Genomic DNA, 68,210 nt, shown 5'->3' with positions numbered 1-68,210 from the left:
GTTCAAGTTACCTAAAGAGACCGGCCAGGGTGTGGTCCCCTCCGTGCTGGCCCACCCTAATCAAATGGTTGCAGCTCAGAAATTTTAGTCACAGTGTCACAGGGCAGAGATTTTGGGGAGAAACAAAGTGGCTTTCTGCCACAGCTTTATAAAACCATGGCTAGCCATGGAGCAGAGAGAGATCCTTCATTTTTTTTACCCTAAAGCAAAAGCCTTGTTTTCTCTTTATTTATTTTCTCTTCCCTGACAGCAAGGGACTACACCCTTTTTGCTCACAAAGCCAAGGACTGATTTGTTTTATATTCCTCTGACAACCAAGGGCTGTATGAAATGCTTTCCTAAGCAAGAAACAGGATCGCTTATCTAATTCGGTAAAGCAGATTGCTCCAGGTATGTTCCCAGAGTGAGGGACCTACTGGAACAGGACAATGCACAAGGACAGGGACATCATTTTTTGCTGTCTATTTTTTTATGGGGAAGTTAGATCAGTAAAGACCCTGTCTTGTCTGCTCTTCACTTTGTGTGGCATTCAAATATTTGGGGTCTGTGGGTGGTCAGCCTAGAAGCCAGCCACCCAATGAGGCAGCAAGTACAGCTAGAAAAGGAGCTACAGTAGTGCTCTTCTTGCCTGTAAGCATAGCCAACCCCAAGCATAAACAGGTAATCCTCTTCACTTCTAATGCTTCACTATCCAGCAGGCAAAACTTTCATTCTCCTGCAAGTCTGCAGCCTATAGTAAGCAGCTGTGTTTCAAGTAGCACATTAGATCCCATTGCGCCCTATCACCTGTGCAGGGGGAGCCTGGGATAATGAGCCTGGGACCCTTGAGAGAAGCAGAGCTGGTAGCAGCAGCACTGCCCCCCTGTGAGCCTCATCATTCTCCTTGCTGCCCCCACTGCAAGCCCCACACCTTTTGAGGCTTTCAGTGGCAGCAGCATTGTCCCCTGCTGTGAATCCTGTAGCCAACAAGGCTGACAACACTGCCACCACTGACAGCAGGAGTAGGCAATGTTTTTGGCCAGACTGCAGAAAAAACTGCAATGTCTACCTTGTGAGGTACAGGACTGCTGGGTGCCGGCGAGCCAGAAAAACAACATGGGGGTAGGGGATAAATGGCAGGACACACTGCATATTAATATAGTTAATAATAATAATAAATTATGCTTTTTTTTCTTTAATTTTTTACAGGTTTTCTAGAAATTCTATACCTGGTGACAATAAATAAAATTTCACATATTACCCTTGTTCTTGTGTATTCTTTTTTTGTTAAGGAATTTGTGATGAGAGAGAGAGGAGAGAGAAAGAGGGAAAGAGAAAAAAAAGGGAAAAAAGGCGAGAAGAGAGAGGAAAGGAAGAGGCTGAAAGAGGTAAAGAAAGAAAGAAAAAAGGAAAGAGGAGAGAGAGAAAAAGGAAGAAAAGGGAGAGAAAAAGAAGAGAAAGAGAAAAAGGAGAAAAAAGAAATAGAAAAAAGGAGAGAGAAGAGAGAAACAGAAAGAGAGCGAGAGAGAAAGAGGGAGAAAGAGAAAAGAAAAAGAGGGAAAGAGAAGAGAAAGAAAAAATGAAGAGAAAAAAAATAAATACAAATGAGGGAAGAGAAGAGAGAAAGAAAAAGGAAGAGAAAAAAAGGAGATAAGGTAAGTAACGTGTCCAGCAGAGGGAGGCGGTGACACCCCAGTAGCAGCCTCCAGGGCCAGGGTGCTCAGGTCTCCCTGGCAGCCCCAGAGCAGGGGAGCCTGGGCCCAGGGCTGGGAGGGAGGGCCTGGCCAGGTCTCAGGCAGACAGATGCCCTGTCCCACCTGGATGGGGCACAGAGCGCCGGGGCTTGGCACTTGGGGCAGGGTCTGGGCAGTGTGGAGAGAAGTAGGTATGGGAGGAGATGCCACAGGTACGCCAGCCTGGCCAGGCCCTTGGGAAGGCAGCAGCCAGAGGAGAGTGGGAGTTGGGCAGGAAGCCTGGGATGCCCTGGGGCTCTGCAGATTCCGGCCATGGTGGGTGAGCAGGGGCACCCAGCAACACCTGAGATGGGGCCCGGTCTGGTCTGTACAGCTCTGCAGGGATGGGCTGCAGCTGCCCAGCCTGTGAGGGGATGCTGCCTGGCCAGGGCAGGACACTGGGCTCAGGGGGCTCCTGGTTCCAGGCTTCACCTCCCTACACACCAGTCACAGTGTGAATGGGGCAGAGCCACCCCAAGTGCAAGGGCCCAGCTTTAGGGCCCAGCCACAGGAGCACTTGCACTCCAGGAACAGCAGCCATGGGCAGCACTTGAGGCCAAGCCAGCTGGGAGCCTCCAGTGCAGCAGCCCTCAGCAACACCTGCCCAGGCCTGACCCCTAGAGAGGAGCTGCAGGTGGGCGAGTGCTGGAGGCTTCCAGTGGGTAGGCAAGCCCTGGGCCCAGCCAGGGCTTGGGAAGACAGATGCTCCATCCCACCTGCATGGGGGCAGCACTGGGGCACAGAGCACTGGAATTGGATGCTCAGGGCAGAGTCCGGGTGAGGAGGGGAGAAGCAGGCATGGGGGGGAGATGCCATGGATGGGCCAGCCCAGCCTGACCAGGCTCTTATGAAAGCAGCAGCTGGAGGAGAGCAGGGGATGGGTGGGAAGTGAGGGCTGCCCTGAGAGTCCACAGATTAGGACCATGATGGGTAGGTGGGGGCACCCAGTCTGGCCTGCATAGCTCTGTGGGGATGGGCTGTAGCTGCCCTGCCCATGAGGGGATGCCACTTGGCCAAGGCAGGACGCTGGTCTCAGGGGGCTACTGGCTTGCCTCCTTGTGTGCAGGACACAGTGCAAGTGAGATAGAGCTGCCCCCAGTGCGGGGGCCCAGCCACAAGAGCCCCCCAGGTCCTGGGAACAACTGCTGCAGGCAGCACTTGGAACCGAGCCAGCTAGGGGCCTCCAGCACAGCAGCTCTCCATAGTGCCTGCCCAGGCCCTGCACTAACTCACTTGTAGCTCCCCTCCAGGTGCTGGGTTGGGATGGGGAGGGGGGGCACAGGTTGGGGACATGGGGCAGGGTCAGCAGAATGCCGACAGTGTCCCTGCCCATGTTCTCCTGACTCCATCCTCCATGCCTGCTGTGGTACTGGGACCCCAAAGCAGCAGCTTAAGAAACATTTTTTTTTTTTTTAAACAATTTCCTCTCACACCTCCTGGCATGCCAAGGAAAATGTCTCCTGTACTGCTAACTGGCACATGTGCCAGGAGTTGCCTATCCCTGCCTGAGAGCCGTGTAAGCTACAGGACTGCCAGAGGGTAGTGCACCCCTGTGGCTGGGAGCCCCTCAGCTGATGAGCACTTGGCCACCCATTCAATTAATGCTGTGGTTAGAACAACGTACAAAGTTATTATACATTTTTATGAAATAAAAGAAACAATAAGCTACAAAGTTAACACACCATTAATTGGTTGAATGTATAGCTGGGTCACAACTAAAGCATGATTACCTGGTTAAAGTATAACATATAAAGGGGGCCTACATGTGCAGGAAGGCACTGACCCATGTTCTAACCATGCGAGTGGTCCTACTGAAATAAAGGTGAAGCAGTTTGCAAAATTGAGATGCAAAGCCTTTCTGAATGGTACTTAATTTGGTTCTTAAAATCCCACTCAAATTGTATTTAACAGCAGAGAACTTTAATACCTGAAATACCTAGAAGTAAATAATTTTCTACCAATGTTTATAGCAAGCACTTTAAATATAATGTTGATACTTATCAGCTTCGTCCTTTATTTCACATAGAAAATGTGTAGAAAAACTCACTCAATTTTTCAATCCTTTGGGGAAATTTTCTCTACTGGCCTTATATAAAAGCAATTGAAGATAGAAACAAAATATTATTTAACAAGGTTTTATATGACAACATAAAGAGTGACTGGTAGCTGAGTGTTGATTCAGACATATTTCTGCCAGGGTTACTTCCCTGCCAAAATATACCTCCAACAACCATACATAAATTTTATTTTTAATAAATAACCACTAAATGGTTGTATAAACAGAGTAAACTGTGGGTAACTGTAGCTTATAATGAATATCTGTTGTAGCAACATTAACAAATACCTTGCACAGACTCACTGCAAGTCAGTGCCACCATCACTACCTTATTGGTTGGTGGCAAACCAAATGATGTTGGAACACATCAGCAGTTTTCCTTGGTGAGAAATCTACGTCCTAGCTACATCAGCTTTTACTCTTGAAGTATCCCTCATGTTTGTACTTTTCAGACTTTTGGCTTTAGAAATCTTATAATTTATAAAGGAATAGTCAAGGTCTCTCCTTGCTTACCCAAAAAGTCACTGTGGCAAGATTGTTCCCTATACCCTGCCCAAAATATAAACACAGAAAGCACACTTATTCAAAGGCAGTCTGGTCTAGACTTTGAAACAGCGGGTTAGGATTCAAAAAAGTCTGTCACTGACTCTATGAGTGTTGGGCAAGGCTCTTGACCCCCCCTCCCCACCGTACCTCAGTTTCTCCATATGTAAAGAAGCATTTGAGAGGAAAAAGGGCCACATCAAATTAGTTTCTCACAGTGTTTTTCAAATCAATAATTAAGTGGGAAAGGCATTACGACATGCATCCGCAAAGGATTATAGTATGTTTTAGAACTGCTGAATCATTTGTGAAGATCCTGCACTACTGACATGAATGAGAATTTTGCCATTACCTTTAATGGCATCATGATTAGACCAACCGTAAGAAAGAGTCTGAAATCAGGAGCTTTCAACACCTCACAGGATCAGGCCCTAGTGGCTTTACTCAAACTCTTCTTTGGGAGTGGCCCATGTGAGTCTTTACAGTGCTGGCCATTCATGCAGTTTTCTTCATAAATCACCTGATCCCTTCCAAAAGAGGCCCTGTTATTTTCTTGTTGCAAAATCAGTTTTATTTTTATGTTTTTCTCAACCACATATATATTTAGGTAAACTCTGATTTCCCACCAATGCAAATGCAAGGGGCATTTTACATTTTCCTTAAGTACTGACATATTTACAGCTCCAATTTCTTCCAAATCTTATTCACTAAGATTGATCGTTTGTTGCATAGTGAAGCCGGGGGAAGGCAGACCACAGAAAAAGTGCCAAGCATTCTTGCTTTTCTTTGTAGAAGGAGGAAAGATAGGCTCATCTCTGGAAAGGCAGACCCTTTCATTAAAGGATGAAGTGAGGACTGATCAAATAGTATCTGGAATTTCAGATATACTGATACTGATGCGGGAAATAGCTAAGGATGGCAGAAAAGCACTAGGAGACTTTAAAATGGCTTTCTAACAAGTGGGCCAAATGCATCCTTAGTGAAACTCAGATGTTTTCATGAGACTTAAGCCAGTCATCAGTTTGGCCAACTGACCTTAAAAAGTGTATCATTATCTTTTTTTTTTTTTTTAATTTAATGTTTCAAGCCTGTTCTTGATATCTCAAAATAGCACTGGTATTTCTGTTTCCATTGGCCAATGAAGTTTTCCTGTTCTCCTCCCTTCCAAACTAAACCTCCATTAACATTTTGTCTCTCAGAACAGGGCTGTACTTTGTGAGAAGGTTCACATCCACTAGTGCAAGGTTAAGTGTACCCAATTCTTTTATGCTTCTTCAGAAAAATGCTCTCTCCAAACCAGAACTTTCCTGTAACAACCCATCTGTGATGACAAGATTGCTGCTCTGGCCCTTTTAAAATAAAAGGTTAAGGACCAGATTTTGAAGTCTTTATTTACAGTAAATAGCAGTCTACTTGCATCTTTCTGCAGCTGAGAGTACAAGAATTTCAATGTACTACAGTGGTCACCAACTGGTCAATTGCGATCGAGTGGTCAATCAGGGTGCCTCTGACAGTTCATCTCAGACTGGTGGGCTGAGATGGACTGTCGAAAGCTTCACGATCAATGGGGCACATGTGGGGAGCAGCCAGGGCACACATGGCTGGGCTGAGCCAAGCCACACCTCCTGCCACTGGGGTCAGGCTGTGTGAGTGGGACGATCCCCCTCCTTGCCCCGGGCAAGTGGGGCCCCAGCTGGGCCAGGCCAGGGGAGGGCTGGAGCCTGGGTGGCTTGTCCAGGCATGCAGCGGGGCTTCTGCTGCTGCACGTACCCCGCCATTGCACTGCTGCAGCTGCTCGGGATGCAAAACCCATTGTGTAGTGGCAGCCACCTCACCCCGTGCACAGAATGGGGGGGGGGTATGTGCCCCCTGGGCATAAGCGGTGGAAGGGGAAGGCTAACAGGGCTTAGGCCCCCCCAAATGCGGGGCAGCAGTGGGGCCACAAGGCATCCTGGCCATGGGCTTCCAGCGCCTGCAGCAGAGGTGGAGAGGGAGTGGGAATGGGGCTGGGGTGAAGGATGGAGCTGTGAGCAGCTTACTGGGGGGGCGCCCAGTGCAGGATGGGGGCTCCTGCCACTGCACACACCCTGGGAGGGCATGGGGGGTGCACCCATGGATCTGCAAGGGGGGAGGTGGGCTGCAGCTGTAGGCTGGTGCTGGGGCTAAGTTGGGCTCTTCCTGGTGGGGGGGCGCTGGGCTGGGCTGTGATCAGGGTAGGCAGTGGCGGTGCTGGAAGCAGGGCTATGGTGGGGGGGCTGAAGCCTCCCCAAAATTCACCATAGCCCTCTGACTCCTCCCAGTGCCACCACCACTCACCCCAAGCACAGCCTGGCCCAGTGCCCCCCCCCACCAGGAAGAACCCAGCTTAGCCCCAGCACCAGCCTGCAGCTGCAGCCCACCTCCCCCCATGTAGATCAGGGGGCATACACCATGCTGTTCTGGGGTATGTGAAACAGCAGGTGCTGCCCACCCCTCCCTGTGTCAGACACTCCCCAGACAAGCTGCTCTGGCTCCATTCTGTGCTGCATTTGGGGGGCAAAGCCCCCCTCCCAAATAATTATTTCTCCCACCACCACCTATGTCCTTGGGCCTCCACCAGGGTGCATGCAGTGGTGGGAGCCCCTTCCCCCCACCTGGATGAGCTGCCCAGGCTCTGATCCTCCCCCAGCCCAACTCCCACTCACCCGTGCCCCTGGCCCACTCCCTCCCTCACTGCAGGGGTCTCAATCTGCCTCCCACCCTCACAGACTGACCTGCTGGGCAGGGGGGCAGGGCACAGTAGAGCCTGGGTTTTACTTCAAAAAGTGATCTTCTCCTTGAAAAGGTTGGATACCACTGCCATACTACATAACTAACTCGTTGGAGTGGTAATGAAGCCTGTGTCCTGTGTCATTGGTGGGCTACATGCTGCCAGCCTCCGGCTTCAAACAACCAGACTTGCATAGAGATCCATACAAATATGATTCTTCTCTTTTCCTTTTGTGTGTGTTGTTTTTTTTTCCAACCTGCAGGCTGGAACACAAGTTGTATCGGGGAAGATTTGGAGAGTGACACCAGGAAACTCAAATACTTGGAAAATTTCACAATAACTCTAAGCATACAAGGCATCTCATGAAGAGCACATCACACTTCAAATAAAGACCAAGATTCTTGCTGTCCAAATGGAGTTCTATTATTGCACATAATTATGCACAAAAAACACTATGGATTTCTATTTGAAATCCCTAGGTATATCTTGTATATCACATTTGCACACCTAACAGTGCTAACATTGTGTGGCACCTTTGAAAGGATCTCAAGGCACTCCAGGGTGCCATGGCACTCTGGTTGAGAATCACTGCCTTAAACACTCTGAATAAATAGACCTGAGTGGGACATATTCCTGGAACTACCCCTCTGTACAGGGGGACATTGCAGCCTTTTGTACATGAGATTTATCTAATAATTAAAGTAAAGCACTGGAAGAGACACTGCATATGAGCTTTGCTATTGACTCACCAGGTGACTGAACAAATCCCTTAGTATCTTCATACTTTATTCCAACTGGCTTTAAAAAGGTTATAACAATATTTATCAAACACCCCCGAAGTTCCACGTAGTGGAATGTAGTTAAGAAAGTGTTTTTAAACCCTTGAATGAAGAAGTACTTTACAAGCGCAAAATGCTATTTAAAGGGAGGGGGACACACCGTATGGATTTCAAACCACGCCACTGACTCCAAAGGTCATTGTTACAAAAGGCAGTGACTTCATAAAAGGCCTTACGAAATACAGAAGCAGATTAATGCTTTCTTTCAACAGCTTTATTTTTCAGTTCTTTTTTACCATTGTTTTGTAAACTGTCTATTTAAAACAAGGTCACTGAAGTGCATATATATAACAAATCACAGACAGCAAAAAAGAGAGATGATAATACAAACTGTGTTACTCTGAGGTGATTTCCTATCAAAGGTTAGACAAAAAGAAACGATTCTTCCTGTACTTTTAAAAGACATTTAGGCATGGTTTATCGTAGGTTACATACTGGCCTACTTGGCTGATATTTCAAAGTCCAATTTGTCTACATCTGAGCCTGAAACTTGGCAGACAAAATAAGTTTCTTTTTCTCCACAGTAAAATATCTGACTGTTTTTTCAGGGTGTTCAAACAATCAGGATTAAAGTTCACTCTTGTAATTCCCCCTGCTGTTTAGACATGAAATGATTTGACCAGATTCATTATGAGAATGAGTATTCGTTCTAAATTTAAATACCATTCAAACTTGGTGCTAAGTTAAAACCACAATTAAAGTTTCCCTCACAAGGAAAGTTAACCTCACCTTTGCCAGAATCCATGATAAGATGGTAAATATGAGGTTGTAATTGTGTGTCTCAAGGACTTCTGGAAATCAGATATGAAATCCTCTCCTTATGAAACCAAAATTAATGTTGATTCATTGGACCACCGTTTCACCCAAGAACTGCTAAATCTTGGGTGTGTAATTGGGAGGACTCCCAATACTCCCTTGCTTTTAAACATATTTTGTTCTTTCTTCAGTTGGATTTGAATAAGTACCTGATTTTGTATGTGCTGCATAAGTTAAGCAATACTTATATGCATTTTACATCATATATGGTGTCAATCATATGAATTAAAGATACTTATGTGGTAAGAGAGTATATCTCCATACCTTGTTCCCTGCAGTACGTTCTCCATTTCATTTACATGATTCAGGCAATGGGCTTCCCACCAATTCCCCCAGGAGGTAGTTTTACATTCTGATAGGCCCACATTACATGAGGGAATGCTTCCTGATAGTCAACCTAAACTTGCTTTTGCTCAGTATCAAGCCTTTACTCCTAATACAATGTCCTTCAGCTGCCCTAAAAATTCCTCTTTCTTCTTTAAGTATTGTAGACAGTTCACTTAGTCATTGTTTCCTCATTCAGATATTTCTTTTGGAAAGTAAAACTGGCAGGAATCAGGAGACAGTTGTGTTACCATGAAGCCTCTTGTGAATGGAACTTGTGAGAAAGAAAAGCTCCTAATTTAAGTATTTCAATGTGAAAAAATAGTATTTTGGAATAAGTCACGATTCGCAGAGTCATGATTGCTAGAAACGCTGTATGTGGAATTCTCACTGAAGGACGGGGAGGTAAAATAAACAATAACCTAACTAGACCTTGCAGTTTGCTAGGGAAAAGGCACATTCTAATGATTAAAGCATGAACTGCACTGTCTGGACCTATTCCTGGCTCTGTCAATGAACTGTAGTGGGACCTTCTGTGCTTCAGTTTCTCCATCTATAAAATGAGCTTAAGAGAATTTCTCTTCTCTGATTATTCCATCTTTTGCGTTTCATGCTTCTAGCATAAGACTAGCAGAAATTCCTCTAGCTTTCATGGGACAGACTAATGCCTTTAAAAAATTTCCCTTCCAAAATGTTTTGTACCACGGAAACGTTAAGTCTTATGCATGGACCAGAAGTAGTTATATGTTTCTTTCTGATGACCAGGAAAAAATTGAATTCCCAGTTCTTCTGGGAACTTTCAGTACATGAAGGTAGACTGGTGAGTAAAAATCCAGCCAAATTATATAATGAGCTAGCTCCTTGGCTCCATTCAACCTCTAGAAGTTGTTACTCCAGTGCAGGTAGTGCCAGGGGTGCAAAGAGGTGAGCTAAATGGCAATCTCCATTTTTAGCTCAAAGATACCAGACTGTGCTTATCTGGTATGGACAGAATGTGAGAGAAAGAATGAGAAGTCCTATCTGATCCCCATGTGGACAGCAACTCCAGCAGTGCAAACACAGGATACTCACTAGACTGATATTACATGCCCAGACCTCAACACCAATTTGCAGTTCCCCCTGCAGCTAATTCACCAACCCCCACATCAGCTCTGCACCTCATGCTGCACTCTACCATCAGCTGACAAAGACAGCTGCAGTCTCCTCTCATGACCTGAATTTCAGCATGGTCACTGAAGACTGGCTGTTGGAAATTTCAACAAAACCCCATTTTCCAATAGGAAACTATTTCATTAAAAATTCTTTAGCTAGCCCTACCTCCCAATATAGAGTGCAACTCCACTTACAGGGCTGTAAAGCAGCAAAACTGGAATAGACTCCACAACCACAACAGACTATTAAGAAACTCATTCAAATGTGGCTTTAAGTAATGAGACGATGTATATCTGAAGACCCCAGGTTTTTGTTTGCTCTGTTCTGCTGTTAAGCATGCACAGTTGAGACCTGTTTCAGAAGAGCCTCGAAGGAGTGAACTTTTGATTCCTGACCCACTTTACCTGTAAAAGAGCATGCACAGTTAGTGTCCTGAGCTTTGATGGAAATGATGGTATGATTAACAAGTGCACGAGGTGACAGGCCTGGGGTAAAAGTGAGAAACGAGTGCTGTTGAGTGAAAGATTGTAGCAGATCTGATGACTGGCAGGCACCATCAGTACATGATTGGAGGATGATTAGATGGTGAGTTACCAAGCCCCCATTGATTATAAGTAACACCACGAGGGTCTCTTGGGGTCTGTGTACATGGTGTGGCTGGGGCATGGGTGCACACGGGTGTGCTTGGCTATATGTGCATCTCTGTTTGTGAACCTTAAAGTTTTGAGTTTTAAGTACATTGAGCTGTGGAGTATATCTGCTGCTGCACATGGACTGGTTGGTGTCAGAGAGCAGCTAGACCACTCCAGAGCCAGACTAGAGCATGACCAGCACAGCAAAGTTTCCTAGCAACTGAAGGTACCAGTCTCACTAAAGCATTTAACTGCTACACCAGTGGTGACAGACTTCAGATCTGAAAGACAGTCTGCGAGAGAGGTCTTTGGATTATATTGTAAAGTATAATCCTTTATTATTTTACTTCTCTGTTCCCAGTTCTGTGTATAAAACTCTATTGCTCTTTTGTGTTTCCAGTACTGTTGAGTTGTTGTTCTACAGTTAATTTTTTTTTATTAAAACCAATTGAACCAAGCCGGACACCTGATAGCTTGGCTTACCATCAATCTATCCACCTACTACCTTTCCAGCACCCTATTAATATCATTAATATATTAAGTATGGGTTTTCCATGCAATTCAAATTCCTGTAAAACCTCCAAGTCTACAAAAGTAACAACAGGTCTTTAATGACCAGCTATACTGCAGCACTCAGCTGCACTTTGATAAGTGCCCATTTAATGAATAAATACACGTACAGCACAGGGAAGTTACAATAATCCACCATGAAAGTTGGCCAACAGTCACCTTTGTTCACTTGGATTCAGTCCACTATAACTGCTCATACTAAGTCAATTTACAATAATTTACAACAGGTTTCGAACATGCCCAGAATACAGTGTGCAGAAGCAACTTCAGTCATTATCCAGCTTTTATGAATCAACAGATCACACAATGATTCTCCATTCTTCACTGCCAATGTCAGATTTACCCCCAAAATTATAATCTCTGGATGTTATGAACACATAATATTCTAGCCTGGCTGCAATCTCACTCTACAGGATGATGTGAGCTTTGAAACCAGACTCTAAGTATTAGTGCCTTATCATATGACTAATTTGGGTATTCTCCATCAATGTGACAAATGTACTAATGGTTGCAGTGTTTCTCAGATAGCAGAATGGCTTCTGTGACATGAAGCCTTCTGAGGAACCAGAGGCTTTAAAAAGAGAGAAAATTAAGAGCTATTCTCAGAGAAGGAATCCCAGCGCTGGAAAAAGTGGAAAAAGTGCGTGTGTTTTGTTTTTAACTATACTTGGGAGTCAAAGTATCAGATGAGACCACAGGCAAACGTATCACAATGTCTGATTTTACTTTCAGGAGTGAGCTTCTTAGCATAACGGAGAAAAGGGTTTTTTTCACCCAAATATACGGCCATACAATGTTGTCTCTACCTACCTGCATTCAGCTTTTAGTGATCATAGTGTGTGTAAAGGCTGGTCAGCCTTAGGAGGTGAAGGGAAGAGAGCAATAGGCTGGTTATTCTGGATTTAATTCAAAGCTTTTAGCTGCACCCAAATTAGTCCCATTTCCTGAACTCATAAGTTTGTGTATGTTGTTCATCCTCACTGCATGATAATGTTGACAAATCTAACCTCGTAACACCAGTAAGAGATGGCAATACTCCTACTGTCATCCTACAACTCCATTCTGTTCTGGGTAAGTTCTTATACTTTGTTCATTATTACAGTATCTGACCTCTTTCCAGTAGTTACTGAGAAACTGCACCGATTTTGTGCTCATCCTCTCTCAGCAGTTTTCTACCCCTGCTTTAGAGAAGCCCACTGCTAGAATAGCATAGTTCTTCAGGTTGGCGCTCACTCTCATGCCTGCATGTTGAATTCTTGTATCACGTCTGCCTGCACTGTACCTCGTTACAGAAAACGCTATTTTCCCTTCACTTTCGTAAGTACAAAGTCCACCCTCAAATTTAAAAAAAAGAAAAACAGAGATGGAGAAGGAGAGAGATGAAAAAAATTCCTCACTTCAGTGGTAAAATTTCAATGGGAAACAGGTCTTTCTTCAAAACAATACGTACGGAAAAGCTCATTTGTCTCTGCTCTGAAATGAAAGCTATTGGCACACATGATTACCCCTCTAATCAATCATGTCTTTTGTATTTATCTAGTTTGGTCTGGTCTATTTCCTCATGCCTTTTTTTTTTTTTTTTTTTTTTTCTGCTGTAGAGAGATCTGATCACTTTCCCTACACGACGCTCTTCCCCAAAAAAGGTTGACATCAACCAACATCTTTTTAAAGGGGTATAGTTATCATGGGGTATTAAGTGTTTAGTGGTCAGTAAATTTAATTATCATCATACTATCTATTCCATACACAGACCCCTCCAAATCCTTCTAAAACCTAAATATCAATAAATATAAAAAATATGTGGGGCAAGATTCTCAGCTGCATTACACCAGTGTAACTTTTGGATATATGCCAATGTATATCAGCTGTGCTTATTTACATCAGCTGAATATGTGACCTTAGTATTATATATACATAGTCCCACCCTAATGTTGTCCTGTGGGGTCAGGCAAACCCTCAGGATCTCAATATTGTGGTGTTAGACAAGAGGGTGTGACACAACTGCACATATACAAACACACAAATCAATTAGGTGCATACACACACTACCAACTCAGGCACATACACATGCAAACCAGCCTAGGCACATGCATACCTATCACCAATTCAAGCACATACACTATACACCCCAAAAGTTAGACAAAAATCAAGTACCCATACCCGCACACTCAGTACACATACACAGATCACTAATTCGTATATCATGCACACAATGACATATATATATATATATACACACACACACACACACACACACACATCCATATACATATACACACACACACACAAACTCACCAGTTCACACACATACAACCCACCTACACATACACACAGGTAAGTTCCTAACTTGGATGGTAAGGTGTGTATGTGTGTGCTTGGGGTACCTGGGATACTTGGGGAAAGGTTAAGATAAGAGAGAGAGAGAGTGAAAGTGTAGGGAGTGAAAGTTGCCAGAACCAGGATTAGAACCAGTGGACTAGAGAGAAGCCAGCTGAGGGACTGAGACTTCAGTTTACGTAAGATCAAGTGGCCCCAGGGTTACTAGAGGTCACTGGTTCAAGGGAAAGGGAAAAAAAGCCTGGTGGCAAGGAGGAGACAGCCAGGAAAAAGAGAGAGACAGAAACCTTGGAGCTTGGGCCTGGAAACTGAGGCAGACAACTGAGATATTGGGGGGCGGGAGGGAGGCAGGTAAGTGGTGGCATGGAGCAGACAGCCAGGAAAGAAACTGAAGCAGAAATCTGGTTTTTCAGGGGAAAAGGAAATGGCAGTGGGGATAAGACAGTGGCAAAGAAACAGGGGCTTTGGAGGCAGAGAGGAGCTCAGGAAAGGTGTTGGAGGTGGCAGTGAGCCAGAAGCAGGAGAGGGAGAAACGAGACAGAAGCTAGAGGGGCAAGGAGCAGAGATTGGAGCAGGGCCAAACCATAGTAAAGCAAAACCCAACTTAGGGGTCCAAATAATAGTTTTATTAAACAGACAACAGACTACACAGCCTCATAAAGTTATTGGTTCTCTCTCTCACACACACACGCACACAAGCACTCACAATGGCAGCAGGATAAAGACACTCAGTGGAAGGGCTGGAGTCCAGGTAGGGAAGAGAAACAGAGTCCAAGTCCTTGGTTGAAGAGAGGGTGGGGGTGATAGCTACCTATCCAGGCTGGAAAGGGGTCCTTGTCCAGTAGGTGTTGTCCAGAGGGGGGTGGCCAGCAGGGTCTCTGGGTGGATAGGTGGTGTGGCATGGTGCTGGTCCAGATGAAGAGGGCGTACCAAAGCATCAGTCTTCACTACCCCTTTTACGGGGCAGACTACCTCTGATCTGCTATGGGGAGGGCTTGTCCAGACAGTGTCAGTCCTGTCCCAGATGGCTCCAGGTGTCCTTACTGAGCACGTGCAGCCTCGGCACAATGGTGAGTTGCCTCATCTTTTGTTTCTTGAATGCTGAGGGTGGTTCCAAGGGCTGGCTCATTGGTCCAGGTATTGGTGTTGATGGTTTTGCCATTCAGAGGAAGCTATTTTTAGACCTACTGCCATTGTCTCTCAAGCACCCTCATTCATCCCCATTCATTCAAGAACCAAGTTACATAGGAGGGATAGGTGTGAGTCATAGGTTACACAACTGGGCATGGTGATAAGATGGAGGCTTGACATTACAAGATGGAAACTTGACATGACTTATGCTAACTTATATATATAGGCCTAAAACAGTAATCACACAATATAAAAGCAGTAAAAAAAAAAAAAAATCAATACAAAACATAATCATTATCACTTATAAAACAGTGGATATCTATATCAAAATAGCAGAACACTTATTTGCAAACAGGGGAGAGAAAAATAAAACTTACTACCTAAAATAAAATGTTAAAGCTTATCCTACATCTTAGCTTACTTATACTTATCTATCGGTAATAGACAGGGAGAGAAAAAAAAGTCAGAAATGGCTGGGGAAGGGGAGGGAATGCATTTTAAAATTTAAAAAAAAGCAAGAAAAACTGGGGGTCTTACTATACTAGCACACAAGGCATTTAACTTTGCCTTGATGCACATCTTCAAAGTTAAAGGACTTTGTTTCATCCACACCACTCTGTCTGTTAATATCAATGGAACTATACTGGCATAAAACTAGAGTAACAATGCAAACTCAATACCAAAACCTAAATATCTCAGTACATTAGCTTCACCATCTACAAAAATATCCAACTCATTATTCAAAATGTGATGTATGACAAGTAATAATTTTTAACAAGGAAAGGTCAGAGAAAAAGCCTCTAAAATTAAATCTGAAAACACACAGTAGTTAAAATAGTAAATTGAGCTAACAGATCCAGCAAAAACATGAATCATCCAGCCCAGCCGACAGTATTTGAAATGCACTAAAGTGTAACCATGCCACAAAAGAGAGAGGAGAGAAAGTAAACATGTCATGTAGATGAGATGATCCAAGGCAAACAGAATGAGCAAAAACAATTATATGTTAATAACTTTTTGAGAGGGGAAAAAAATCAATTTATTGGCAAATTTCAAAACAGATCCATTTTTTTTCTGTACTGCAAAATACAGACTCTCAAAATTCCACCTGCAAATGCAACTACAAAAGATAAGCAATAACAATTTATGCCCATCATTCATATACAGCAGACAGCTGAGTATATATATACCTCTCATTACTTACCTGATAATGTAAGTTAGACCAATGTGTAAATTCTCACATTTATATTGCATTTGATAATTTTGAGACACAGATTTTGCTAGTAGAATTTGCATTGCTGAAAAAGGAAACACAGTCTTCTAAAAATGTTTCACTATTTTCAGACTTGAGAGCCCAAAGTTAGGCATTTAAATCTATTTTCCACCTTTTCTCTTCATACGCTAAGAAAGCTGCCCATACTAATGTTAAACATGCCCAAGCAGAAAGAACTCTCACGCAGTAATAAATAAGGTCAAATTAATGGGTGCCTACACATGAGCAGGTAGGCTGCTCTGACACTGTAATTCCAGCGTGTCAGAACAGACATGATTAATCGAGTCTGCTGGAGGGTGGCAATTACCTGCATCTTGCGTAATACCATCCCTACACTTCAAAATGGCAGCGGGGGCACTTTATCTAAAGGTTGTTCAATGAGCTTTAGATAAAGCACCTCCTCCACCATTTTGAAGTGCTGGGATGCTGATGCATGAGATGCTCTGGGCACTTTAATAAGAGCGGCTCCTGGAGCCATGCTAATTAAAGTGCACCTCCCCCACCCCAGAGTAGGTCTATAAACAGCTAGTGGGGCCTCGATATACCACCCTCCCTCTAACCAGTACATTCCCATGCGAAGAAGTAGCACTTGCCATGAATACTGATTGCAAAAACAAACTCTCAGGAAAGGGAACAAGAAAAGTGCAAAACCTTCCAAGTTCAGTTTGCAAAAATTTATGAATGCATGCATCAGAACCAGTTTGTGGGGACTCACAGGCCTAGAAGTTAAAGAACAAATCTAGATTCAATCTTTACAATTTTATTTTCCTTATGATGAAAGCCATCGGGAACCTAAGGACAATGCTGTGGTTCAACAGATTGATGCCTGTTTTCTTTGATTTGCTGGAAACAAACTGTACCAGGCCTCAGCTTTGATGTAATCTGAGGGAAATACATTTCCCCTTTCATAACCAGGCTATGATTATGATGTGAACTAAAATATAAACAAAGAGACAATCCCAGTATCTAGGAGTACAAAAGAAGCACAGGAGTTTTTGAGGCAACAAAACATGTCTCATCTCAGGCAAATGTTCTCCCTCATAATTGATTTATTCTTATGAGAAACAAAAATGCTGAGATTGCTGTGAATAGCTAGGAGTACTTATAAACTTACATAGTAGAGGATGGCCTGTTAGAGTTGAATTCATTTGAGGAATAGGAAGGAGACTTCTTTCCTGATATTTCCACTTTGAGCAGATAAATTTCTCTCTGTCTCTCACCATGTGAAATGTTACCCTGAAACAGGCACAGCCAACCAACAGGGAAAGCAACTTACATTGCAAAAGGCACCTATGGAAAAAAAAAAGACTAAGCCAAGTAATGCTGGTGTGAATACAGCCTGACCTCAAACCACGGCTCATTCTGAATACTGTTAAGGATGAAGCCAAACCATTCATGCAGCTAAAGAAAATAGCATCATGCAGGCATATACAAAATATATACAAGGAAATGGGACCAGGAGTTCAGTGCCAATCTGAGCTACCTTTAATGAACTTTTCACAAACAAAATACATGAGACAAACTGCAGGTCTCAGGAACACATCCAACTAAAACCAGAACCGATTTAGCACGGCACTGAACTCTAACATGCTTAAGTGCTTTGATGAATCAAAGCTTCAGAAAAGCTTAAGAAGCTTGGAGCACAATCCTACATATACCTATTATTAAGCAGTTAAATATTCAAGCCCTCATGTGCACTTAGCCTACCAGACAGCAGAAAACTGCAAATAAAACTAATCAGTTTCCATAATAATAATTGAGTCCGTTTTTGCAAGACTTAAGAACAATGCCAGATTTATTTATTGAATATACAAGAAAAATCATCTCTTTGTAAACCAGAACTTGCCCTCCTCCCCCCCTCCCCCCCCACTCTGGAACCAGCTGCTTTCCATACATTCCTTGTGCCAACTTAACGGCTTATATTTTTTTCTAAACAAGTCCCACTTTACTTTTTTTCAATCAGTCCAGACAGATGGCAACTAAAGAAAACACTTTCGTGTCAATCTGGTGGATACACTCGCTGAAATACTTTTGCCAAGAAACAGCAGACTAAACATGCACAAGGCCAAATAAAGATGCTTCTTTTACAGGGTAGAGGTACAGACCTTCTTAGGACTTAGAGAAGTACAATAGTAACAGTAAAGGGCCTGCAGGGAGCAGCTGTGCCACTTCTGATTTGCAGCACAGTCTAATTGGGGTGAGAGTATTCCCTCAGAGCAAGCAAGAAGGGCACCACATTTCTAAAAACATCAGTAGGGGATGTTCGTTTTATTTTTTCACCGAAGGTACCTGCCAGTTCTGGCACCTTTCTTTACCTGGACTTTACTCATTAGAATGGAGTGAGCCTTGTGGAGTTTGGCTGGCAGGGGCCAAAATTAATTTGTTTTACTATCTTATAACAGAATCTTATGAATGATGCCTGAATCAGTATCACACAAACACATGATCTGTGCCAGCCTCTGATTTTCTACTCCCACTTCGTCACATGCAAACAGAGCCAAAAAAGGTGGTCTGACAACAAGGGTGCCACATGGATGTTGTATGTGCCTGTGAAAAATATGGTTAAAATATTCAGAATTAGGTATACATGCTACAGAAGACAGAATATCATCATAAATGGTGCTACAAAGTATTGCTTAACACTTACTAACATCTGGCTATGCAGCAGTCACTGACTAAATTATTATAGAACCCGCATATAAAACATATTATAATTTCAGTCACAAAGGAATGAGCCAAAGAGGACTGAGGGTGGCTTGGTCCTTGGGAAACTAGCTCTGTGGCAGATGCAGCAAAAAAAAAAAAAAAAATCAAGAGAAGTAGGCTGTGGAACACACAATATTTGCAGATGATACCAAACTGTGGGGAGATGTAGATATACTGAAGGGTAAGGCTACGACTCAGAGAGACCTAGACAAATTGGAGAAGTGGACCAAAAGAAATTTCATGAGGTTCAATAAAGAGAAATACAACATCCTGCACTTAGGATGGAACAATCCCATGCACCAGTACAGGCTAGGGACTAGCTGGCTAAGCCACAGCTCTGCAGAAAAGGACCTGGCAGTTGTAGTGGACAGTAAGCTGAATATGAACCAAGAGTGTGTCTTTGTTGCAAAGAAAGCTGACAGCCTACTGGGTTGCATTAGTAGGAGCATTACCAGCAGATCCAGGGAAGTGATTATTCTCTTCTATTCAGCCCTGGTGAGGCCATAGCTGGAATACTGTGTTGTTTTGCCCCCCCGCCCCCAGTACAGAAGGAATGTGAACAAATTGGAGGGAGTCCACTGGAGGGCAATGAAAATGGTGAGGGGTCTGTGGGCACATGACTTATGAGGAGAGGCTGAGGGAACTGGGTTTATTCAGTCTGGAGAAGAGAAGACAGACAGGGGATTTAATAGCCTTCAACTACCTGAAGGAGGGTTCCAAAGAGGATGGAGCTAGACCAGAGGTGGGCAAAATACAGCCTGTGAGCTGGATCCAGCCCATGGAGGGACATTGTCCAGTCTGTGATGGTCCCTTGGTCTCACCTGGACCAGGCACTGTCAGGCTCATGGTGTGTCCTGCCACCCTCTGGGCATGTAGCAGGGGACAACAGGGGACAACAGGGTGGCCCTCCTCTGGACCCTCTCAGTGTTGTCCACATCCCTCCTGGAGTGGGGCGCACAGAACTGGACACAGTACTCCAGTTGTGGCCTGATCCCCACTGGTCTCCATGGGGCTAGGGCCAGTGGTGGTGGCAGCCAGAAGGAGCCACTGCCACTGACTGCGCTGCCTAGAAAGGCGGGGTGGGCCAGCGTCGGAGCTGGGGCTGCGCACTGTTGGCAGTGGAGGGGAGAACCTGCAGGGTGCGGTGCTGACTGGACTGTGGCAGCTCTCCAGAACTGCCCATGTGGCCCATAGGCCCAAATAACTGCCCGCCCCTGAGCTCAACTGTTCTTAGTGGTGCCAGATAACAGAACAAAGAACAATAGTCTCAAGTTGCAATAAGGAAAGTTTAGGTTAGATATTAGGAAAAACTCTCACAGTAAGAGGGTAATTAAACACTTGGACAGGTTACCCAGAGAGGTTGTAGAATTTTCATCCTTGGAGGTTTTTAAGACTTGGCTTGACAAAGGCTTGGCTGGGATGATCTAGTTGGAGATGGTCCTGCTTTGAGCAGGGGTTGGAGTAGAAGACCTCCTGGATCCCTTGCCTGCCCCTAATTTGCTATGATTCTAACATCAAATTGTCCAAAACCTTCCTAAGAACAAAATTCCATCTATTCTTCTACATGCTTCAGACCATGAACTGAACCTCCTTCTGGAAAGCGGGATCCATTAAAGCATAAATGAGATGCGACAAACACGTTGTTGTGTCTTCATCTTAAATTTTTGGCAGGGCTGACTGTGTTTCCAATATGGGAAGAAGGGTTGTTTTTACAGTTATTGTTCAGCATTAAACTCCTGTCAATAATGAAACAATGGGGAATATTTGGGGGACTTCCAAACTAATACTATTTCATTCTGCAACAAGTGATAGAGACAGAATACTGCAATATATAGTATTTTGAATCATTGCTGTAGAACTGTGTCATTTTTCAAGGAAAAGCTGGAATGGTCCAAAAGACTGAATGGATATATTGTATTAAATCTCTTCCTCCATAATTTGATCTTCAGACTCTTTCACCTGCTTTTTACTAATGCACTTCCTTCCTTCATTCGCTTCCAGTACAATGCTTCTGAAGCTATTTCCACCAATATCTGAGGACCAGCACCAAAAGTACATATCCTTTCCTTTATAGCTTTAACATCAGGCTGCATTTTTGAGAGGTCAGTTAGCTGGGGGCTGAACATCTGCCTGTTAGTGTGAAAGTAGGAAGTAGAACTTATTTTGACAGAAACTTCATTATTTTCTACCAGAAATTTTCTAGCCAGAGAATTTCTTATCAAGTGGCAAACTCTATTTCTTTGCTATAGCTCATAAAATGACACTGATTAGCCTTATTTTTCAAGTAGAGTATTCAACGTAACACATTATTTGCCAGGGCATTCTAATTTCATGCCAAAATACATAAAAATCTAAAGATGTAGATATCCAAGTAACCAGGGATCAGTTTAAAAGATATATCCAGGAGACAAATCCTCAAAAGATACTATTAACTAGATTGTTCTGTGGTAAGGACATTCAGTAAACAGATTACCTCTAATAAGCTTATCCTGTATTAAAGCACTAATGAGTTGATATGGCAATAAGACAAACCTCAAAGGCAATGAATTATAGATGTGCAGTTGGACAAAGGGAATGGAATATGATTTTGTCTTCTCCTGCAGTGTTACTCAGTGGTTCATCCCACTGCTACTCAGTGCTGCACCTTAAAAACTACTAGTGTGCAAAAGCGTGTAGCTTTACCCACTGAACAGATCATTTCACTTATCTGTGAATCCCACTCACAGAGGCAAACTGAACCTCACACAAAATTTTCATTGCATCTCCAGGATTATTTAAAAGAGTGCTTCTGATTAAAAGCTTGCCTGAAAGATTTTACTGCATGGGTTTCAACATGGAACTAAATACAACTCTTAGTTTCATCATTAAACTATCAGAACTCAAGAATTCCATGATGGGTCTAGCAAAATCCACCTAATTTCATCCAAGTTTTGCACCGTAGTTTTTAGTTCATAAAAGCCTTAATGTTTAAGGTTCCAATAGGACTTTAAATTGTGGTAAAATGGCACAAACTAATCTTGCGGGGAAGACCAGCTAAGACTCTAACTAACAGAATTGAAATACACCTCCTTGCACTGAGGGATATATAAAAATTCTACAAATTGTAAGGCAACTTCTAATTTTCATAGAAAGAGGACAGATAATCTTTGGTGCCACCAAATTTCTCAGTCCTACACATATCACTAGGCATTCTGCAGATGATTCTGGATATAAAAAGGGTCTTACAAGTTTGTTAAAAAATGTTCCTATTACTAAAGTAGCAAAATTGGCACTAATGTAACATCAATTCGCTGCAAGCTAAAAGGAAATCATTTAATTACCTCCAATGTATGGTAAAGTAGCCTTGATTTAGGTAAATGTCAGGGAGCAATGGATATCCCGAATCAGCAAAATAAAATGTGAAATAATATTAGGGAAGCCAAGATAATAAAAACGATTACAAATGCTAAATGAAATGTAGGCAGAAACAACAGAAAATAAGAGGCTGGTGAGCAGAAAGATTTAGGAAGGCTGAAGCAATTATCCATTAAGAAATGAAGTCTCGAGTCATATTACAAATCAGCATGTCCTATCAAATCTATGCAAGAATGTGCCAATTAGTGGTGCAAACATTCCAGTTATGAGAATATCTGGCTGTAATAGTGTATTTGAGAAAGTTAAATAGCAATGTTCAAGCTGTGAACCTAAATGATGATAGTAGAGATTCAGTCAATTTTAGGGGTACAATTTCAGAGCCATCCATGCCAGATTAGACTTGCAGTTTTGCTGACAAGTGAGAGACCAGTTGTCATCTGGAGTGTCAATGAATAGCTTAGCACTGTCAAGCTTTCATTTACATATTTCTCTGTCTAAAAATCCTGTTCACTAAACACCAACCATGTAACCTTGCTAGTGTGGATAAAACATTTTTTATATATTTCTACAATTAGCAGTTTGAATTAAAAATAAAAAAGTTCACAGGTTTGTGAGTGGTCAGAAGAAAAATCCACAAAGTGTTTCATTCTGTTTATTTAATCTGTTTACGAAGATGCTGTGAAAAGAGAAAAATAATGATACACAGCAAAAAGCCTCCTGAGAATCCAGTCATTGATTTAAAAAAAAAAAAGTTAATTAAGAATGCATGCCTTCAGAATGCTATCTAATTTGGCATACAGGAAAAAAAAACATCTAAAAGAGACTTAAAGGCAAGTCCCATGATAAAGATGGTTTGGCTTGGATTAAACTGCTAAAAGCATCAGCCTTTAAACACTAGAAAAAAATATACCTACATCCAATGGGAGTATTAGGATTGTAGTGAAAACCTCTATACAAAATAATATGTTATAATTGCAAAAGGCAATGAAAATATATGGCTTAATATATCTTTTCCTTTTAAGCTTTCAGGGTTTGGGTGAGGAAGGTGAGTGGCAATAATTGTTTTTTATGGATGGTTTTTGGCTAAGTGGTCATGGTAAACAGATACACGACTAATCTGGTATCTATAGACTTTACAATTAGGAATCCCTAAAAATGCCTGTATATATTAACTTCTTTCTGAGTAGAAAATACTTTATTGTTTATGTTAGTGCAGTTCTTTGAAAATAAATGAAAACGAGGTACACTTCCAACTCGTGAGTATTTTACATATAAGTTGCATGTAGATAATAATAAACAGTAGGTTCCTGTGATAGGTATAAGTTTAGGCAGCTGCTGTTTCAAATATTATATTGGAATCATCATTAAGTCCAAAGGCATAAAAAAGCAAACTCAAAATCTGCATCAATGAATTCTCATAGTTCTTTCAGTACGAAGACTGGTCAGTGAAATCTAAGTGGCACTCTTTTAATTGCAGTACTCCTTACCAACAGCTGAGTGTACCCATAGAGGTGTGAAATCTCTACCTGTCTTTGAAAACATTAACAACAATCAAAATAATTGTGGCCATTATGATTCTTACCTATAGAAATAATGGGTATTTTATCTTTCTAATACCAATAATAAACGGCTTTTAGGAAATAATATTTGATTCATATACCCAAATAAGAGCTACTGGCTAAGATAGTTCAAACCATATTCAGCAGTATACCTAAATTTTAGTTAACCAGTACCACAAGAATATTAAAGCCCAGCATGCTGTGGTATGCCAATCCATGCAAGAGACAATCCACACAAATCCAGATTCATGCAACACATTCATATTGGGTTTTAGCATTTACCATATTTGCTTGAATATGAGTCTCCAATAATTAGATTCTATATATGGAAAACATAAAATTGTTATAATTTTCCAGGTACAGAATCTAATTATTGGAGTTTTGCATTGAATTTGTCCCCTGTCCACTGCTAGAGCAGGGAAAATAAATTTGGGGGGTCAGGTACCCCTCTTGCCCTCCTTACTATCAGACCCTGCTCTCTCTGACCTTGTGGAAGTGAGAAGTGAATTTGAAAACAGTGACCTAGAAATAATAAAACATTGACCTGTAGAAATTTTCATATAGTATCCATAGACTTAGTTCATCCAGGCTTGGTGCATTTTACCTTTTTTGAAACTGCTGCATTTTAGCACAGGTACTTTATAAACACACTTTAAGAAGCATTTTTGTACCTACTTAGATATAGTCCAAACCATGCATATTAGTTCAAAGCCAAAATGCTCATGATTTAAGGGTACAGTTAATTGGGCTGGGCTCCAGCAGAGGCAAACATCTCAAGCCACTGTGACCCCACAGCTCAGTGCTTAGTACATATTTGTGCTTCAGATACCCCCCGCTCAGGATAGGAACCAGATGTTTTTGTCATGAGTCCTGGGATTCTCTAAAATGTTATATGCAGATGAGGCACAGGGCAACCTGGTTTGGCTCCATCTCATGAAGGGCAGGACCACACTAATCAAATGTAACAGGCTGAAAGAAGGATCAAGAGAAGGATTCTGGGTGAACTGTTTAGGGTTGCATTGGGTGATGTTTGCCAGACATGTAAGGCTGCGGAAGAAACAGGAATCAGTGAAAATGGGAAAGACAGAAACAGCTCAGCTGTGGGAGTGAAGAAGTTGTCAAAATGTATTCAGTGTAATGGCTCACCATGACTTTAAAGGAATCAAAATTGAGGAGGACTATATGCAATGAGTACTACCATACATCTTATTCAGATAGGCTGAACAAGCTTGTCCTTGTGGTAGGTGCAACAAGTGCTGAATTGATGGAGACTCTCACGTCCCTCAAGTGCCCAAGAAAATTCTGTGATGAGCCTGAGTCAGTGGCACATGCCTTGTGGGACTGTTTTTATGCACAAAAGGTGTGGGGGAAGGTAACCACCTATTTGAAGGAGACAGGAAGGGGAACAGGGATCACTATCGAAAATGTTCTCTAGGTGTTAACAGAGGGGACAGATGGGTCATGGGGTGTGAGGGTCTTTATTACATACACCGAAGTAGTGCTATGGAAAGTGTGTTCCTTGTTGGCACTAAAGGGCTCGTGCTTTTCAACATCAGAGTGTTTGCAGTTAGCAATGCAAAGCTGCATTTCTATAGAGGTAGAGGAAAGAATGGGCCAGAAGGAGGGGATACAGCGCTCTGGCAAGGGCTGGACTTCAGGGGGTTGTTTCAGCCCCATATAGGTATAGGATAGACTAAGGGACAGCTTTTGTTGTCAGAAAGAGTGGGTGAGGGCTTTGTCAGTACCTTTGCGTTATGTATCGATGCGTGAATCTGTATTATATAAGAAGCAAGGGTAAGATGTCCACTGGATACCACTGCAGTTTTAAGCACGTGAACGAGACATCGTTTATTATGCAAGTCTTATGTACTTTATTGAAATTGTATTTGTATTCTCTTTATGAGGCCTCAGTTGGGGTCCTTTTTTAAATCCGTTTGATATTGTCTGATTTCTAATAAAATGTTAAAAAAAAAATTGCCTTTGTGATGGTAGGTGTCACTATCCCCTTTGAGAACTAGCAGCAAGCCTTCATCGAGGTCCATGAAAGGAAGCAAGAGAAGGGTGAGCCACTGACAAGCATCCCAAGGAGCTGGGAGTATGATATAACAGTTGAGGGAGGCACTGATCATCGGGACACTTAGAGCATGGGACCCCAGCAATGAGAGTGTTGTGTATCCCATGTACTGCCATGTATCCCGTGGCTATGCCAACCTGGTGTGGCATCTCATGGTGTCTGACACCATCTGCTAGTCCAGGGATATCTACTAGGACTGTGCGAAGATTCAGGTGCTGATTTGATTCGGAGGAGATATGGCCCAATTTGGCAGTTGAATCTCCGAATCTGAATAGAATCAGACCAATAAAAAGGTCCAAATCCATTTGAAGCTCTCCAAATGGATTCAGAAAGGATTTGGAGAACTTCAGAGATTCAGGCAGCCCCCACTTGCTGCCACAGAGGACTGGACACAGACTTCATGATAATAAGCAGGGGTGGGGGCTGGAGGAGGGGAGAGAGGACCATGGGGGGACCCCTATCAAGCTCCATCCCCTGGCTGCTCCCCCAGCCCCCCTGAGTGACCCACCCCATGGCTGCCCTGCTTAGCCCCAGCTCCTGGCTCTTAAAAAAAGCCCCCACTCACCAGCTCCTGCCAGGAAGGGAGGGGGAGGCACAATCCCTGCTGCCCCCCACTGTGTTGAGGGCTTTGTCATGAGCCCCCATCTGTCGCCCACTCTCCCAGCCCTCCTCCATGGCTGCGCCACCGGACCCCAGTGTCAGTTCTTTAAAAAAAATAAATAAAAGCCCCCACTCACCAGCTCCTGCCAGGAAGGGAGGGGGAGGCACAATCCCTGCTGCCCCCCACTGTGTTGAGGGCTTTGTCATGAGCCCCCATCTGTCGCCCACTCTCCCAGCCCTCCTCCATGGCTGCGCCACCGGACCCCAGTGTCAGTTCTTTAAAAAAAATAAATAAAAGCCCCCACTCACCAGCTGCTGCAATGACTGTCAGGGCCTCTGGGGGCTTGTGGCAGAGCCCCCCATACAGAGCAGGTCAGTGGGGGGCAGCAGGGATCGCCCCTCTGCCTGGCAGCAGCCGGTGACCCTGGGGCTCTTAAAAAAAAAAAAAAAGAGCAGGGAGCTAGGGCCAGACAGGGCAGCCATTGACGGGACTGTCCCCCAAACTGGCCAAATCCAAAGTGAATACTAGCTACTTCGCACAGGCCTAATATCTACATGGAGCACATCACAGCACAGTGCCAGTATGTGGACACATCAGACTGCTGACTGGACATGGACCACCTAACTGCCACCCCCTGCTACACCTAAAAGTACCCTAAGGACCTTCCCTACCCACAATTATATCCTGCATGTCACTATTTGTAACTATGTATGTGCCTATAAATCAACTCCCTACTCAAATGCAGTATTGTTGTGTGGGGTTTCCTGTATAGTCTTTCCCCCTTTCTACCCCCCCACCAGGCTTAGTTGGATTCATGTTCCATATGTAACTTAGTTGCATTCACACCCCTGCCCCAACCCTCTACTATGCAGCTCCTTGCGCATGTTTTCTGTATTTCCTTATGCCTTGAACTTCATCTTCTTGAATTTTAATATTTTTGGCAACAATGGGATGGTGTCAGGGCTGGCTCTGGCCCTCCTAGTGCTGGCCTAGTATTGTAATACTTACAAGCCTAGTGCCAGTTCCCTGTAGAGGGAACACATGCTCATTTTTTCTCACACACACACACACACACACACACACACACACACACACACACACACACACACACACACACACACACACTTCCCATTAGGATGTTTGCCCATATGGGCCATGTGTTTTATAGTCATGGTCAGCGTTAGCTGAATTTAATCTTCATAATTGGTTTCCATTACTAAGCACAAGCTGCTTTTGGCAGCAGTTTAATGACAGACAATGTATTTAATGAAGTTTCCTTATATGTGATTGTAAGATGATGAGCTTTTTTCCTCCATGCTGATTAGGGTGTGGAGGGGGAGACCTCATCTGGTATTCAAGTAAATATGGTAGTTTTCCTTATTTTTTTTCAAAGAAAGAAAGAAAAGAAAACTGCTTCTAAATAATGTCTTGCACTGAAATGCAACACATTTACTAAGAAGACTAACTCAAGAGTCCATAGCTGAAATGCCCTTAAATTAATCTTGTCAAGGGAAAAAATGAACAGAAACATCCAATATGCATGTACAAAAATACCAAATTAAAGTCTGCCTGGATCTATTTCCTATTTACTAAGGCCCCTTTACACTATTTTTGCAGTATTATGTGGACTTAAATTTTTAGGTATACCAAGTATCCAGTCCCACACTCTTAAAAATATTGCACCATATTTTTTCAAATTATAATTGTTTCTTCTTTCTTACTAAAGACTATTAAAAAAACCCCTAAGTCCTAGGATTTTAGCTAGTGCTGCTTATGAGTTGTAAGAGCATAAAATTTCACTTGGAACATATGAGGGCAATTTTTTTTCACACTCATATAACCTAGCATGGGTCAAACCTTCCAAAATACATAGTGCAAATATGATACATTTCAGCACAAAATAATTTGTCTGAGCAACTAAAGTTTGAAATATATAACTCAGCCCCATTCACATACCTCAGGTCAGACCGCCGAATCTTTAAACCATATTTTAAAATATTGTTTCCCAAAACAGGTTTTATCATAACATCCATTGACCTTTTCCTACTTCACATTTCAGATACCACTAGATACCTACGTAGAAAAAAAGTGTATGCAATAATGTGCCTCCCACACCTCAGTAATGGATCCCTTAGAAATCAAACTATAAGCTAACATTTCTATCATTTGTGGGTTAAACACAAAAACCTAGGAAGAAAATCTGCTTGATAGTTTGCATTGCTTCTTTTCTGTTAGCCAATTATTCAGAGCCAAGTGTTGACTTTGGATTTAGGATTCAGATACCTTGTTCTGGGGAGACCCACCCTCACACCAACCACTACCTTTCCATTTGATAATACAAATTCATTGATACACAGTGATAACAGAAAAGAAGCAATACAAACAATCAAGTAGTCCTATAGAAAAGACTCGATTTCCCCATCAGTTTCTGTTATTTTTTGTTTTTTCTTGTTTCATTACTTCATTCAGATGCTGAAGAAATGGGACAAATATATGGGATTGCTTATACAGATTATTTACAGAAGCAGAAATGACACAGCACAATGGATCAGAAACAAAATGATAATAAGGTAAGCAGGGGACAAAAGCAACTATTTGATTTAGAAAGACCTTTTTTTAAAAAAAAAAAGTTTAATACGAATGGTGGTAATGGAAGGCCCCTTGGAAAATGAAGCCCTCTGTTAACCGACAGAACAGCCACAGCCCGAAGGGTGAAGTGCAAGCTTCCCCACATTTCTACAGCAGGCTAGGGACAGAAGTTGCACATAAACTTGTTTAAGTGATCATAAACTGGTGGTAGGATGGTAAGTTTAGTGGGGATGAGGTGAACTCAGTGAATGATTCCCATCTCAACAGCCAGCACAGGTAAGGCATCAAAGACAAAGCATATCTCTCTGTTCTGCTATGTTGGAAGAAGCAGTAGCTTTTACTGCCTCATGGGCACATCTATACGTCTCCTGGCCCCGTGTAGATTGAGAAGGGACCTGATGTACACAGGGCCAAGAGAGAGCTGCCCTTGAAGTGGGTAGAGCTCTCCTGACCTTGTGCTCAACCAGACAGAGCTGCCAGCAAGCCCCCTGCCTGGTAGGGACCTGCTGGGAGCTGTTTCAGGTGTGAAACAGCTGTGGGTGAGCCTCCTGCCAGGCGGAAAGGCACAGGGCTCACCAGCAGCTACTGTGCTTGGCATGGAGCCAGCTCCTGCAGGGAGCAGTGGGAGAGGCTGGGAATCCAGTCCTCACCTGTCCCGTGGACCAGCCAATTCTGCGAGGAGCTGGCTGCTCAGGGGAGCAAGTGGGGGCTAGAAACCCAGCCCTTGCCTGTCTCCCAGAGCATCTCCACATGGTACAGAGTTGGCTGCTCAAAGGAAAGAGTGGGGGCTGGGAATCCAGCCCCTGCCTGTCCCCTGGAGCAGCTCTATACTGGGAATCCAGATGAGGGCTGGATTCCCAGCCTCCGCTCACTCCCTGGAGCAGCCAGCTCTACACTAGGAGTCAGGACAGGGGTCAGAGAGCTTCCCAGTCCTGGAACTTATCAGCTCTCAGCTCCCATCACACTCAGATTCATAGATGTCCGGGTCAGAAGGGACCCCCTCTGCCCTGGGGCAGAAAAGAGCACTGGAGTCAGACAACCCCAGCCAAGTGCATGTCTAGCCTCCTCTTAAAGACCCGCAAGGTGGGGGAGAGCACCATCTCCTTTGGAAGCCCATTCCAGATTTTGGCAACCCTTTTCATAAAAAAAAGTTCTTTCTGATGTCTAACCTAAATCTGCTCTCCATCAGTTTGTGGCCATTGTTCCTAGTTACTCCAAGGGGTGCCCTGGTAAACACAGCATCTCCTATTCCTTGCTGCCCCATTCCTGATGAATTTGTAGGTGGCCAGAAGATCACCTCTCAGCCTTCTCTTGCAGAAGCTGAAGAGATCCAGGGCCCTCAATCTCTCCTCGTAGGGCTTTGCCTGTAGGCCCTTAATCGTATGAGTGGCTTTCCTCTGAACCCTCTTGAAGTTGTCCACATCCCTCTTGAAGTGTGGCACCCAAAACTGGACACAGTACTCCAACTGCAGTTTGACCAATGCCACAAAAGGGGAAGTATTGCCTCCCTGGACCTGTTTGTCATGCACCTGCTAATGCATGATAAAGTGCAGTTAGCTTCGTTGATCACTTCATCACATTGACGACCCATGTTCATCTTGGTATCAACAATGGCCCCAAGATCCCTTTCTGCTGCTGGGCTGCTGAGAAGGTCATCCCCCAGCCTGTAAGCACGCTGGTGATTCCTTCTCCCTAGGTGCAGCACCTTGCATTTGTCCTTATTCAACTGCATCCTATTCTGTTCCGCCCACTTTTCCAACCTGTCCAGATCTGCCTGGATTCATTCCCTACCCTCTAGTGTGTTCACTTTATCCCATATTTTGGTATCATCTGCAAATTTGGACAGAGTGCTTTCCATGCTCTCATCCAAATCAGTGATGAAGACATTCAACAGCACCAGTCCAAGGACCGAGCCTTGTGGGACTCCACTGCTCACATCTTTCCATGTTGATACCGACCCATCTACCACCACTCTCTGGGGGCGACCCCTAAGCCCATTTGCCTCCCACATGACTGTGTAATCATCGATATCAGATGATTAAAATAGAATATCTGTCAGAATAGAATAGATACCATATTGAAGGCCTTCTTAAAATCCAAGTAGATGACATCTACCTCAATTCCTGTGTCTAAGCTTTTTGTGACCTGGTCGTAAAAGGAAACAAGGTTAGTCAGGCAGGCTCTACCTGCTATGAATCCATGCTGGTTACCCTTTAGCATGGTTTTATCTGCTGGACTCCCACAAATGTGATCCTTAATTTTTTTAAAGTTTTCCTGAGGACAATGGTGACACTAACTGGTATATAGTTATCTGGATCCTCCTTCCTCCCCTTCTTGAAAATAGGGACTGCATTAGCCCTTTTCCAGTTCTCTGGGACCTGACCTGAGCACCGTGAGTGCTCAGATAGCCGTGCCAGTGACTCTGCTATGACACTGGCCAATTCCTTCAGTACCTTTGGATGAAGATCATCCAGACCTGCTGACCTAAACACATCTGGGCCGGTTTCTCTTTTGTGCCTATCTCTAATCCAATTCGGAGATTTGTCCTGATCCGTGTTCAGTAATACAGACGGGAAAAACTCATTCAAAAGCTCAGCCTTGTCCCCCCTATCTATCACTAATTGCCCCAGTTTGTCCTGTAGGGGTCCTATGCTACCCTGCACCTTCTTTTTACTCCCTATGCATCTGACAAAGGACTTTTTGTTGTCTTTAATTTTTGTTGCCAGTCTAAGTTCTATTTCTGCTTTGGCCTTTCTGACTGCCTCCCTGTAAGTCTGGGCCAAGTAGGTATACTTTGCCTTGGTATCTACCCCCTGCTTCCACAGTCTGTATGCCTCTTCTTCGCTCCTAGGTTTTCCTGGATTTCCCTGTTCAGCTAAGAGGGTTTCTTGGCCCCTTTCCCCGCTTTCCTTCACAATGGGATTGTCTCCTTCTGTGCCTGTAAGATCGTTCCCTTTCAGAACGACCACCTTTCCTGGACTCCCATCTCACCAATTCTCCTGTTTTTCAATGCCTCACTGACTAATCTCCTGAGCACAGTGAAGTTAGTTTTTCTGAAGTCCAGTACTTCTGCCCTACTGGTTATCTTTCCCACCCTATGCCAGATAGTGAAATGGCCGCCAGGCCCATGTTTTCCCCATGAAATCAGCCAGCAGCCACCACAAGTTCAGTAGGTCCGTACCTATAAAGGATGAATATTCTGGTGTCTTTCCTGTATTCACTAAATCTTTTTACAATCCCATAACAAATGTACTAAAGATCCTAAGGGTTTATAATAGCATCAGGACTCACTGATATTAAAAAAAATACAGTTCACAGCCATTCCGTTTAGAATCCAAATACAGTTTTGTTGGTTTTGCATATTTTGGATTTTATGTCTAAAGAAATGTTTTGGTTGTAAACATATATTTTATCATATGTCAAGTCAGACAGTAGTGTGCTTATACCCAAGTCCTGGGGTTCTTTAATCTTAGGTAGATAACAGTCTTATCTGATAAATATTAATAGAGTTTAGCAGCTGAGTTACTGCTTATTACCACCTTCTCCAACAAGAACATGACCTTAGAATTTCCTAGAATTCTATTCTAATTAAGATTTCCAAAGCCCCCCGCTTCATTTGTAAATAGCGCTGCAGAGGTGACCTTTTTAAACCAAATTTGTCTTGTATGCTTCCAAATAATGTAGGAATTCTTAATGAAAAAAATGCAGTTAAAATACTTTAATGCAACAAGGATACACTACCATTCTATAATCTCTATCAGTGTATCTATAAAATTTATTTCACAGCATAATAAATCTATGTGCCAAAGCAATCAAATGTCATTCACGATTTTCAGAAAAAAGTCAGGGTATAACATAAGACTGAGAGTTGCCAATACAATGGGCTTGATTTTGCTTTGATTTATACCAGATTTAAGCAATGTACTTTCATGGAGTTGGACAGAAGAGAAAGAATGTCCAGCAGTTGGCCCCTAGGACAGAGCAAACCAGAATCTCAGTCTCTCTGTATCTTAGTCCCCCAGTACTTCATTACCTGGTTTTGTGAGGATAAATACATTAAATCTTGTCCAGCACTCAGATATTTTAATGGGGACCAAATAAGTACCTTAGACAGATTAGCTGGTTTAGATAAGTAAAGTAGATAAAGGCAGAATGGAGTTATTTTTTTTGTTATTTTCACAGACATATCAGCTTTATGGTATTTTATAACCCTGGCTCTTTAAAAATCTTTGTGGCCCTTGGCAAATTGCTTAACCTCTATCTCTCCCCTTCCTCAGCTGTGAAATAGGGATAATAAGCACCTAGTTTCTATGTTCCCAGAGTGCTTTAAGGTTTGAATAGCTAATATTCATATATATTGCAAAGATGAAAAGTGCTAAGCATTACATGAATGAAAAAGTTTACAACTCACCACTATTTAATGAATAGTCCTGCCCAAGTCACAATACTGTGTTTCTGGCTCTTCCCTCATTCCCTTGCCCCTTTCAGAATAATTTTTTATAAGTATTTATATTCCCAAACGGACATTAAAAAACTTTTTACTATGTACTTTTCTGACATCACTTTCTTCTCTTGACTAACAATAAGGAAGTAAGCACCCACTTTTACAAGGGTATTGTAGGCTTTTATGCATTACAAAAATACATCAGTCTTTTTGTTATTGTAGTCCTGTGTAACACTGGAACCTTGCAATGGGATTTTCACTACCATCAGGTCACTGTCATCCAACAATATTCTATTCCATTATAATTTGGTCAAGCTGTTCATAGTAAATCCTTCTCTCAGGTATTGATTTTTCTCATTTATGAAATGCAATATAAATGTATGCATTTAATCCCTTATTCTTAATGGACCAAATCATACAGTCTTTGCTCAGGCAAAACTCCCACTGGGAAATTCTGCATGTCCTAAGCAGTTTAGTTAAATCATACTAATTCCTGTTCATAGCGGACTAAATAAATACAAGACCCCCATTCTACTCACCAAAGCTGGGCTGATTATTTCTGTGCTTGCCTGTAGCTCCCATGTCCAATTGGAGCAAGATTACTCTGCAATATTCCTTGTGATATTCTGGCATCTCTATTTCTTGTCCCAGTGGGATTTTGGAGGTGAAGATATTGAAAATACCTGTGGAAATAGCCAAGGAAAGAGTCACACAAACATTCAGACCTTAAAGGAAAAAGGTCATATTGACAGATGGTCAACAGCCATATTTTGCCTATTATTTGATAATGACTCAGGTATCTCTTGCCAACATAGTAAATAGTAATGTGTCTTTGTGGTGGAGGCAATGGGGAGGGGGGTGGAGGAGCCACTATTTTAAATATTCTTTAATTGGTCTATAAACATTCCCTGTTGCTAAATCAAGGTGGCAGCTTGGGAGTCTTTTATCTTTCTTGATCAATTTATAAAGCAACAGAATAGAAGCTTATTCTCCATGAACATGATTAAAAGGGGCTTGTGGATGGAGCTGGAAAATGGAATCAGTGGAAACTGAAAGGATGCACAACACTTATGAAAGTCCAGTCACTTAGAGCTTGTTCCAACACCTATGGAAGGCCATGAAAGACTCAACTCAGGCCTTTATTGAGAGGCATGGGTAAAGATTGTGGAGCCAAGCACCTTTAAAAAAGAAAGAAAGAAAGAAATCCTGGCCTCACCTTGCTTCTGCCTCACAGCAGATGTCAGAATCTCAGCCCATTAAGTCTTGTGTCGCAATCCTTGATGCTGTGAGTCCTTTGTAATTTTAATAATATTGTTTTGTGTGAACTTTAAAAAAGCCCAACATCCAGAAATGTCTGGCCCTAACTCCATATTTAGATAGTTAATTATCCCTATGCTCACCCACAAATTCATTCAGTATATACAATACACCATGCCCCCCATCATTTCTATTTTATATTATTACTGTAAAAGACAATCTTAAGAGTTTTGAGCTTGTATATGTCCATTAGCCAGTGTTAAATCACAACATCCTGTAGTAACTATGGCTGCCAATATCGTGCTCATTGGTGTTCTAATTAAACATGTTGGAGCAGACTCGATTAATTGAGCTGCTCCATGTTCTAATTAAAACACTGCTATGTTGCCATAGTGTCACGTGTATTAAGCCCCCACACATTTAAAAATGGCCTCGGGCACTTTAACTGTGCAGGGGCTTAATACACGTGAATCTGCAGTTGTTTTAATTAGAGCAGGTGCATGGGGGCTGCTCTAATTAACCCCTACCTCTCCCCCCACCTCCAAACACATGTATAGGCAGCCTATGTGTTAGGAGCTGGTAGTTCATGCTGTGAGACCGTAATTTTCTAGACTTGGTTCCATCAGCCAAGTCAAAATCTCTCTTTCTTTGGGAACTAAACTTTTGTATTTTCACTGCGTTGGCAAAAACTCTCCTTTTCAAGAAGAGGAAATGTGTTTATCGGTGCCAAAAAAGAAAAGCCCACTGGAAAGCTACTCTGGCTGACAATCATTGTAATTATTGGAAGATTGCAGCTTTAATGAACATTACTGTGTCACTGAAAACCACTGAATACTAGGAGGATGCACACATATGTATATGGCTATATATAATTACTCAGAAGTTATACTACGTCTTCACTTTAAAGATATTTTTTCTTCCTGCTTACCTATTCCAAACCCCTAAACATATGTCTTTGATCTGCATGAAAGGACAAGCTTCTTACCTTGGGTCTAAACACATGAATAACTAAGCAAAGCTCCTGACACAGCAAAAAAATTTCACACACCTAAGACAAAGCCTAGGCACTGAAACAGAATAACTCAAATGAAAGACACCGAATGGAACATACTTCTAATTACAAATGGGATGTATAATCCTTCTTCTGCCATCCTCAGATATGCTCATCTGTTGCAGTAAGAATTAACCAATATAGGTGCTCTTAAGGGAGAATTCTTGGGGGTTGGGGTTTAGCTCTTTGGAGCTGTATTGTGCCTCCCTTCCCCATGGATGCAGAATGAAGCCAGCTGCTGCCCTCCTCCCTGCACCATACCTGTACAGGGACCAGTAAGAATGTGGTGCACAGAACAGTGCAGTTTGTGCTGTCAGCAATGCCAAAAGCCCCACAAATGTTGTTTCAGACAGAAAGTAGGTTGGTCCTTGGCCCCAAATGTTTTCAGAGAACAAGTGTTGGAACAACGTGGGGGGGGGGGTGTCTATCCCATATTTTCCTGGATGGTATATTTCTATCCTGTCCCTAGAGTGGCTGAGACATGCAAGAGCTGTAACTGACTCAACAGAAATTTTCCCTCCTTTCTTTCTGCTGGCAGCCATTATCTGCTAGGTATCTGGGCCCAGTGCCACCTTCTGAAGAGCATAAACAGATTAATTCAAGGCAACTGGGCTTTAGCCTGATCCCTGACACTGTCACAGTTACCCAGACACTTCAACTGTGACCATTTTTAAATGTGTGTGTGTGTGGGGGGGGGGGGCTTAATACATGTGACACTGTGGATGCTGCCAGCAGGTTCAGGAGCCCTGAAGCAGAACATGCTGGTAGTGTCCACAGCTGACACCACTACTCTCCCGGAGCCATGAGAGCTCCTGCCCGGAGCCCTGAGCTGGATCCTGCTGGCAGAATCACCTATGGACACAGGCAGCAGCTTCTGCCACACTGGGCAGGCAGTAGTGTTGGCTGTGACACCAATGGCAGGCTCTGTGCTAGGGCTCCAGAACCTGGTGGCTGCACCCACAGCTGATGGCGCCACCCACCCACCATGGCAGAAGTCTATGTCTGGGTCTGCAGCTCAGATTCAGGGCTCCTGGTGAACTACTGCTCTGGCCGGGTTCTGGAGGGAAGGAGAGAGAGAAAGAAACAGGCACAGACAGACAGATGAGATGAGACGAGAGAGAAAGAGCAAGGAAGAAGTAGGTGAAGTGAGGTACGGTGAGAAAGACAAAAATAGATGTGACCCTCAATAGGTCCCCAAAACTCATTAAGTCACCCTCCAGCCAAAATAATTGCCCACCCCTATGCTAGCTTCTCCTAGGGCTCAGTGAAACCTGGTCCACAACACTGAGTACAAACTTCTGTCCCATTTGTCTCTGTCATATTAGCAAATCCTCATGCTCTAAATGGAGTTGAAAACCCCAATGAGAGATGTCCAACTGTGGAACCAAAATCATGTTTTCCAGCTACATGACTTTTAAGAAGTCATGTAACTGGAAAACAAGCCAGCAAGAATCACTGTAGTCATTGGTAGGGTAGACAAAGAGAAGGGCCAAACAATACCATAAAAGGAACAGGTATGCATAAATGGTTTGGAGGAGACACACCATCCTTGTGGAAACTCCAAAAGAGCATTCGGCTGCCCAGAACTCCTGAGAGACACAGCTCATGTGCCACATGTCCATTTAGGAAGGTGCACCTTGCTCTCCCATGACTAGCCAGCCATCTACACTTGCTGCTGCAGACTATGGTATCCCTCTGGCACCTTTTGCACAGCTCTCAGCAGCTCTCCAGCTGTATGTGTGTGTGTGGCTGTTCCATACATAGTGGGAAAAGATTCTTGCACCCAAGGAGATACCAGCTACAACCTGACTCTACAGTGAGAAGAAGCTTTAAGTCAATTTGACCCTGAAGACACCAGAGCAGCTCTGTTCTTCTCCCTCATTTCAACAAGGATTTCCCTAAATAGAGTGTTATTGTCCCCGTATGGGCCTATGGAGTAGCTAGCCCAACCAGTCCTTCCTGTTGTACAGTGAATCAGAACTACTGTCTCTCTTTCTCTGAAGGAACATACATTGGAAAGGGCAAGTTATGCCTTACATCTAAATAAAACAGCCCTAGTCCTTAGCTTACCCTTTGTTTACCGCAATGGATTTATATGCAGACACTAGAAGCAGTACCATTAATGTTTATAAAAGTCCAGTTTGCCTTTCTTGAGTTACAGTGCTGAACAACTGCTTATGAATCACCAAAAAGGCTGAAAAAGTCTGCTAAATTTTATCTTTCTTGTTTCTTTCAAGAGGATGGGAAATTTCTGCAGACTTATTCTACAATGCAGAAGACAACACAGAACTGCATCATACACCTTCTTTAATTCAAACATATTGGAAAGGGTGCCAGGCTTGCTTGAAAGGACTCCGGGTCTTCACTGAACTTGCCCCAAGTTCAGAGTTTGTCCTTACAGTGGCAGGGTCTGTATATCACAAGATCTGGGGTTTTGTTACAGAAGCTCTGCCTGCCTTCAACCCAAATCCTCATTGGTGCTTTGCTGCATCCCCTCTAACACCTTGTTCAGCTCTCAGCTTCAGCACTCTTCCATTTCTGTAGCATATGTACATTTGTCAAGTACAGGCCCAGAAAAAGACTTGATACAGATACTCAGAGCCCCATAGTTTTCTAATTGATACCAGAGCCACAAAATACAGCATCTGTATAGTGCATGCCAGTTTGGGGTGCCAGAAATGACTTCAGAGAAGCAGTTTGTCAGTTCTACATGTACAAGGATCTGATGTTCTCAAGTGCCAAGCACTCAAAGGCCACTGGAGCCAAGGTGCTCAGTGCACCTGAAAATCAGATTAATGTACATGTAAAGAGTTCTGACAGACTTCACTTCCTTGTAGTCACTTCTAGATATTGCCAGGGAGTCCCAGCATAAGGCTTCTTAGAACTATTGATATTTAGTCAGTAGATCAGATACACGATGTAGTACAGATCCCTGCATCTGCCCAGATAAGCTTCCACATACACATGTGCAAACCCAGCAGCGAGTTTGGCAGGATACAGGCAGCAGGGGAAAGAGATTAGCACAGCACATGTGGGAATAAAATCTTGCCCATTCAGCAATCACTAAGAAGTTCTTGCCCAGCACTGTGAATATTTATTGAAATTAAAAGTGAATTTTGTTTGCTGTGGCAGGTACTGTTGCCCTCACAAGCCCCTCAATAGCAAAATTATTTCATAGGCAAACATTTCTTCTAAAAGGCAGAGCTCATCTTATTTTAGAATCCAGGGTCTATGCCAAGACTTCACACTGTGCTAAATGCATTACAACATCTACCAAAAGCGCAAAATGTATTTTAAAAATGGCAAGGCAATACACAAAATAGTTGTGGTTTCTGAACACTTGCCAGGTTCTGTCAGAAGGGTTCCCTCCCCAACCCCCTCTCCTCCCATGTAACTAATGCATGAGCTGAAAAAGATGTGTGTAGTGTCCTGAAATCTACTATATCAAAGCAAGCAGATTTGTCCAAATGCTTTTATGCATCAAAGCACGCTAAAATCAAAATACGCCCTTTCTATTTCACTTACCATTAATGTGCCATTATCCCATTTCAGTATTAAATACCATATCCAGCAGTTATCTTTGACAGTTCAACAACACTGGTCAAAGCATAGCATAAAGGCATATGGTTATTTTTGGTAATGATGTTGTGAAAGGAGAAAAAAATCCTACTTTTTTACTAATTTGAAAAGCAGGAGGATGTAGCTCGTTCGATGGGCAGAATAAAAAATTAAGAGAGAAATACAGACACAGCATAAGTGAGCATAAATAATTCCATTGACTTTGATGGGAGACATTGACTTAAACCTGTTTGCATTTGGTAGTGCAAGTAGCTATCAGAGGATAAGCTCAGTGGATAGATCTGGATATAATAAGACACGACGAGCAAAATCTATACTAAAATTCCAGCTAAATTTGATTTGAGTTTGAAAATAGGTTTGGATGATTTTCTCCCATTACTTTTCAATTACAGGCACTTCTGGTGAAAAGAGCAGAGAGAAAGAGAGAGAAAAGCCAGCAAAGCAGCAGGCAGTCTTTGTGAGAGACTGAAACAGGATCAGGGTTCTCCCTAAGGAGAGAAAAATAGCTGCAGATGAGTCGAGTCAGAGAGGAATCTAGAAGAGAGCAGGAGGGGGCTTAAGAGATTAAAAAAGGCCAGCAGCAAGTGCTATTGGAACCCTCATTTCATTAAACAGATCAAAGATGACAGACCACAGGGTGTGAAACTAGAGCTGGTTAGTAATTTTCCAATGAAATGGTTTTTCAACACAAAATGTTGTTTTGGAAAAAACAAAACGTTTCACAGGAATGTGTAAACCAGTTTGGACAGAAAGGCTTTGTGGGCCCAGGAAGAGATTTCTGATCAGAAAGAGTGCATGCACCCAAAAGTGTGCAGCAACCAGTGATCAGAACACAACTCCCAATTATGCCTATTACAGATAAGGGGTTTGATACTCAGGTCTTGTAGATCTCAAACTCCACACCAAGCTAAGCAAACTGGAGGCTTTCTGCCTCTAGTTATTTTCTCAAAGGCTAGGGATAGAAGTTACAAATAAACCAGTTTAAGTGATCAGAAACTGGTTTGAACCTGTACAGAACGCATGTTCAGTGCATATAAGCCAGTCTCAAAATGGCCAAAACTAGTTTAAGATCAATCTGATACTACATTCAACCAGGTTTAACTGATTTAGATCAAACCAGTTTATGAAACTTGTCCCAGATCCCTTCCTGATTCAAGTTAAATCAGAGTCCCCCAGCATGCTTTTCAGTCCTGGGCTGGGCTCTGCTGTCTGCTCTAGAAAGCAGAGCTGGCCCTTCCCTTCTGCCTCCCTAGCTGTAGTAGTGAGGGCTGGCACACTGCCCCTCACCCCAAAAAACCCCAACTGGGGTCTGGGGCAAGGGAGGGGTTAAAATCCTCTTCCTCCAAGTATGAAGCTGCCCTGCTGGCTGTGATTGTGGACTACTTGCAGGCAGGAAGAGGAAGTGATGAGCAACTCTACAGAGTTCTACTGCGGTGATTCAGGGCTGCAAATCCCAGAGACCTCAGGGGCAGCAGGAAGAGTAAGTGAACACACAGCCCATGATGTGTTTATTGTTGTTTGGGTCATAGTTCTTCAGAGAAAGAACTGTTTTTGTTCAAACTTTTGTGAATTTAATGCCACTACCTTTCCCACCCCACCAGGCTGGGGCCTGGCTACACCCCCTCTGCTCCAGGGGGTGGGGGCGGAGGGGGAGTCTTGGAGAGCTTCTCTTCCCTTCGGTAGTGGCTGGCAGGCATACTCTAGTGCCCCTCAGCTTTTGGCTTGAGCTGCTGCAGGCATATGGCTGCATTTTCTGAATCAAAAGTGAATGTGTTCATTTGCTTATCAGTTCAATCTCTGCAGCTTAGATTAACATGCAAAGACTGAATCAGTTCAGCCTCAGGCTTTTTTACTGTCTACTTAGCCAAAATGTTCTTTCTATTTACCATACAAACACACACACACTCATTTTGCAGAAAGAATGGATCAATATTTGGATTAGACTGCATTGTTAGTGTTATAGTTTGGGCTTGTTTTCATGTGCTGTTCCATGCTACTAGAAGTCCACATAAGCTTAGAATGGCTGTGTCATCACCACTAAATAAGTGTTGTAGGCAGAAACACCTTAGTCCAGCAAGAAAATAGCATCATAACTGTGTGCTCTCTAATAATTTGTTTTTCAGATTTTGTATCTAAATGAATAGCCTCTTCCCTGCAGCAGAATTAGCTGCCACTTTGTGCATGGCATTTTGGTGATAGGTAGCATCTAAACAGAAAACTTACTCAAGGAAGGCTGGCTTTCTATTTTACACACATGAGCGTGCACGCACACACGTGTATGCACCTAGATAGGTAGATAAGCAGGTAGAGAGATGGTGTGCATACTTCTATTTACATAAACATAAGATATTAAACGCAGTATATAACTTTTTGGTAATCTCTCCCAACAAAGAAAGATGGTCTTCTGTGATTGTCTTATCTGTGGGTCTGAAGATGACTGACAAGGCCTTTGCAAGATCAACAGACTCTGTTGCAACTCATGCACGTGTTTCCATGTAGGGTAGGTGGCTCTAGAGTTAGCGATTGGTCCAGCAATCATCAGCTGTTAGCACAGCTTGAGTAATATGGGCATCTTTGCAATCCCAGGCACAAACAAGGAAGTCACAGAGGGGCCAATGCTTATATCATGGGTGTTGTCATGATGTCTTGTGCCTGTTTTTCTGCTGGGACAGGTCCATGACATGCTGTTTCTCCCACTCCTGCTTTTTCATCTCCTGTTAGGTTTCAAAGTACTTGGATCCTTCCAGGAGACTCTTCCTGCACTTGCGGTGGTCTTGGGTGGTAGTGTCTTACGAGTTGATGTTGCGTTTTTTCAAGCTGGCCTCAAGTACATCCTTGAAGTGCTTTCTCTGCACTCCTCTTGAGCATGCATCTGGACTACTCTGGGAGATTAAGACTTGCCTTGGGAGTCTGGAGTTAGACATCCAGATGACAGGGCCAGCTCAGCAAAGGCAACGTCAAATGATCATAGTCTCGATGCTCATGGTGCTTGCTTGCAAGACTATGCCAAATGTTGGTGTGTCTGTCTTCCCACTGGATTCAAAGGATCCTCTTCAGGCACTGTTAATGTTATTTCTTCAACAACTAGGGGCATCTCCTGTACATTGTCCACATCTCAGCTCCATACAGAAAGGTGGGGTTCACAACCACTTGATAAACCATGAGCTTAGTTTCAGATCTGTCACAATCTTTGAACACCTATTTCCTCAGGTATCCAAAGGCTGCACTTACACATTTGAGATGATGTTGGATTTCTTTGTTGATGTCAGCTTTCTATGAGAGGTGGCTTCTGAGGTACGGGAAACACTTACCTCTATTTTCCAGACTCACTGTAAATTCAAATTACTGGACTGCACATTAAGAGCTTGTTGAAGGACCTTAGTCTTCTGAATATTAAGTGTACATCCCATTTTCTTGTGTGCCTTGGTAAAGATGTCAACGATTGCTAAAGATCCACTTCTGAGTAAGCACAGACTACAGCATCATCAGCATGCTGGAGCTTGATGACTTAACTCCCGTCTTAACCTCAAAGAGATCCATCATTACTTAGAACCACCACTAGTATCCTGTTATTGAACAGGGAAAGAATGGTGACAAATTTTGTAGGCATCTGTATTGACAGAGTTGAAGGCTTTCATGAGGTAAAATAAGGCCATGAGAGGTTTTATGTTGTTCCTGGCATTCTTCCTGCAGCTGGCAAGCTATGAAGATCATGGCAGTTTTTCCTCTTGATACCCTAACCCCATACAGATTCTAGGAGTTGCTCTTCAGCAAGTGGAAAAAGACAGTTCAAGAGGGTTCTTGCAATGATCTTTCCTGTAGTGGACAGCAAGGGGATCCCTTTCAAATTTACACAGTTGGACTTGTCTCCTTTCCTGAAGATTGTCACAATCAGGCTGTCCCTGAAGTCATCTTGGATTTCCTCATCATTCCAAATCATTAGGATGAGGGCATGGAGCCATGATGTGAGCTCCTCTCCCTCCTCGTGAAGATTTAAGCAGGGATTGTCAGCTCCAGATGCTTTGTTGTTCTTCATCTTTTTGATGGCTTTCCTCACTTTGTCTACTGTTCAAGGGATAGTCTCTGACTAGGTGGTGTGGGATGGAGTTGAAAGCACTCTCATCAACAACAGAGTCTCAACTGAGAAAGTCTTCAAAAATGTTCCTTCTGATGGGTTTTGATAGCTTCCCTTTCCTTGATCAGGTTTCCTCCACCCTTATGTCTCAAGGGGCTTGGTCCCCAAGTTTTCAGACCATAGATGAAACTGAAAAAAAGCTGCACAAATTCGCCTCATCTTCCCACCATCTGTCCTTCATATTGCAGGTCCTTCTTTGGACCTCTGCCTTGGCTCACTGGAGATTCCATTTCTCTTGCTTGGAGTTGATGTAATTCTGCCAAGCACAAAAAGCCTGTGCTTGCAGTCAATCGACTCATGGATCTCCTGATCCAGTCTCATCAAACCAGTCTTAATGTTTCCTGGTAGAGAATCCAAGTGTCTCTTTGCAGGCGCTGATGACAGCAGGCTTCAAGGCACCCCAAGTGCTCCTGACATTCTTCCATTGTTGTTGATCAGAATTCACCAATTTTTCATTAAGGCACTGATAGAAGATGTATAACTTGATCAGGCCCTTGAGTCTTTCCACACTGATATTCCATCGGCATTGCTTCTGCTGCAGCTTTCATTTGAGAGCCAGTTTGAGTGACTTAACCAAATGGATGAGTCAGTGATTAGTCCAGCAATCATCAGCTTTAAGCATAGCTCGAGTGATGTGGACACCTTTGTGATCCCAGGCACAAACAATGAAGTCTATCAGGTGCCAATGCTTAGATTATGGGTGTTGCCGTGAAGTCTTCTTTCTGTTTTTGTGCTAGAACAGGGGGTTGGTGATAGCAAGTTCATGTTCCATGCATTTGATCAAGAGGAGAATGTTGCTATAGTTGACCATTACTATTTCTTCCTTGCTGATTGTTTCATTCCAGACATTTGAGTCCCCTCCAACTCTGGTATTGAAATCACTGAGAAGAATAAATCTGTCTTCCTCCAGAGGTCAGAAAGTACTTCGCCAGGGTCAGCATAGAATTTCTCCTTGGTTATGTAGTATCAAGAGTCAGGACATACGCACCAAAGACAGTGGCATATTGGCTCCCCACCAGTTTAGGATGGAGAGCCATGAGGCACTCATTAATTCCAACCAGGAACTTGGTGAGTTCATTCTTGTTGGTAAAACCAACTTCATGAAGGTGGCATTCTCCTTTCTGTTTACCCTTGAAGAAGAAGGTATAGCTACTTTCATGTTCTTTGAGCTGCCTATCTCCCACTCACCAGCTCTCACTCAATGCAGCAAAATCAATGCTGTCACTTGAGTCCTTTAGCCACAATTGCAGAGCGCCTGTGCTATGCGTGGTCTGGTGTGAAGAATGTAACCCTTGAGTGGGGAAGGGGAGGCTGGGACCCAGAAGCCAGGCTCTTTTTTGCCAATACATGCCTTCTTTTTTGTTTTTGTTTTTTTAAGGTGTCTCTCTTTTTGACTCCGGGATCTCCCAGAGTCAAAAAACCGCTCCCACACACACACTGCAAAATACCAGTGCAGGGAATACCTGCATGTGCAGCTTGTGTGGTACAGCAGACAGATCTGCAGTGCCACAAAACACATGTCCACACTCATCTGGACATGCCCTGTTTAGACATGGGATTGTCCATAACAGCCCTCATGTTCCAAGTCCCAAAATTGATTTTATGTCTTCACTGATTTCAGTAGGAGTATATGTGATCCCACTGTACACGGTTATCCAGTCAAGAAGAAAGTAGACAGGCTATGTTTAGGACACCATTTCTAGCCCCCTCCCCATGTAGGGTGAACAGAGCAGATCCTGTTGCCAAATTGCACTCCTGACTTGTCCAAGTACTAGACAGCCTTCTTGCAATTGCTTCTTTCATGCCAGTTCATGACTAGGAGCTTCCAGACCTCACAATCCTGCTCCTTCCATCATTATCTGGTCACCAAAGGGCTTGAAAAAAGTGCTCATTTTCATGGAAGACTCCTGAGTGTGATTATTTTTATCATGGAGAAGCCACTGCACGTCAGCTTCCATGCAGTTCTTGACAGACCAGGACCCTGATCCAATGGCAAGGGGACCAAGACGATTGGAGATCTCATTCTGCTGCAGCCTTCATCCACTTTTGCAGCTCAAGATTCTAACATCATCTTCCATGTGTTGAGGACTTGTAGACCCATGGCTGGGGGTTGGGCAGTCTTATTATAATGGTGACCTGTACTTGCCATGTCATAGCACTGTCAAAGGATATATATGGCTTTTCAAGAGACAGACCATTGCCATCTGCTGTCCTCAAGATACACTGATTGTACTGCTGCTGCTTAGTCTTCAGCTGCAGCTAACCGTCCCTAAAGGTCATTCCTCTATCTGCTACGTGTGGACATTCTGGGTAGCTGTACAGCTCTGCTGCCAGTGTATAAAAGTATGACATGAATATAATAAAACATGGTAACATATAAATAAAATTTAAAGAGAATAAAACTATGATAAATGTAGAACAAAATTACACTAAACACAAGGTTGCTGGTTCAGAAGCAAAGCAGGAAAGTCAAAGTTATTGTTTCCATGTTTTATTTTGAAAAGGTTGCTGAAACTGACATTTTCACATAAAACATTTCAATTTTAACAAAACTGAATTTTCTGATAAATGGAAGAGTTTTCTATGTTTTTTTCAACAAGCCCTATATCTAAGGATGAAACCTGTGCTGGTGTTTCAGGTATATGTTTTATTGTAGGTGTGTGCTGGTGTTTCTTTTTTGTCAACCTATTTTAATTATCATGGGAGCTACACATGGATTCATAATAGCAAACTAGGAATTGATGTACAAGCAGAGGACTGAATCTCACATTATCTAACCAGAAATGGCTCTCTGATGCACAAAAACAATCTATGAAAGAGATAACACCAATAATATACAAAGGAAAGGAAACAGAGAAAGTCCCTTGGCACCGCTAGTCTAAAAGTTACTATTCCCTTATTCCTTCAGCAAGTAAAATTCCTGTGATTCATACACCTGTAGTTGACTGCAGATGTAGGGCTGATGATTATATTAGTTTCTTCCTTATTTACTGGTGTCAGCTCACCTACTATTTTTGATATTGCTATTATCAATTTAGCTTGCTTGTCATTTACAACATAATTTACCATGTGACCATTAGTTAGGTGCTAAATTGACACAGTGAAAAAGTTTGAAGTCTGTTCTTGAACAAATATGATCAAATCTAGAAAAACTAAAACCAGATGGGGGTCTATTACAAAACTGCTGCAGGAGCACAAAGGGGAAAAAAATATGGTATAATTTTAATGAAAATGAAATTCAGATGAAATGAGATAATGTGCAAATCTTTTGCTGAAAAATACAATCTCCAAATATGATTTAAGAAACATTTCAGTGCCATGGTTACACATTTAATTTCCAAAACCATGAAATGCTCCATTATTGTCATAGCTTTGATTAGCTGCAATCCTGCCAGCAAAACTACTACGGTATTGTTATAATGATAAATTTTACTGCAAGAAAAGGGCTATTATATAAGAATGACTCTTCCAGACAGTTATGGAGAAAGGATTTTTCCTCCCTTACAAGACTTTATAATGAGAGACTGGACTGAAACGTAAAAAGAAAGAAAGAAATTTGGGTCCAAATCAATAAAATGTTCTCAATTAGCCTGAGGTTTTCATACTGGAGCCTGTTTGGGGGCTTCATGAAAACATGACAGGAATCAGAGACTTCGTTTACTTTTTTAGTCGCAGTGTGTTTCACCTCTCTGTTATAACTATTCACCAACCCTTTATTTCCTTTTTTTTCCCTTTTTTTCCCTTTTCTATTACTATCCAGGCAGAATGAGACTTGCCCAGAAGCAAACTATAAATAAATTTCTCTCTCACATACACGCACACATGCTACATATCGTCTGAATCATAGTTAGTGACAAAGACCCTGGAATTTGAAATATTCTTATTATTGAACTCCATCCAGTAAATGTAATTTTACACATATAGAGCAAAAAAGTTTAGTGCAGAGGCTTGATTTCATTTAAGTTACACAGGTGTCATGGGAAATACCTTTCAACACTTGTCCTGAAACGTGAGCATGAAACCACCACTTTTACACTGGGAAATTCATATGTAAATTTATTAAATCTCTCTTAGCCCTTTGGGAGTAAATTATTTTAGCAGACTAAACACACACACACACACCTGCCACAAGCACATTCAGCAACAAATACAGTCAACAAACAGAAACATGTTAAGGGTACAGTCTACTCAAAAAATATCCTTGACTTTTATGCTAAAATCAAAATGGTTCAGAACTAGAGCATATGAGTAGTGGTAATTTATATGAGTTTCAAAATGTATTGTGGAAGTAGGTGTTTAACCTCATATTACAAATATAACCTAGCCCATATAATTGGCATATTATTCTGTAAAACTGTCTGGACAAGACTTAAATCTTCCGTATTACAGGGATCATGAGATAATGGATTTTAAGGGTTTGATATTCCTATAAAAAAACCATATTATTGTCCAGGGCTGAATTGTTCATTTTCTGGAGTTTAAGCACTGCCTTTTTGATTGAAGTATTCATCATCATGTTATCCTTTGCTGAGCCAGACATACCTTCATCTCTGAATAGTCTTCACTTGTATGACAATAACAAGGTGTCTTCACTGATGTCTAAGGTATGTCCCTCTCTAAGAAAGCCAAGGTTTTTATACTCAAACCACATGCCATGCAGTAGCTTAATGTTGTACAGGAAGAGAATCATGCTAACAACTTGGATTGTCTCTACCACATTGAACACAACTGTCAGGGAAAATGAGTACTAAGTGGAAAAACTCATCATTTTGTTTCACATGGCAATTTTTAGAAGATATTTAGGGGTTGGAATGTTGGAAGGAGTCCAAAATAGAGGATTAGGGAGTAGATGATCAATGTGTCAGTCATTGGTGCATAACTTTATTTATCCAGTGTCTCTAGAATTTTGTTTAGGTGAGCTTCACACTCACATTTACAGATTGCCTCTATATTTGTTTGTAGAAGTCCATTTTCTCATGGCTGCTTAGTGCTAAGAATGGAAGCTGTATAAATCCATTGGTTAGAAGGAATGGGAAAAGGGGAGGAGTTTCACTCAAGATGCACTTGCACTGCACTTGCATCCAGTCCAAGGAAATGGCCTCTCAATAAAGAAAATGTAAGCTAGGTTGGATGTAGAAATTATTAATGGTTCCCACTGAGCCTCATCCATGATTCCGAATGGACCCATGGCAATAAGACCCTTGGTTTTACAGGTGGATGAAAACAGAAATAGTCACATGAACTATGGACTTCCTCTGACTACCTTAATAACCAAAATATTACTTTTCCTTCTACAAATGTCTTGAATTAATGGATGCATTTCCCACCTATATACAGTAGTCACAACTTACTTAGTTGAAACAGTTATTTAACTGCTCACTGCACACTTTGTATTACTATTGTACACAGAAGATTCAACATCTCTCTGAATGACATCCTCATCATGACAATGTTGTAAGACCTTGGAGGCTGATAGTATGCCGTGCTATACACTTTGGGAAAAAGGGTTGCATAAGGATAATTCAGAATGGGAATCATTTTGATAAGAGCCCCTGTATTCACTCCTGTCTGCCCTACTCCCACATCACACTCCATGTGGTTCTTTCCACTCACTAAAAACAGCTCTTGCCTCCTACATGCTATCAACACTTGACTGTCTATTCTCTCTGCAAAACAGCAAGCTCTTATAATGCATTCAAAGCACAATTTTGTCTGGCACTTTTTTTTTTTTTTTTAAGATAATTTTGTTAATGCACTCTTTTGTCTGTTAGAACTGTTCCACATATAAGAACAACAAGCTTCAATAGGAAGACCATACCTGCTTGCATCCATGTTGTGCCTGTTATTAAATACTAGCTAATTGCCTGACAAGAATGATGCATTTCAGGGAGTGTTTATGTGACCCCCTCTTGCCCCCCGTCCACCCTTCAGGGACAACCATGTAAAGACTCCCTCCACCACCACTCCCTCCTCCTCCAGCCTTCAGTGCAGGGGCTCCCTCCCCCTGCCCACCTCCCAGCAGGGCTTCCCCCTGCTTCCCCTGTCCCCCTTCCTCCCTCCCCGCTGCTTCTCCCTCCCTGCTGACTGTTGTCACGGCCCCCTTCCCACTCCGCTCCCTCCCTCACTCCCTGCCGCCCGGCCCCAACAACAGCCGCTACCGTGACACCCACTTTGCCTCCCCCTGTCCCGCTCCCCTCCTTCCCACCCTGCCCACTGCCTCGCCCTCCCTGCTGGCTGTTCTGGGGGGCAGCGGGCACAGGCGGCAGTGGAGCACCACTACCGTGACCCCCCCACCTTCACCCTAAGGCAGAGAGGTGTGGGAAAGCCCTGCTGCTCAGGCAGCCAGGGTGTTTGCTGCCACCACAAACTTCCCTGGCAGCAACTCAAACTTGAACCCACACACCCAATCACCAACCGCCCTCTTGGTGGCACATGCGTAGCTGGCCAAAAGTGTTACAGACAGACAGACTGACAGACTAAGCCCTTTATTATATTAGAATTTAGGTCAAAATCCTGCAAAAGGTTATGCTGCATATAATAGGAAATGCAGTGCAACAGAACTTCTGATATGGCATGGGAATAGAATAATGGCTGTACTCAATCTGCTGCCACCCCATTCATCCCCTAGGCACTCAGCTGACTAGCTGTTTAAAGGGTATGGGATGATCTGGGAGTAGATTAGACTCCTGTGGGCAGCTCTTCCCAATTCTTATCCTAGTGGCAAAAATGCAGATGCTGGACATATTACTGAATATCTTCTCTCACCTGGAACGTTTCCCTTCATTTCCCTATTTTTGACCTGTACAAGATATAGCCCACAGTGATACCTCACATTCTGTCTGTGAGTACCAATACATTGTTCTTAAATGTGAAAGCAGTGCAACAGAGCAAACAAACTTAAGAACCACAACAGAGACCCATAATAGTATCCTCTGTACTAAACATATGAAGGGTCCTGGGCATAATATGCAGATTTGTTTTCAGAACAAATAAATATATGGCCATGAGCCCAAGATATTTTGACATGGCAAAGAGCATTCCATTTGTTGATACTGCTCTGGAATCCCACTGGGTCTCAGAATAGTTCTACTGACAAGAAGTTTTATACACAAAAATAAAAACCCATCTGACAAGGATTCCACCCCAGGCTGCTCCAATTTTAAAGTGTCCTTACTCCTTATAATGATCAAACAAAACAGCCACAGAAACTTTATGAAAGACAGGAAAAGATGCATTTAAAATCAGTCTGTGCAGTCCAGAGAAATATCATAAAGCCACAGAAATCAAGACCCACTGAAGAGTCATGCTAAAAAAAATAGCGCACATGAGCCTAAGCCAATGTAAACTTAACCTTAATGGTACAAAATTGTATATATGCTTTAATTGCTTCTTATCTCATCTTTTACCCCACTTGGTAATTTATACACAAGAAGCATGGAACGATTTGGAGAAGCAGTTGTACCCTTTCCTTCTAGCATTTTCACTGACTTAAAATAGATTATAAATAAACTAGACTAGCAGGCATGGTAGCCACAACTTTTCTCACTTGCTATAGACCCAGGATACTTTTGGCTCTACTACCCAAGAGAGGGCAATAAAGATCATAATGATGATATAGGTGACATTTCAAACAACACCTCTCATTGTCAGGAACATTTGTAAGGCGGACTCAGGAAGAAAGTAAGGATCACAAAAATTATGTAATCCAATACCTACTGAAGTCAATGGAAAGGCTTCAGTTGACTTGAATGGGATGTCAGTTAAAACTACCAACAATGATTCTTTCAAATCTCCTGGGGACACATGGCTTATATACATGGAATCCTGTGGCACAAACACCCGCTTATGAAGCACTTTGAGCCTGATAAACTGTGCAAGCAAGAGATGGAAACTACTGGTTGTGCATACCTGTACATACTGGTGTTAGTGCTTGTAAAAAGCGTGACCCCCCCCAAAACAAGAATACTCAGACGAGAAGTGTCCTTTGCACTCTACTCTTCAGGGAGCTCAGAGACAATTTATCAGATGAGAGAAGGCTTAGAGGAGTATGCAAGAAGATAGAGCAGGTCAATTAGATGCAGAAGTTGTGGAACTTCAGCAATGGTTCCAAATTTTCTCTTGTAGTACAGGCTTGGAATGGATAAAGCTTCAACACAATCTCCATATTTATTTGGTTTTTGCAGCCTTTCCATGAACAGGATTTCCCAGACCTCCTGTACTTGGTACCCAGTGATGGACATAACAAGCAACTTCCACTATCTACAAGCTGAATGCTTGCTACTTGATCAAGTGGGCTCATCACCTTCCATAAAGATATCTTGTATTTGACCATGACCATCTTATATCACTAGTATATAAATATTTCCACAGTTGTATCAGGTGCATAACTTATAAAGGTCTTTATTCCTGCCTGTAGGAAGAAGATAGGAGGAATTAACACCTTCCCCCAACAAGCATATGCACACTCCAGAGAATGCAGGACCCTCCAAACTCCTTTCATGGGAACAAGCCCTCCAAAACATGCTCTACCAACACACTGAAACATTCTTGTAAAGTTTCAGACAATGGGTGCGATAAAGTGAGAAGAAATGCTGCAATCTGCAGGAAGTGAATAAATAAAGCAAGAGGGCTAGGAGTGTTGGCCAGGGTGCTGAATTGAAGGAGTGTGGGATATGAGGAAAACCTGAAGCTGTGTGAGACAGGAGTTGTATAGGAGTATATAGAAATGTTCCCTAGTGTGACTTTATTTCCTTCTGTGTCTCAAGAATTCCCACCCATAATTGTCAGTTATGTACAACTTCATCAAAACATATTATTTTTTTCCCTTTATCTGCAATCTGCTCTGAACATTTTCCATGCTACTGAGAAACTTTGGCATCATTTCAGAATTTCTCCTATCAATTGGTCCACATCTTCATCTACCAGGACCTCCCTATTTCTCTGTTTCCCTCCTCCAGGAACACACTCTCATCTTCATGTTACTCTGTGCAATTTGGAGGCTTCCCATTATAGACAAGCAGAGCTCTGGGCTTCCTCCTCTTCCCTGTCAGCCCCTGGACTTGCCTAATAGGAGTGCAGGCAAGGAGAAATTCCTCTGGGACTTTTCAAGAATTGCTTTCTGCTAATTTGTGTTCCCAGAGAAGGGCAAGGGTTTTCATACAGGAAATACCTTCTAAGCAGTCTCCAGGGGAAATCAGAACACCACTCCACCTTAGGTACTAGCTATCTCCAAGGAGGTATATGTAGCTTTTTAGATGTGGCTTCTTATCCTACCACTTTGATAGGCCAGAGTGATGAAACAGAATTGCTGCAGGACACTTGAGGGCACTTGGTGACTAGCCAAGGGTGAAACGATCATATCTTTTCAGTCAGGAGCTCCCTATAGGTCACAATGGCCAGACTTACACATCTTTGGTTCAGGGACATTCTGTGTCAATGGAATTTGTGGCCCTTAAAAATGGCTTTGATTTCAGTACAACATAAATACTATTGCAACCACTTTACAGCTTGCCTGTAAAAACTCAGCATAATCCCATGCATAGTGCTCAGTGGTACCTAACACACTCCAGCAATTTCCCATTACAAGTGTAAAGAAATCACTGCACTTTGTAAACACTGGGTTAAACTTCTTCCCAGTGGTGCAGGGGAGTACAAATTATACTCAGTATGAGCAGGTGGTGCCTACACTGCTGGCATCTTCTGTTACTACATCAGGAAAAAATATATACTGTAAGCAAGGGTCTGGAACCCTATTGTATCCCATGCTCCAGGTTCCTGAGCTACACCTTCTCCTGAGCTACTTTTGGAGCTATACTAGCCTGCTCTGTCTAAAGCAAAGGGGAGCCAAGGCTAGTTTTACCACTACTGTCATCTCCAGACTTTACATCACTATGGGGCCACAGTCCTCAGCAGCCTCAAGCCAAAGCTGATTATGACAATTCTGAGGACGGGGGAAGGAAAGACAAAGCTATAAAAACAGCACCATGCAGTTCAATGCATGTGAAATAGCACCGGATTAAACAAAGGCTGGGTAAAAAAAATTCTTGGAAGAAATGTGCAATAAAATTACGCCTGAATTCTATTACTATGGGGGTCTTTTCCCCTAACTGCTAGGATTCTATGATTTCTCACCCTTAGGAAATTGGAAAACTGCAAACATATATCTTGCCTTCAGCAGTCATTCCCTTAACAGCTGTTTAACCAGAAGCTTTGTTTAACCAGATTTTTTTTTCTTAAATGATAGAACTTTCTTTAGCAGGGAGAGGTAGTTATCTGTGTTAGTCTGAAGTCAAGCAGAAGGCAACATAGTTTACACCTTATAAGCTAACTAAATCAGAGATAGATAACATAACCGTCCATGAGCCTAAGCTCACTTCATCAGATGATGTGAAAGGACACACACAGAGCAGTCTATCAAATAGAAATAGTTATTTGAATACAAAAGACAGGGAAAGGAAGGCAACGGGAAAGAGGGCCATGCAGGGAAGCAAACAAGCAATAAATCCATGGAGGCAGAGGAGTCACATCTATTAAGCCATGTAATGGGATAAGAATCTAGTCCCTGTTTAGACTATACTTAACACAGTCCAGTCTATGGATGAGTTCTTGTTCCACAATTTTCCATTCAAGTTGGTTTTTAAAATTTTGTTGAACAGCCACCCTGAGGTCAGTGATGGCATGTCCAGAGAGGTAAAATGTTCCGTCACCGGCTTATGCTTCTTTCTGGAACTGAAGTCAGATTGGCTTTTATTCATTCTGTAATGTAGGGATCATCAGCATAAGGATCTGCTGTCCTATAGGCTAGGGACAGACATTACACATAAACTGGTTTAAATGATCAGAAGCTGCTTTAAACCCGTAATAGAACAAATGTTCAGCGCACATAAACCAGCTTGAGAATGGCTGAAATTGGTCTGAGATAAACCTGGTCGAATGTAGGACTTAACTGATTTGGCTCAAACTGGTTTATGCAATGTCTGTCCCAGACCCTTTCTGGTTTAACTTGAACCAGAGTCCCACAGCATCCTGGCATGTTCTTTGGGCTGGACTCTCTGCTCCAGCACAGCAGGGTTAGCCCCACGCCTCTCCAGCACCAGCTGAATCGGCCAGAGTGGGGTTTAATTCCCCCCCTCCCCGACCCACTCACAGGGACCCGAGCCGGGTTGGCTGGGCACTCCCCCCTCACTGTTGCAGTGGTAGCTGACATGGCCCCTGAGGCAGAGAGGGCAGGGAGGGTGGTTATTCCCCCTTCCACCTCCAAGGGACTGCAGCTGGGTCTGCTCCCTTGACCGCACACTCCCTGCTCGGGGCAAGCAGCAGAATAAGCCCCTTCCTGTCATCTCCCCTGGATACTGGAGGGAGAGGGAATAACCGACGTCCCTGCCCTGCCTTCCCAAAGGGCCCTGCCAGCTGGCTTCAGGTGGCGCCCCTGCCCAGCTGCTGCAGCGGCAAGGGGGCAGGGCCCTTAATGGGGGTAGCAGCCCCTGTCAGTGTTGATGAGCGTAAGCCCCTTCCTAGTGGGGGGCCCAGCTGTGGGGCAGGCAGAGCTGTGGTGGACTGCACGCAGCAGTGCCGGGGTCTGGAGGGGGCCAGAGCCTTCCAAGCCCCCCACAGCAGCTTTCCTAGCCTTGCAGCATGGCCCCCCACTGAGAAGAAGCCCACGTTTGCGGAAGCCATGACAGGTTGCTGCCCCCATCACCGTCACTCCCCCCTTGCTGATCCAGTGGCCAGGCAGGGGCGGGGCTAGATGCCACTGGTAGGGTCCCTTAGGCAGGGGTCAAGAAGTGGGGTTATTTCCCCCTCTGCTCCTGGGGCATGACAGTGGAGTCTGTCCACCCCAGCTGCTGCTGCTGCTCAGTCTGTGCTTGGGGCAAGTGGCAAAAAAAGCCCCCTCCACCGAACGCTGGAAGGAGTGGGGCAGGAGGGGACTTAGTCTGCTGCTTGCCCTTGTCACGCTCCGGCTGGGCTCTGCGAGCTTTGCCCAGCAACAGGTGCCATCAGCACTCTCCACCCCATCCGGAGAGCCCCTAATTGAGTTGCTGCATGGCCCTTGGCCATGTGCTGGGAAAACCCCGTCCCCTATGGAAAATCCCTGCAGATATTTCTGGTGTGGAAATGTGGCCAATCGGGGCTTGAAATTTATGCTTGTCATCTGGCCTATAAAAGTTAGAGTTGAGCTTCCACCCAGGGAGAAGCCAGAGTGTTTATTGCTCGGTGGGCAGGCCTGGCCAGCTTCCCACGGCTTCTCCTGCCTTCGGACTCTCTGGCACCCAACTGTGCACCCAAATATCAACCACTTGTTCATCATCTTCTTCGGTTTCGAGTTCAGCACTCTGTCTGTCTGTTGTTCATCCCTCACCTGAACCGTTGACGAGTGTAACAGCCTGCGCAGCCACATTGGCATCAGCAGGGCGTAAGTAAGAACCCAAATAAAGTTTTCCTTGGAACCATCACGAGACGTTTTCCTTGCAACCATTATGAATCCGCCTCTCTCTCTCGCTAAATTAACACCAGGGGATAGAACCCACCGGGGCTATAGCCACAGCCTGGCTCGCGCCCTGCACAGCCCTGAGCAGAGACTGAGCAGCAGCCAGGGCAGGGAGACCCCACTGCAGTGCTCCAGGGAAAATGTAGAAATAACCCTGCTCCCTGCCCCCCCTCCCCACCTAAGGGGCCCCACCCCTGCCCAGCTGCTGGAGTGACTGTGAGGGGGGGTAGCAAAAAGAATAATGGCCATAAGTTGACAGAGAGTAAATTCAAGCTAGATATCAGGAGGCACTACTTCACAGTCAGGGCAGCTAGGATCTGGAACCAACTTCCAAGGGAAGTGGTGCTCGCTCCTACCCTGGGGGTCTTCAAAAGGAGGCTAGATAAACACCTGGCTGGGGTCATTTGACCCCAGCATTATTTCCTGCCATGGCGGGGGGTGGACTTGATGATCTGCTCAGGTCCCTTCTGACCCTACCAACTATGAAACCTGTCATGGTTTCCCTGAGCACAAGCCCCTTCCCTGCAGGGAGCCATGCTGCAGGGCAAGGAAAGCTGCTCTGGAGAATGGCGGTGCTGCAGGGGCCTTGGAGAGCTCTAGCCCACGTTGGACCCAAGCGCTGCCACATGCAATCTACTGCAGCTCTGCCTGCCCCCCACTCCTTGCTGGGAAGGGGCTCATGCTCCCCAACACCATGATGGGCTACTGCCCTCTTGCTGCAGCAACCAGGCAGGGGCACGGCCAGATGCCAGCTAGCAGGGCCCCTTGGGGTGGGGGGGGAGCCGGGAGAGAGGTGTTATTCCTTCTCACCCTGGCATCCTCCATCCCCAGGGACAGGAGGGGAATTATTCCACTGCTTGCCCTAAGCAGGGAGAGAGCGGTGGCAAGTGAGTGTTCAGGGCAGGCAGACCCAGCTGTGGCCTCTCGGGAGTAGAGGGGGGAATAACCCCCCTTCCTACCCCCTCTGCCTCAGGGGCCATGCCAACCTGCCACTGCAGCAGCAATGGGGGAGCACCCTGAAGACTCAGCTTGGGTCCCTGCCAGTGGGACAGGGAGGGGGGAATTAAACCCCTCTCTGGCCAGTTCAGCAGGGGCTGGCCACACACCCCCAGCACAGCTTCTCTGCAGCTCAGGGCACGCTCTAGCATCCCTCCCCCAGCTCCTGACCTGAGCTTCAGGCACGTGCCCACATTACCTCTGTCCAGAGAATGCCTGTGCTGTTAGAAACTGGTTCAACTTAGGCAGGCTTGACTAACCTGAAAAGGTTGAATCAATGCAGGCTCTGGCTTTTTTAATGTCTGTCCCTAACCATATAGATAGCAAAGGGGCACTGTAATTGGGGAATGGTGCAGTACGTGATGTTGGTAGAGATACCGATGAATAAATCTTGGCTATTATAATCCATGTTATTTGGTCCAGTGAGATGTGATCTGTATTGATGAGGGGGGCACAGCCAGTACTTGGGGCTGTTGCAAGGTCAGTGAGAATGAGAGTTAGATAACATGTTTCTTGAGATATGCTGTTTGAGGTTGGGAGATTGTCTGTTAGCCAAGACAGTTTTGTCCCCCATGGCTACCTTGAGACAGGTGTCCTTTTCCAGGGAGGTGGATAAATAACATGTCCAAGTGTTCAAGTTGACGGCTGTAGGTAACAACCAGAGAGACTCTGTTGTCCCAGGGTTGATATTGTCCCAGAATCTCCTTTAACATATAGCTTTCAAACATTTAGGCTTCTGGTGGACTCAGATAGGAAACATTTCACCGCTACATTGCTATCCTCAAACAAGGTCCCTGCTAAGAGGCTTCATTCGAAGGGGCAGCTACTTATTACTGTGCAGAGAGCCAGCACAAAGCCTCACCTCACTCTGTGGAGCAGAGGCCTCATGTTTACCATCTACACAGGAGTGACTATCAAAGCCTCTCGGAAACTACACTATCTCCTTTCTTCCTGACAGAGTGGAGAACCTGACACTATGCAAGATATTTTCAAAGCTTTTCTGAGAATTCTTTTGTTAAAATCCATACAGTATGCATTTTATTTAGTAAATATTTATTGAACTTGCTGAAGTATTAGAGATAATTGCTATTATTTGCCTTAAGGCTTCATTTCAAATTCCATTTAAAACACTTCATTATTTCACCATTAAACAAACAAATCAGAGTTGAAGCATGATATAAAATTGTCAGTATAACTGCAAATCTCTCCCTAAAAACCAACATAAATGATATTGTGATTTATAAATCAATAAATACTTCATTGTGGTTTTCTGTGCTTTTTGACATGTTCTAACTCAAGCAAAAATGTGCTTTATTTTCAAAACTAAAAATTTGTGAATACTTAGTTTTGGGTGGTGAGTGATGCCTTTAAAGGAAAAAGGAAGAGCCATATAACAGTTTGCTGCATTATTTTCTGTGCTGCAAGCATCAATACAAGACTACAAGAAAATTATAACTTTTCCACAGAACCTCTGGAATTAATAAATCTCAGCGGGAAGTTATCATTCAGTTCCCAAATCACAGCAATGCCTCTAATTTTGCATAGAAACTGCAAGATCAATACAACAGCAGTAAAAAGTAAGTATTTTTCCAAAGATACTTAGTTACAAAGGCTCTAACATGATATAGTTGCACCAATAACACACATGAAGAATAAAAAGAGAAGCAAAGGAGAAACTACAAGGATCCATATCACCAGAACAAGGAAAAGGGTAGGGCAGAAACTTCCTAGATTCTTGGGAGAGGATCCAAGCGACAGGATACCATACTCCTGTTATTATTCAGATATCAGTTGAGTAACAAAAACCTCCAAACTAAGAACTTCAAAAATGCCCTTAAGTTCCACCGGAAACCATTTTACCATTCAGAAAATAAAGACTCCAAACTATAGGAGAAGCTATCACTCATCATCTTCTTACTAACACGAAAAATGCTAATTGAGATTTTGAGAAGAGCAGATGAAATCCTTGAATTCAGCACAATAAGAGATAGGATCATCATGCAGAAGTGTCAGATTTTAGAGATGAAGAGTCAGGAATGTTAAGAAAGCACTCTTTCGTGGAAAAAGTCCATGTATAAACCAGGACACCACAAGAGGATTTGTTGCTAACCAAAAAACTAAGGTGTGGTCTTCCATCCTGAAGTACCTCCATGATGCATCATGGGATGGATGGGGGAAAGATGTAATTCCTGGCCTGGATGAGGCTCCTCTCCTTCGGGCCAGGAATTACATCTTTCCCCCATCCATCATGGAGGTACTCACCACATCTCATCTGCACATTGCGATCAGCCAAGCAAAACCTTTTGGCATGGTTCTGGGGAAGGAGGATACACTGCAGGGAGGTGATTGACTCCTTTCACCACCAAAGGAAAAGCCACAAATTATTTGTCTACATAGACTGTGCAAACCCAGGAGCTTTGCTGAGAAGAAGGTCCTTGCTTCGTGCATGCCAAATGCCAGATACGATGCACTGCTGCTCTCATGTGTGTTCACTGGCATGTGTGCGCTCAGGGCTACTCTAAGGCAACTACTGTCTCATTTGTGGGATTTGGTGTATGTCAAACAGAAGTAGACAGGCAGAGCATGCTTTTCAGCAGCACTCCTGGGCTCAGCACAGAGGCAGTGTAGACCAGCCTTTAATCATAGATTCTAAAACCCTTCCTTCAAAAGAAGGTCCATTGACATTGGTGTAAATAGGTTGCTCACATATTAAACGACTGGTAGACAAAAGGGATCCTGGCAGTTAATATATCTGGATTTCAGTAAAGTTTTTGATACTGTTCTTCACAAAGCTATAATGAAAATCAATTTGCAATAGCAGACACATGAAAGCTGTTATGTGGCTTACATAAGAGCAAAAAGGCTAACTTGCCAATTGGGACAAATTGCAAAGTACCAAGCTGAATGGTAAGCCCAACAGGATACCACATGTTCTACTAGATAGCACAGAGACTGGGTACATCTTTTTCAACACCTTAGTTAGTTACCTGTAAGAGGGAATAAAAAAAGTACCTCCGTGAAATTTTTGGTGGCTGCTAAACTAGAGGGAACTGTAAACACAACCCAAGACACTAAAATAGTATCATTAGTAAAGACTGTTCAACACTTTTTTCTTCAGGGCAAGAAGCCCATCTCCCAGCTGCAGCAGTGAAAAACTGAAAATTAAGTATTTTCAACTAAAAAAAAAAATTCAGATATCAGAACCTCACACAAAGTTCTACATAATAATATGGTGATCTTTCAAGGCCCACATTTTCTTCTTTTAAATATCTTACCTAGCTGTATCCTGCTTTCCCAACCACGCTACTACCATCATTATGTGCTCCCCATGGACTAATCTCCACTAACAATTCTGTCACTTCTGCACACTACAAGCCCCTCTGTGGAAGCAGATCTACTCTATCTCTGCCAAATGCACTACAGCTTATGTCCCCACATAGCAACCAGCACAAGACACTTTCACGCAGATGCCACTGTTCATTCAACAGTTGGTCTTCCCAGAGTGTTAAGTGGAAGTACATGAAGCCACGAGAAGGGCGTACATATTCTGGCAACTGGATGGTATTGGCTGCTCTCTGCTGCCAGACAGTAGTCACTATAGACATAACCTACACTTCTTTTCTAATGGCATGGAATCTACAGCAATTAGCAGCTTGTGCTGGCCACACTTCATTTTCCCCTGCTATTCTCCACTCAAAGTAGATACCTGTCAAAGGCATAAATCCATTACTCAGAATATATTAACTGTACTGTTCTTTAATGGGCATTCATTTGAGGAGAAGATTCGCTGCATTCTAATGTGTATCATTGGGTACAAAGCAAACGTGTTTTAATAAATAATTCATATTAACAGAGTGTAAAATGTATTAGACTAATACTTTTAGAAACACAAATGAATACAGTGAAATAGGATGTACATACTCCCATGCATAGCTGTATTGTATTTCAGATTCATATTATTATAATCATCCTTATCATCTCTGATCTATGAAAGCTCCAGCTTGCCAGGGAGTAGAAAAGAAAGGTATTGAAAAAAACATATCTTTCAACAAACTCAAACGTAGACAATATAGGGAAGCACATCATGTCTTTCCAACTCTGCAGTTTATGCAGCTACATAAATGTAAGGAACAAAAGAGCTGCTGCTTAAAATAAATAATCAGCACCCATGATTCTGTTACTATTTTACTTACCTCAATAAAATTGCCATTGGAACGGCATAACTGGGTCCATGAAGGAACATTTATTCTAGGAAAATTTGCATGTGCTTTTATGTACAGGTTGTGCACCCAACAATAGAAGCAGAATGCAAGTGTTCATTGCACCAACAGCATGCAAGCGTTCATAAGTGTTCAAAGAAGCAACATACAAGTGCTCATAGCACCAACAGAGATGCAGCAGCATAGACAAACGGTTGCAAATATTCCAGCAGTGGCAAAGCCCAAGAGTGAAATTCATCTAGCTAGGAAGCTCCCGTACACCATTTAAATCTTAACATGGATCTATCAGTTGATAAACTGGCAGTAAAGTAAATCCAGGACAGTTATCAAACTAAAAAGACCACTGAAGGTGAATAAAGGAATAGGTTTTGAAGGGGTGAAGTCCTAGCATACCCAACACTGAAATGCACAGCACTATGGCTGCTATTCCTGCAAAGTAACTAGATGTATATGCTGTAGGTGAAACAGGAAGGACACTGGAATTCTTTACCTACTATAAAACCTATTTATTCTATAGTTTTATGTGGAAAAATTAAATTTTCCCCCAAATTCCCTTCTTTGGGCCCAATCCTAGTCATTGACATCAATGGGAAGAGTATTAGGTCCTCAATGAAGAGGCAAATTTTCCACAGAAATACTACAAAAGCAAAGTGCAATAAAATTAAAACTACACATATTTCAGTGTTGAACAAACTGGGGTAAAGAGCCATCACTTAAGATCTGTGACACAAGTCCAAGCTGTGGTTTTCTTAAGGCCTTCTAAAATATTTAAATTTGAAAATATGAAATAATTTGGCACCACTGAAGTCACAAAAAAAAACTGTCTGCAAGGATTATTCAGGGTTTCACTGGCTATAAAAGAGGCACATACAATGGCACTTTGAACCAGAGAAAATTTACTCTTTAGAATCTGAAGTTAGTTCCTCACAGGAAGTTTGGAAACTTCTAGCACCCTCCATTTCTGAAAACATTAGCCTTTCTTTCCCCTCTTTCTTTCAGTTGGAGGTAATACTGAAAGGAACAGTTTGAATAACATATCAAAACAGGCAAACTACTACAGAGTTACAAGTTGTAATGTGCCTTGACGACATGAGAGCAGACGTGCTATTGCAATTCAGTGGGACTGGTGTTCATGGTTCGGAAACTTTGGTTTGGTTCTCAATGTGGAATTCGTACTCAGGAAAGCACGGAGCACCGGAACCTATAGAGACAAGTTCTGCAGCCACAGGCCCCGACTCTGGCTAGGAACAGATATTATACCTAAAACTTTTAAGTGATCAGAAACTAGTTTAAACCTGTAACAGAACTGACATTCAGTGCACATAAACCAGTTTGAAAATGGTTTGAGATAATTCTGACTACATTCAACCAGGTTTAACTGATTTGGGTTAAACTAGTTTATGCAATGTTTGTCCAGACCCCTTCCTGGTTTAAGTTAAGCCACAGTCCCCCAGTACCCCAGATGCTCTGCAGCTCTGGGTAGGGATGTCTACTGGAGCAGAGCAGGGTTGACCCCACCCTTCTCCTTCATAGTACAAGCACTATCACTGCTCCAGCTGGCTGATGCTGCAGCGACTGCCAGGCTTCCCCTGGCTCACCCCACCACACTTGCTGCTCAAGCAGGGCCAGCTGCCTGGCCCCCTCCCACCTCTCTTCCACAGTAGGGACCACAGTGCAGGGACCCAACATCTGGCCATGCCCCACCCATGCTAGCTAAAGCTGATAGGTATCTCTCTGGGTCCCCAAGTTTACTGGAATAAAGGCAGACAGCTAGTGGCTTGCAAATTCAAATGTACTCTGCAGATGAGAAGAGCTTGAAACTCATGAGAGATGTTTTCTTTTGTATGGCTTCATGGGCTGGTTAACTTTTTGTCTGACAAGCAACCTGCTAGTTGCAAACTGTCAGTCTTCAAGAGGGGACAGAGAAAGGTGTTGGAAATTACCTGGTCTGCAGAAAGTCTGAAGAAGCAGGGAGACAGAGATTGAAAAGCTAGACTAACCTGCAAAGATTGAATCAATTCAGGCTCAGGCTTTTTGAATGTCTGTCCCTAGCCTGCAGGTACACAAGTTAATTTTGTGATATTTAATATAAGAAAGAGACAAAAGAAAGTCCCAGGGCCACAAGTCCAAATTACATCCCACAGAATTTTAAACGTAGAACCTGAGCAGTAAAAGACTAGGTATCAACATTGTTTTTTCCTTCTATAAGCCTTTCCTATGCAAACCATAGCCATTTTTTATCTGTATGCTTAGAATGAATTCCTGTTACTAGTAAGTTAGCTAAAAATTTGCATTAGTAAAATCATCATATTTTATTTTGCACCAAATGGTGCTAAAAAGTCTATATTCTTAAATAGATTATGAAAATCAGTAAACTAATGAGTTCTAAAGCACAATGTTTTTTCTTCTAAGCATGCTTGTTTATAAACTTATTTGTGTAATGCTAATGCTAGTACCTGACTGACATCCCCAGAAACTGACAATTAAATTGAAATTAGAGACATGAGTAGATCAAATATCTTCTCTAGGCCCTGCTGATGTACCTAAATCCCAGCCTGGAGAGACTGCACAAGGGTTGGGCTGTGATGCTGAATGGCACTCTCAACTAATGCTGCCAAAAAAAAAAGTGTTATTGTAATGGTTCTTGCTGTGGAGAACTATATTGAAATTCCACCTCTTAAATAGATGACTTAATAGCCAACAGAGGTTACGCTTCTTGTTGTTTGCATCTAGTCCATCACCATAGTACCGAAAGCTATATAAATCCTGAAGAATGGCACAACTGTTCCGCTGAGGTTGTGACACTTAGAATTCATAGGAAAGCTTTTCCATTTCAGTACCTATGTGATTAGTGAATATTTATAATTTATTTCTCCAGTAGCCTTCTAGGATCTAAGGCTTGCCACACTTCAAACCCACAACCAGTTGAGCAAAAGAGACCTTGACTCCAACCTTAAGGCTATCATCACCACCACTGAGAAGATATAGACTCAGGTACAGAGCAGAATACTCCAGAACACGCACTTTACCACATCTCCAACCACTGCTGGACTACGTGATGTGTAACCACATGGAAAATTTAACAACCTGGGGACACTCCACATTGCTTTTAAGTCTATTATGGGGTATGGAAGAAAGACAAACATATCCATATCAGTCTGTTAGCTTACAGTCAATGCACAGGCACAGAAATCCACATATTTAAAAAAACAACAAAAACCCTCCCTATTTTGGAGTCTGATTCAATATTTAGGCCAGCATCCAGAGAGGAAGCCAGAAAAATCATGCTTTATATAGAGACAAGGTCCTAGTCTGGAACTTATTTCTTACAACAGGTTGAGGGGGAAAAAGGCTTCCGCTAGTCCCTGTTCCATAGTTGCATTATTCATTAAGCAATTGTTTTTTTATTACCCTGGGATTTTGTTTTTATTATTATGTTCAAAGGACTGTTTCAGTGAACACTCACTTCCCTGCAGGTACCTATATGGGTTTTTCAAGTCATACTATACCAAGTAGTGAAAAATCTAAATAACGGCAGCAAAACCTCAGAAAAATCAAACAGCCAGAGATGTTAGTGACAAATTGCCTTTGCACAATTCATCCCAATGTTTGGCTGAACTCTACAGAGAATCTGAGGCCCCTTCAACTGAGTCTAAATTGATTTATTCTGACTATCACAGAGAAATTCCATACTCTGCTCCCTCTCATAAATTATAAGAAACAAAAACAGACAGGATAAACACATGGCTATGTCTCCTATAACTTCCAGAAAAACTGACTTCTACAAAGAGGTGAGGGGTACTAAGAGAGATGCATTTACTCACATAAATCTGATTAAAGAAGACAGAGGATAACCCCAAATTAAATCAAAGGTATATGTATGAAATATGCTTTTGCATTTCAGGGGTTAATGGCACATATTTCTGATTCTACTGTATTTGCTGTAATCACATTTGCACTCTGGATTACAAATAATCCCATAATCTATCTTGTTCTAGACAGAAATAAAAATATATATTTCTCTTTGACCTCCCACAAGGTGTAATCAAGGGAAAACAAATGGATTCTACTTGGGGCATGCATATTTTGTGCCTGTGTCCCAGAAACCTGAAACCAATCCACCACTCCTGATTGAAGAAAGCTGAGTTGGCTGGGTTAAATCTGTTGTCAATATGCCTGGTTTATATAGCAAAATAGTTTCTTTCTAAGCAAGAGAGAGATTTACTGTAGGCAAAATATGGGATTCAAATACCTACACGTGGATCTTGGGATGGGTTGGGGGGAGAGAATTCAATGATTCCTCCAGGGACTCAGCATAAAAGCACTGTATACCTAAGAAGGAAACTCTTGTTCTGTGAATAATCATAGTCCTGAGTCAACAGATTTTGCCTTCTTAACCTATCACTAGCATCAGAATCCAATTATAGCAAAGGCTACAGAAAACAGGTTTGACATACTTTAATATTTTGGTATTGATCAAACGTACCAATGGTTTCAATTATAATGAAGCACGTTTTACCGGATGATAGATTTTTGCTTGTGGACATTTAAATCATAAGGTATTATCCTCTTATTGTTTCTAATCTAATTATGCCACTATAACTGCTGTCATATTAGAAATTTTAAACATTTTACTAGGAGGTTCTTTACAAGAAAAAAAAAATCAAGTCCAACTTCTTTAAAGAAAATGAGTGAATTTAAAAAACTGGGCTAGAGTTTCTGTAGCAACCATTCTACAGTGATGCAACTCAAATTGACATCAAAGAACAAATGTACTGAGTCATTGTAACAACTGAAATGCCTGCATTTATCTGGAACAAAAAAAGGATTTTCCTAAGTAAAAAGAGCATTTTATTTAGAAATATATGTATAACATGTCACTTGTATATCATCCTCTTTGGGGAAGCTTCTCTCTATCCATGTCCATATATGTGGGTTAAATCTGTTGTCAATATGCCTAGTTTATATAGCAAAATAGTTTCTTTCTAAGCAAGAGAGAGATTTACTGTAGGCAAAATATGGGATTCAAATACCTACGCGTGGATCTTGGGATTGTGGGGGGGGAGAGGAAAGGGGATGAAAATTCAATGATTCCTCCAGAGAATCATTATATATAAGTAAAACGTTTCTGTTAATAGTAAGATTGGAGGGGGAATTGTTGCATGTTTGTGCTTTAATAGATTAGTTTAATCTTAATTCTAAGGGTAAAAAAAAAGAGTCTCAAAGCACAGCCTCATTTAGGTGGCTAAGTGTAGATTTCAGGTGAGTGAGATTTTTTATTTTTATATATATATATAAATACACACACACACACACACACACACACACACACACACTCATCACTAAAATTAGTCAAAGTTACTCACACATACTAAGAGAAGAAAAAACCTCTTATTTAGTTTTTATATGGACTGCAGAATTATCTCATTTTCCATTTAATAATATACAGAAAAGATATGGAAATAATTTTCTCCTTCCTGCTGAATTTGGCTTAAACCGAGCAGCTTTCCTTCTTACATTCACTGAAGGGAATGTCACATGCACAGTCATAAATAGTTACTTATATTTACAGGATTCAACTAAGAAATCATCCCCAATTAGAAATGTGCATCTTGCATCCAAGACTCCAAATCTCTCTAAAACATGCCTTGATGTGCAATCCCAACATAAAAATGAACTGCCTACACTGATAATCTTTACTGTTTGCTGGATCAACAGGAGATTATGAATTTATATCAGCGATTAGAATCATACTGCTGAAAGGAGATAGCTGGAGTGTTAGAAATTTAAAAAGGAATTATTAGGAAGCAATTTGCAATGATCCATTGATGCACGCATAAAATTGCAAACTTTAATGCTCAACAGCCCCAAGATATGACAGGATTTGAACTCAGCATTTCTAATACCAAAGACATCTCATTTCTTAGTAATGCAAAGGAGATAAAACATTGAGACAAAGCACTGTAAACATTGTGGCGGTCCTGCATAAAGCTCCACCTGAAAATGGAATGCCAGCATTTCCCCAACTCACCTGAAATCTACACTCAGCCACCTGAATGAGGCTGTGCTTTGAGACTCAACTCTTATTTTTACCATTAGAATTAAGATTAAACTGATCTATCCAAAGCACAAACATGCAACAATTCCCCCTCCAATCTTACTAGTAACAGAACATTTTACTTCTAATTAAACCCAGGCTTTGGGCCCCACAAAAAAGCCTGCATCAGCCACTCCCCTCTGATTTGGAAGAACTAAAAAAATGCAAAGGAAAATCTGTTTGTGTAATTTTTTTCTTTTAAATCATAATGTTTCCAGCCCTTTCCTTGCCAAAACAGTCTTGAAAACATAAAACAATATAAATTATTTGTTAAGACTGAAGAGAAAAGGCAACTGATATTCACATTTGCTGAAACTGGGTGGAATCCAAAGGTCTCTTTCACATGCACGCACTTTTGTGCAAAATTGGGTCAATTCTCTTTTGGGTGTATGTAAAAGAATCTATACACTATACCCCACCTCCCGGATGGAAAAAAAGCCTTTGCACTGCAGACAGATGGGATTATGGTAGCAGGAATCCTTTACATTTGTGCAGAGGCTGAGTCTTTAAGTAAAACTGACATACACTTCCCATAGATCTTCAAGCAAAAGCAGGAAAGGCCAGACCTGCCATTTCCTATATGGCTAAGAGTAAAAGAAAACGGGGGGGGGGGAGGAGAGGGAAGAACCGTAATAGAATTAAATCAGCCCTGTACAGTCTATGTGTTATAACAGCTCAATCCAATTGCCCTAAAAAGAAGTGAGGTAGTAAACATTTCCAATGAGGCTGCAACCCCTCAAAAAGACTTTCCGTCACCATAGCCCCATAGTCAAAGTAAAGTCAGCAAAGCCAAGAGGTAAACTATAGCTCTTTAACTGTAGAACTTATCTTTAACACCAGAATTTATGCATCTTTGTGCAGAAACCCAGCTAGACACCTAGTTAGCTAGACTGGAAATCATCTTAAATAACAGTGCACCTGCCATTA

General features: G+C 42.7%; 1 long non-coding RNA gene across 1 annotated transcript; it reads right to left on the bottom strand.

Annotated features, from left to right (window-relative positions):
• Nucleotides 1-31,126: 31,126 nt before the first annotated feature.
• On the bottom strand, nt 31,127-40,143 carry LOC109308623. The gene is made up of 3 exons (XR_002100655.1): nt 39,295-40,143; nt 34,001-34,144; nt 31,127-31,162 (listed from the first exon to the last, which is right to left on the bottom strand). It is a non-coding gene; the product is annotated as an uncharacterized LOC109308623 (long non-coding RNA).
• Nucleotides 40,144-68,210: the final 28,067 nt, after the last annotated feature.

The sequence above is a fragment of the Crocodylus porosus genome, unplaced genomic scaffold (genome assembly GCF_001723895.1).
Source record: "Crocodylus porosus isolate Cpor-Errol unplaced genomic scaffold, CroPor_comp1, whole genome shotgun sequence".
Classification (NCBI taxonomy): domain Eukaryota; kingdom Metazoa; phylum Chordata; order Crocodylia; family Crocodylidae; genus Crocodylus; species Crocodylus porosus.
The sequence above is the reverse complement of the archived record's forward strand: the minus strand, read 5'-3'. Positions and strand labels throughout refer to the sequence as shown.